The sequence below is a fragment of the Schistocerca serialis genome, chromosome 5 (assembly GCF_023864345.2).
Source record: "Schistocerca serialis cubense isolate TAMUIC-IGC-003099 chromosome 5, iqSchSeri2.2, whole genome shotgun sequence".
Lineage (NCBI taxonomy): Eukaryota > Metazoa > Arthropoda > Insecta > Orthoptera > Acrididae > Schistocerca > Schistocerca serialis.
Window position 1 is genome coordinate 215627992 of NC_064642.1, and position 72089 is coordinate 215700080.

The following is a 72089-nucleotide window of genomic DNA, read 5'->3' on the forward strand; positions in this document are numbered from 1 at the left end:
AAAATAACATTTTTATCATTTTTATTGTATTGCAAAGCCAGACTAAAAAATTCTTAGTTTGTAAAACCGAACTGATCTTTAAAATCCCTGAAAATCATCATCTGAACTTTCTTCTTCCTCTTCGTCATCATTGTTGTCCTCTTCATATCTAAGATAATCTTTACTGCCATCGAGAGAGTTACTTATGCTGTTTGCTTGTATGTCGTTTTAAAGCTCCTTTCGGCGTGAATTCACATGGTGGGGTTCATCCATCAACCATTTGTTCCATTCCTCACTCATATACATTTTAGATGGTTTATTTATCGAGACATCAAGAGGTTGCATTTGTGTTGTAGGTTGTCCCGGAATAATAGCAAGCTCTGTAGTTCCCCGTTTCAGTTTCTCTTTCACAGAATGTTTCAAATGACTGCTAAACTGATCTAACACAAGTATCGCCCATACATTGTTACATATCGTAATCCATAATTTCATACCATCCTCGTCCATCCAACCCTTCTCACGTACAACAACTACACCTGGCGGCATTTCAGAAGGTTTTGGCATCGCTTCCCCCGTGAAAATGGTCGTAAGATTTAGTTCAGTATCGTCAGCACAACATGAAAGGACAACAATGTAGTGCATTTTTTCATGTCCACTTGTGTTTACAGTTACAGTTTTCGTACCTTTCATAGCAACAGTTCTGTTACTCGGCACATCAAATGACAGACGACTTTCGTCCATAATCGCTGGTTGCTTTAGTTCCACTCTAGTTTTCTTTCGATCTTGAATAAGAATTCGATGGAAAGATAACATTTTTCTCTTCATATAGCTGTGGCAGTTTCTGAGATACCTTAGTTTTGGTTCGATGCAAAGTCCATGACGTCTTCTTAATCTGTAGGACCAGCCAGCGCCATCCTTAACATCTGTTAAGCTCCGTTGTTGAACTAGCTTACGAGCGTGTGTTTGAACCATTTACGTGTTAATTCCAGTGACATGTTGACGGTACCCATTGAACCCATTTCAGTACGTCAGCCTCTAGTTCTGGCCATTTTGTATTCAATCCGCTATTTGCACATTTAGCCTTCCTCATTTTTTTCAGTTCTTCTTTACTAGACCGCCAATCGCGAATGGTTTTTTTCTGTTGGTGGAGGGCCGAAACGGCGTTAAGTTACTCTATTTGCATGTTCTTCTGCATATGCAATTACTTTCAATTTATAGCCCGTATCATATGAATACCTTTAATTTTTTTACATTACGATAACAAATATTGTACATTTATCCATAACACAAATCACTTTCAATTCTAGTTCACTGGCATCGTAGACCGCAATGACGCATGCACACATTGAATTAAAGGCACACATGAAACGGTTGTTTTGAACCTGAATATGTGGCCTCAGCATGTTGCCGAGCGAAGAAATTGCTCATTTTACTCCTTAAACGAGTAGCACGAGCTGTGAGCCTATTTAGAAAGTTCTACACTTAAAACAATGCTACGCAGCAAATAACATATAAAAAGATCATAGACGTATTGTATAGAATTGACAGACGAAAATAAAAGTGTTTGTCTCTGAAGGGACTCGATCCCAAGCTGAAACATACAAACAAATAAAATACTCCCACGCTACTCAATGCACCACATCAACATTGCAATGCATTGCTCTATACACTCATGACAGTGCCTGGACCGTTGAGACTACTGTGATGAACACACACTGTTAGTGAATGTCAGCGATAAGTACGCAAAAAAGGAAAGAAAAAAGCTGCCTGGAAGTGTACTCAAGACGAAATTGTGCATTTAGTTAGTTTGTACGAGGAAAGGCTAGCGTTATGTAATTTACGGGTGCTGGACTACGAGAACTAAGCTAAGAAGCAAAGTTTGTTGGCAGAATTGGCAATAGTTTCTAAGATATCCACAGATGAAACGTACTAGAACATCTACAGTTCAAGAAATCAGGCAAAGTAATTTTTTAAAATAGACTAAAATACATAGGGAAAGAAGGGAAGCTATGTTTGAAAGTAATCGCTTTGGAACTCGGAAAACTGCTATTTGACTTTAAATAATACAGCTATGTCCATAATTTGTAAGACATGATATTTATTTATATTACTATACTGGGTGCCGAAGATCAGACCTTCGGGAATTTAAGAGTGGTTCCTTAAGTCAATACAAGTGAAAACGTTCAAATAAATGTATGTCCGAATCATTTATTACACGGTCAAACTGTGTTGAAACTCGGCGTGACGGCTCACTGGAGCTGACGGTCGCTCCCATCAGCAGCTGCTCTGAGTGTCAACATAGTTTACCGTATAGTATCAGATAGCAGCCCTATATGGTATTTGAACGTCTATGGTATGGTCTATGGTGTGAAGTTGGTGTAACGTTATTTCATCGCAGCTGTTACTTTATCAAACATTAAAGAGAATAAACGTAGCTGATGCTAGAAATATTAATGTCACAAGAAGTCTCTCTTTAACACTAATGGTTTGACCCCTAATAGTATCTAGACTGACAATTTTGGGTCCAATTGTAAAGAATATTCCTTCCATCTCCGTCGCTGTACTCTCGTAAAAATTTTGGTATTGTTCAGATCTTCCATCGCAAGCTGTGTAATGAGATTATTCCTTGCTTCAAAATCATCCTGCTGCCTAAACCGCTGTCTTATCCAATGTGAACACTGGTGTTTACGTTTTTTCTTTGCCACAAAAATACTAAAAGCAGGACGCTCTTCCATTGCATCCTTTTCCTTCACGCACAGAAATACGACAGAAAAAATCTCGAGGAGAGTGATATCTCAACTCTCACCGACACCCTGGCCCTGCAGTGTGTAAACGCTTCCAACATCTGCTCTCACTAGACTCTCTGACAGTTACAGAAAGTGCTCGCAAGGAGCTATCGGACAATAACAATCACTGAAAATTCGCCCCAAGTGTAAACAATTCTGCGAATACTATCTGAGAGTACCAAACTGTCTGTGAACAGAAAACTATCACGTATATCCAGCCATTACTACGTACTGCATACTTAATATCGCCTGGTAATGCTCCAGGTACATGATAAGTAAGGTGAAAGGTTTCGCCGTTTCAAAATCTACTGAAGTGTAAAAGAATTTGTCACCGTTCGTGGCAACAGCTAATACTGTGAATAGTTCATCAGATGGGTATGTAAAGTCAGCGAAGTAAAAATATCTGTCTTCTTCATTTTTATCTGTTTTCCGTCTTTCCATTAGTTGCTCTAAATTCGTGGAGGTATGCACTGTCTATGCAACTAAATGAATGCAGTTTGTTTGTTGCCATAAGCGTTTCGCTTCATTTAATTCGGAAGCATCATCAGTGGCCTGAAATACATGCTTTTTTTTATACATATAACAAACGTATTATGTGATTGATATAATACGCTGATGTATTACATTTTGTCGTGTTTTTCTCTTGCTTTTCAGCTTAAAAGCAACTTCTGTAGCACAAGTTTCGTATTGTGACTGTATCGTTCGATGCTACTTTCGATTTCCAGAGCTGTTAACACAAGTGTGTGTTCGTGGAGACGTATTTGTTGTTCTTCATACTCCAGTTGGTCGATTTCTGGCGTTGTTTCATACACACTTGTCACATTGCATGTTTCACTTTCACTTCCATTTGGTGATAAACGTAATTATGTGTGTTTTCGATGTGTAGTGTTGCTGACTGTTGTTGTGTGTTTATCTGTCTTTTGTTTCTGTTGTGTTTGATGTTTTTCATTTGTTGTGTGTGTGTGTGTGTTCGCGTGCGCACGTGTGCGCGTGTGTATTCTGCTGTTTTTTTTTTTTTTTAAATAAATATGAGTATGTATGTGTGTGTGTGTGTGTGTGTGTGTGTGTGTGTGTGTGTGTGTGTGTGTGTGTGTGTGCATATGTATTATTATTATTATTATTATTATTATTATAAATACGAGTTTATGTGGGTGTATTTTCTGTTAGCAATTTTTTTTAAATATAAATATTAGAGATATGTTTTCGACATTTTCTGTATGACAGGTGAACCAACAGAGAAATTGATAAATTTCATACAGATATAAACAAAATACATAAAAATATTCAATTTACCATTGAAAAAAAAACACAAAAGCAAATACATTTGTTGTATTTGACAAGAAAGAGAGAGAACAATAAACACACATTTGACATCTTCAGAAAGCCAACAGCCACAGATGTAATCATACATGCTTCATCCAACCACCTGCAAAATCAAAAATTAGCTGCCCTATGACACATGTTACACAGGCAGAATAACATCCCACTCTGCAAAGGAAACTATGAAAAAGAGTTACAAACAACACAACTCATAGCCACAAACAATGGCTACAGCACCTAAGTAGTACAAAAACTCAATCAAAAAATTGAAACAAAACTAAAGAAGAATCAAAACAAGTGGAGAGCACAGAACCCCACAGACACTATAACACACACGGAAACACAAACCAGTAACACTTATGACATGAATAACAGAAAGAAATAGTACACACTTACATACAAACACAAAGCAACGCACAAGATAGCAAATAAACTAAAGAAACTGGGATTACAAATAGCTTACAGAACAAGAAACACATTCCAACCACATTTACATACAACAGAAAAACCAGATAAATACCGTGGAGCAGATATATACCAGCTGGAGTGCCAAGAACGTAAATCAATGTATCTGGGGATGACAAGCAGGAACTTTAAAACTAGATATAAAGAACATATAAGAAGTTGAAAATATGAAAACAGTCATTCTACCTTCGTTGGCGTTGCATTCACCTGATAAAACATGGACATGAACCATCCAACATGTAATGTGACATGGCAGTTATCAGAGTGAATAATCACAACAAAAAGCTCCTGACATTACAAGAAAATTTTCACATACAAAGAGCCATTGCAATGGACAAGAAAGTACTCAATGACCAAATCCATTTGAACAATAACTCCCTAATCATGCTAGCCACCAAAACCAAAACAATAAGAAACCGAAATGTAGCCAGGATAAATAATTAATGAATTTCCTTCCCCTCTTCTCTCTCTCTCTCTCTCTCTCTCTCTCTCTCTCTCTCTCCCACACATACCCAACACACACACACACAGCACATGAAATCATATTTGTTAGAAAGAATACATTTGCACACAGCAAATTACACACACACACACACACACACACACACACACACACACACTCATGTTTATTAATAAAAATAAAAAAAGAAAGCACCCACTTCAACTCATATTTATATAAAAACATCTGCACACTGAAAAATACACTCACATAAACTCATATTTATGTAAAAAAAGAATAATACATTTGCACCCAGCAAATTACACACACACCTACACATAAACACCCACCCAGCCACCCACCCATACACACACACACACACACACACACACACACACACATACACACACAAACTCACTGGTATTTATTTTTTAAGAAAAAGAGAACAGCAGAATACAATCAGGTGCATGCGCACACACACAACAAATGAAAAACATCAAACACAACAGAAACAAAAGACAGACAAACACACAACAGCTGGCAACACTACACACCGAAAACACACATATGTTTATTACCAAATGAAAGTGAAACATGCGATGTGATAAGTGTGTTCGAAACAACGCGAGAAATCGGCCAGCTGGAGTATGAAGAACAGCAAATATATCTCCACGAACAGAAACATGTGTTAACAACGCTGGAAATCGTAAGCAACACCGAACGATACATTCACAATATGAAACTTGTGCTACAAAATTTGCTTCTAACCAAAAAAGCAAGAGAAAAACACGATAAAATGTAATACATCAGCATGTTATATCTATCACATAATACATTTATTGCATGTATAAAAATAAACGTGAATTTCTGGCCACTGGTGATGCTTCCCAAATAAATGAAGTGAAACGCGTATGGCAACAAACAAACTGCCTTCACTTAGTTGCATAGACGGTACATACCTCCACGAACTTGTCTTCTTGTTTTGTTCTTTACTGCAACAGCCGATTCTCGTAGATAATTTGAAATTATTCCGATCTGCGGGCTATACTTGTTATATGTATAGTAATCGAGATTACAGACTCACCATTTTAAATAATATTGTTTATTGTCACATTTTTAGCACTGATGACCTGCTGGCTGTATATGTATATAAAAAACTAGTAGTTACAGTAAACACTAAAATGAGTCAATCATTATAAACAGACTTTAAGTGAATTACAATTAAAAGTTTTAAACTGAAATTACAATTAGGGTGACAAAATACTTCTAATTTACAGATACATGTTTTGAAATAAAAAGTAATTTTTGTGTTTTCGTAGTGAAATACGAGATGCTCAGTTTAACAACAATTCAATTACTTCTTTCTTTACTTATGGCCAAACTAATTAATAAAAAGAGTTCCTTCCATATACTGAGAGACGAAATTAAATATGGAATTTCGTGATATAGGTTACAAGAAATTTAGATTTGCTTTCACTTTATAATAATGCCTCACCATGAATAGTGCAGTTTTAACATATTAACTCGTTTCTGTAGCTTTGAACACACGAAATGTTAAAGAAAATTTAATAGAAATATATTTGGATTAATATTACACTGAAATATGACAGTACTAATGTTTGATCAATTACATCGCAGCATTCATTGTTTGTGAATACATTCTTGCGACTTTCAAGAGAGCCAGATAATCTTATTCATTCCTACCAATGTCAGCAGTCCATTTCTATGCGTAGAACATTATTACATAGTTATCATTTCCACAACATTTCCCTAAGGTAATTTTTACTCATGTTTGTGTGTTTTGTATTATTGTCTGAGGTATTGTTTGCATCTACAATTACATGTGTTTGCTAGTAAATTCAATATACATCAGTATCTGGGCATCAGTATTTCGTAAATGAATATTTTATTTGTGACTTCGGATATGGTTGAAATCAGCTGTTACGCTTCTAAGGAAAAGTAATTAACCGGACCAGAGATGAACGAGGTATCATTCTAGCAACGATACAGTATGCAACGCAAATGTGGAAATTCAGTTACACAAATGACTTCGACGAAGGGCAGATTCCTATGGCCTGGCGCTTGTGGACGAGCATCTCAGAAACGGAGCAGCTGGTCGGCTGTTCGCATTTTACTGTCTTCGGCCGCTATATAGTGAAACCGCGTACAGGCAATACCTGATGGTAGAGTACAGTGCTAGTGCAGGAACAAGTGTTTTGGAGCACACTGTTCAGCGTACGTTGTTGAACAAGAGGTTGCAAAGCAGATGGTCCCTACATGGTCCCATTTTGACCAAAGGACATCGTGAATTATGAATGCAGTTGGCACGGAATTATAGAGATGGACCGTACGTAGATCAACGGAATGGGTCGTCTTGTCGGATGAGTCACATTCCTTGTTGCAGCGGGCCGACAGTCGTGTCAGTATACAGCATCATCCAGGCGTACGACTGCTTGAAACATGCACCGCATCACGGACGCCGGCCTCTGTTCACATACAGTTTTAATTTCAACACGTTTGTCCTGAAGCTTAGTCTGTAGCTTCGCCTCCAATACCGAAACCTTTTCCTGTAACTCGTCAACTAGTGAGTGTTGCTTGGCTATCAATTCACTAATTTTCACCTTCGTTGATTCCTCTTTCGCCAGCTTGATCTCATCTACCAATCTACCTGCAGGAATGTGCCCAGTAGTATCTGCAATTACTTCCTCTGGATCTGCGCAATCCACACTGCTATCGTCCGACTGTATAACGTCAGCTCTAACCTCATACACGCTGTAATCTACATGCTTTTCTACCAATCGTGTTCGGCTATCACTAAAATTTTCGTAATCTTTCTCCTTAATACACTCGCAATGTTTAAACTGGAGTTTGCGTAGGATGAGTCGGCTACTTCTACCGCTATAACTTTCGGTAAGGTCTGCAGGTTAGGGCCAGAACTTTCCGTTACTACTTCAACATCCAACTCCTGCGGGACGAAACACGACGAATCTTGCTCGTGCTCCCCATTAACATCAACTATTTCTGGTAAAGTCTGCCGGTTAGGGCCAGAACTTTCTATCACTTCACAAACACTATCTTCCTGCGGGACGAGACGCGGCAAATCCTGCCCACGCTCCCCATAAACACTTCTCCCGTACAGGTCCCTATAATCTCTTAGTTCGTCGTATAAGCGACCGAACTGCCTTAACCAGACCTCATCCCTCTCTGCATCCCCTCGCTCGATGGCGGACGTGTTATCGGACATCTGATCTTCTCTCAACAATTGCGAATCATTCTTAAACTCAATCTCCAGTTCCGCTGTGGGTGTTTCAGCTGCCACTTCATAATCGATTTCCGGAACACTACTTAAATTGTTCTCACTGACAGTGAATGTATTTTCTACTGCCGTGTCTACAACTGATCTACTACTTGTGGGCGCACTCCTTTCTCCTAACACTGGCACACTCTCCCGCCGTTGATTATTCCATACGGAATTTTCATAGCGACGACACCTGGGTTTTCTCCTGTTATTGGGCCGCCAAAATTTCTCCACGCCCGGTCGGCCCCTCACCGGCGCGGCTAATGGTTTCCCTCACTCGTCGCAGCAGATACCCTCCCCGGATGCTGCTGAGGCGGCTGATCACTCCCTCTGGCGCTATTACTATTCTGCGAAGCCCGCATCATGCTAGTATGATACTGGTTTCCGTCATTCCTGTTATTATTTGCATTGTACCGATTGTCATTACGGCCCGAACCACTATTGTTATTGCTGCCAAGATTGCGGTATGCATTATTCCCATGGTTATCGTTGTTGTGGTACCCGTTATTGTTACCACGGCCTCCACCACTGTCGTGATTATTGCGCCAATTGTCCTCGTCCTCTACTCTTTCTAGGAAATCATTGATTGTCCTGTAATTGCTTCCTACGTAGCGTTTTGTATCATCTGGAAGCTTCCTGTAGAGCTCCCAGACTATTTCGGATTCCGAGCCGCGATCACCCAAATATTCCAACTTGCGGATCCAGCTCTCACAAAACTCCTTCATCGAGCCACGCGAATTCGCATCGAAAGGCCTCGATACGACAAATTCGCGCCAGACACTTTGTTGTTTTTGCTCTGACCAGTATTCAGCCAGAAACAAATTTTTAAACTCGTCGAAAGTCAGGTTCATGATGTTGAGGTTTAAGCCCCAACGCTTGGCATCACCAGCCAACACGTCAATAACCGCATTAATTTTTCTCCCATAAGTCCATGATCTGGGTAAAACTCTTTCACAATTTTTAATGAAATCCGTCGCGTGTATACTGCCTTTTTTCAAGGGGTCGAACCGGTCCTCTTTCGTCAACAGTTCCGAACTATGTGCACAGGTTGGCACATAGCTCTGTTCTTCGTCTAGTTTCTTTTCTAATTCCACCACTCTTGTAATTACTTGGGAAGTGGTTGTCGCCAGCGTTTCCACTTCCCTCCTTTTCTCTTGGCAGGAATTAGCCTGATTCCTCACTTTAGTATCTACTTCGGACACTAAAGCCTTTAAAGTTGCCACCTTCTGTTGATCCTCTTTTTTCATTAATTGAATTTGTTCCGTCACCTTATTCTCGATCATCGGAGCAACTGCTTCTCTCATACTTTTCTCAATTCTGCTAATTTCAGAATCAAACGAGTATTTATGCTCTCAATTTCCGCCTGAACGCCTATCATTTCCTGTTTAAGATTACCGATTTCGGTGTTAATCACAACAATATCTTCTGTGATTTTATCAACTTTTGTGTTAACAACTCCAACATTGTTGTTAACAACACTAATAGCTTTGTTCTGATTGTCTAGCTCCCTGTCAATTTTTTCAGAGTGAGCATCTTGCTGGGCAAACTGAGCTTTAATTTCTGCCGATTGAGTTTCTATCTTGCTAGACTGAGCCTTGATTTCGTTAATCAAAACATTCAATAAATCAGTTAAATTCCCGGAAACCAGTGGTTTTACTTCCGTTGCGGGCGCCTCTTTAATTGTCCCCCCGTATTCTTCATCAAGGGGTTCAGATTTGATTTTCACTTCCGATTCCGAAACATTTTCTAAAGTTTGGAATTTGATTTCTGCTCTTTGTTGCGTTTCGGCGGTCGCGTCGTTCGTGCTAGCCGCCTGCCCCTGAACAATGGATTCTGCAGAGCGCGTTTTCCACTGTTCGACCGATTGTTCCGTAGCAAAGTCTACCAAATTTTGGTAATTGTTGCCCTCACTCTTTTACTAATTTTCAATATAAATGCCAAATCTTAAATCTAATTAGGATTACTCCCACTACTTATTCTCCTGACATAACGACCTGTTCGTGACCAGTACTTCGTTACGAGATGTGCACAATGCAAAATTCATGTCCAGAACAACCTCATATCCGAAGATTGTCCTGTCACCAGGTCGCCACGTGTAACCTCCCCCTCACTTACCGACCTTAATGACAGTAAAAAATTAAACCGTGTGCACCTAATAGAAATTTGGGAAAAGCAATCGTCACCGAAGTTAATTTGTCGGTAAAGAGGGAGGAAAGGGTTACATCTAAATGAAAGGAAAAATGCAAATGAAATTGGTGGAAATTAATTTTGAGAAAAGGGTAAAATTAATAAAGTAAGTAAATGTGTGGTCGTTACGTTAACAATCAATTGGGGTTAATTAGATATTTGAGATTTGGGGAAAATTACGGTCGCCAATCCTATGGACAACTACTATAATAATTGAAAATGAAAGATTAATGCACATATAATTACCACTAAAAGCGTGGCAACTGAAGGTTGACACATGTTGTGTGAAAACTGAATGTTTATCAGAAGTAATAAATTTCGCTACACTCTGACTTAATTTAGCAAAAGAATTAATAAAACCGGAAAATTGAAAGTTAATTTAGTGACTGAAATTAATAGTGAACTTTGTTTCTGAAGCACTAGGAAATTCAGTAAAATAAGGTTAGTCTTGTACTACATCAACAAGCATTTCAAAAGCTACTTGAATCTACGCAATTTAGAAATAAGAGATTTAACTTTGACCTTGAATTAAATGATTCTGAACAATTAACAATAGTAAAATTTAGTACGTACCAAGCTGAGCTGCAGTCATAGATAAGCTAAAATATGGTAACAAAACTCGCACTCTTAATTTGTGCTCATGTAATCTAAATATTGTAGCCATCTATGAATAATTTAACTGAACTTTGAAATTAAAGCAGTGAAATGGAATGATATTACTTTAATGCTGGCGTATGAATTTCAACGACACTCGGGTTCATTCCGGAAAAGGAAGGGACCCCGCTTGGTAATGCAATTGGGACAATGAGCAACAAAGGTTCATGCTAAGTTGCTGTATTTTAGTGATGGAATAGTTTGAAAAGCTGAGGTCTGCCATACAGTTCTAAAACTTTACGTGCTTTCAGTCTTCCTTGTTGGTTGATTGAAGGTTTGAAGTCGTCGATCGAGGAGGTGGCGACAGTCACTCATTGTCGGCCGTTGCTGTTGCAAAAAATGGTTCAAATGGCTCTGAGCACTATGGGACTTAAGATCTGAGGTCATCAGTCCCCTAGAACTTAGAACTAGTTAAACCTAACTATCCTAAGGACATCACACACATCCATGCCCGAGGCAGGATCCGAACCTGCGACCGTAGCGGTCGCGCGGTTCCAGACTGAAGGGCCTAGAACCGCTTAGCCACAACGGCCGGCGTTGCTGTTGCAGAAGCTGGATGTTGGCGCGCCTTCTTCTGGACAAGGTCACCAGGCGAAACGGGCTCTTGATGTGCGCCGGCTAATGCTTCCCGTCTCAGAAACTATCACAGCAAGTCGGGCGCAATTACATGCTGCGAAACCCCGAAAGTGCGGCAACTCGCGGGAGCGTCACACAACACATCTGTTCCACCGCCCTGCTCCAGCCAGACTCTCTGTGCCTGCGCTCCATGCGGCAGAGTTAACACTACCAAAGATCCTAAACACTTTGGTTCTCCACACGACCTATCGATGTAATCGTTGGATAGCATAATTTTCCCTAGCCCAGACCCAGCGTAAAAGTACAAATAATATTTACAAAACAAACCAATTATACATCGATGTAAATGCATGTATATATATATATATATATATATATATATATATATATATATATATATACAAATAGTAAAACAAATACAATATATAAAGATACAGAAATGTCATATCTTCAGGTAACAAAATCAGGAAAAAATTTATAGTACAATAGATGGAAATAGGAGGATATGCATTTCCGGCGTTACATTCCTGATTAATCCCTTAAACTTCAGCCTACTCTTCATCACTATACATTTTAATCTGAGTCTATATCTCTCCTGGGTATACCTTAAAGTCCTGTATCTGATTCCGGAATCTCTGTCTGGCCATGATGTGATCTAACTGAAATCTTTCCACATCATTCGGCCGTTTCCAAGTACATCTCCATCTCTTGTGATTCTTGAACAGAGTATTCGCTATTACTATCTGAAGTTTATTACACAACTTTATTAGTCTTTCTCCTTTCTCGTTCCTTGCCGCAAGCCCATATTCTCCTGTAACCTTTTCTTCTACTCCTTCCCCTACAACTGTATTCCAGTCCCCCATGACTATTAGATTTTCATGTCCCTTTACATACCGTATTACCCTTTCAGTATCCTCATACAGTTTCTCTGTCTCTCCATCTTCAGTCTACGACGTCGGCATGTACACCTGAACTATCGTTGTTGGTGTTGGTTTGCTGTCAATTCTGATTAGAACAATCCTGTCACTGAACTGTTCATAGTAATATACTCTCTGCCCTACCTTCGTATTCACAAAGAATCTTGCTCATGTTGTACCAGTTTCTTCTGCTGTTGGTAATACCCTATACTCGTCTGACCAGAAATCCTTGCCTTCTTTCAGTTTTACTGCACTGGTCCTACTACATCTAGATTGAGCCTTTGCTTTAATCTTTTCAGATTTCCTAGGTTCTCTACCTCGTTAAAGCTTCTGACATTCCATGTCCCGACTCGTTGTACGTTTTCCTTTCGTTGACTACTCATGATCACCTCTCCCTTTGCAGTCCCCTCTCAGAGATCCGACTGGTGCATTATTCTGAAATCTTTTGCCAATGGAGAGATCATCGCGGCATTTTTTTCAATAACAGGGCACATGTCCTGTGGATACATGGTATGTCTTTAATGCAGTAGTTTCCATTGCTTTCTGCATTCCCATGCCGTTTATCATTGCTGATTCTTCCATCTTTCGGGGCAGTTTCCCACCCCAACGAAAGAGACTGCTCCGAACCTCTGTCTGTATCTCCTCCCTCTTTCACAACGCCGTTGGCATAATGAGGGTGGCTTCTTATGCCGGAAGTCTTCGGTTGCCAATGCTGATTATTAAGCAAAATTTATAGTGGCGGGTTTCAAACCCAGGACTGACGACGGTTTGATTAGTTCTCAAAGACACTACCCCTAGACCATAGGTGCAGGTCCTACACCTGTACGAAGGATGTCTTGTGACTCTCTGACGTCGTGGAACTTCCTGTGAATGGATCATTGTGATTGGTACTTACTAAATTTACCCACTAAAGTTGCTGCTGCCATTGTGGTAGCACTCTCCACCACTTTCTGCAGATGGGCAAATTACTAGAATTCCAGCGACAAACTATTTTGCACAGTTCGAAAAATATACGGTAGTCATTTTGCACTGACAGTTAAACAGTTGGTCTACAAATCACGAATTACAGAAACTACCACCAAAGATACTTCCTCAATTACATTGCTCTGCTACTGTCGAGGAAATCTTGAGTTTTTAGGTGTGAATCCGATCTCCAATCAGGCTATATCACCACAAGCGATTGTGCCACCATACCACAACGATGCAGTAAACACAATTCGTATCCTACACCATATAAAATCATCACTCCTGTGATCTACATAAAGTTATCGACCACCAGACACTCTTACACACACCGCAAAGACAGACAGATCCCAAAAAACGCAAGCACATGCATCATATATAGTCGCAGCACTAGATATTTCTCGCGAGGTCGGTCGGTCATCCATTGTGGCCAATGGTCACGAGTCAACTGCCTCCCAACTGGCCTGATGCGCGATCAGAGCGTCCTTCGCGGAGAGTGGTCACTCTCCGAACTGGTGTACAAAGGCTGGATTGGTCCCCCCGCCCCAGGCATAAAGGCGTCCGCTGATAGTACTGTTTCCGATCCCGCCAACTTACTACCATGGTTTCTACAACGAGTTGCGATCATTTCCAGAGTCTGGGATTACAAGAACGTATGTATTTTCACGTGGTTTGTCAGAATATCATACCATTTACATGATAGTTCTCGAATCAGTCACGTAGCACTAAGCTACCGATCGATTACACGGTATAATTCCGAATATAAAGAGTGGAAATTATACCTCTAGTAACCCAAAAGTTTATCGAGCCCATTACGTGGGACGTGCTGAAATCCACTGAGTAACTAGTAACTTATCTCGTCTGAGAAGATCTTTAGATGAAAACTCGAAAACAGAGAAAACTGTTAGTTCCATTCGTATTTTTTTAACGGATACCGATGTCAATGATTTAACTTAACAGATCACAGATCAACTAAGGTGTTTCTCATGTGTAGAGAACCAGCAAATGCCTCTTTCACCTGTTTTTCGCCATCTGGATGCACACAACGCACGTCATAATATATGTTCTCTCAACCAAATAAAGACGGAAAATGTACAGAATGGTAGTACGAGCAGTCCACCGATCAGCTTACATGGGAGTGAATAACTGTCCAGCACAAATGCTCGCTCAGATTGAATCTCCTCAAATTTTCACGAAGAATGCTCGCAACACTCGCGATCATGATGATAGTTCAACACATACTTAGTATCAGTTCGCTATTCAGCCGCCTAGAGGGCGCTACGGTTAGGCCCAGCTTCTCCAGTTCAGGTGGCTCAACGAAACCTCTTGCAATAAACTGGAAATGTCAATCGTTCCGGCTACAGGCTACCTGCGCCACGTGCTCTCGCATGCCAGGGAGAATCGACATAGGAAACCAGCCACATATTTATCACTGTAATTACGATTAAATATTGAGATTGCAGCCTCAATCTGATGACCTTCAACAATGGGCGAGGTATTGGAAACACAGCCTCCCGCCAGTTCCCAGATGGGATGAGGAGGGGAGGGTTCGGAGTCGGAGTTAAGCCAGTGGAGGTAGTCCAATTTTCCGATTTTCCCACCAAAATTAGTAATTCCCACCATGGCGTCAGTGGGATGTTCACACATCTATGGCCGCCATCCTGATCCGCTATCTTGAATAAGTTTGGCAGCAATTCAGAGTGGGGTGATGGCTCATTTGTCCCTCTACTGCCACCCTGGGCGTACATTTCAGCAAGATAACTCCCTCCCTCACAGAACGAGTGTCTCCACTGCTTGTCTTCTTGCTTGCCAAAGCCTACCCAAAGGCTGTCCCTCTCCTTCCATTTTCAGACACAGTCAACCTTTTTAACAATGTAATCCGTCTATGACGTCTTATTTTCGCGTATAGCACTTACCCATACGGTTTTTGACGTGAATACGTCTTTAAGACCGGGCAGGTAAGGGACAGCAGTCGGCGAAACAGAAGTGATCCGTTTATACGGTGTAACACATTTTGATTTGCAACTTCAAAATTAAGTTATGTCATTATTCGAAGAGTATATAACAAAAATCTGTTCAATTTTTCTTGTTCCCTGAGGAGAGGGGAGCTTGCGGAGCGGAGGAGGAAGCACCTGGGCTGTGGCCTACAGTAAGGGACCAACCCCGGTATCTGCTAAACCGAAAATGGGAAACCACAGAAAACCATTTCCATGGTTGCTGACGGATGGATTAAAACGACCTCGCCCCCCGAATGCAGGTATTGCTAGCTCAGCGGCCCAACACACAGAACTACCCAAGCCAGAAGAGTAACAAGTGGGGAGCAGAGCTCTCGCAATACTTCCAAAGCTCACGATTTGCACTTCGGACGGATTGCTTGCTCTTGTGTAAATGACGTGAGAGAGAGAGACAGGTTTCTTGAAAGAATGTGTTTGGATAGACGTTTATCTTCACATGCGGTAATTATTCGTAGCACACCACAAAGACAAAGAAAGAAACGCACACATATTAACTACGTCCGCCTCCACAGCTCAGTCGTTAGCCAAGCACGTAGCCAGGATTTTGTCATAGGAGGATTGTCCGATTTGTTGAAGAGAACCTTAAAAAGACTCGTGTTTTTCATTTGTTCTCAAAATTTCTGAAGAGAACAATAAATTAATTTATTCGACAATGATCTCGGAGTTCTCACCAAGGGAGATATAATCTTGTTACTTAGGAGAGCTGTATTTTGCCAAACCACTAAAAAGCTCCAGTCACCCTTCACTCTCCAAGGCCATTTTATGCTCTTTCTGTTTCAGTCTGGATTTGAACTTAGGAAGTGATCAGGAACAGACGAGCGCGACTATTATCGACAGAGCTTTTGGAGTAAGGAGATCTCTGTTCGACGGAGAAGCTATAACAATTTTTGGTAGCGAAAATGCAAAGGATCCAAAATCATCCAACCTTACACTTGCCCAAATTTCTCATTTTAGTGTGCATCTATCAGTTTTTGCAATTTAGGAGAGATCTTCTCCCAACAGATGGTTCAAATGGCTCTGAGCACTATGGGACTTAACATCGATGGTCATCAGTTCCCTAGAACTTAGAACTACTTAAACCTAACTAACCTAAGGACAGCACACAACACCCAGCCATCACGAGGCAGAGAAAATCGCTGACCCCGCCGGGAATCGAACCCGGGAACCCGGGCGTGGGAAGCGAGAACGCTACCGCACGACCACGAGATGCGGGCCCCAACAGATGCTCGGCTCACCTTCGCTGCAACTCTTTTCATTTAAACAGGGGGGTTGCATCTTTAAGGGAACTTAAATCTCTCATGAAAGAAGGGTATTCGAATGGAATTGGTTGTGGCCTATAGTACGGGACCAACCCCGGTATCTACCTCTACTGAAAATGGGAAACAACAAAAATCCATCTTCACGGTTGCTGACGGATGGATTCAAACCACAATGCTTCCCGAATCCAGGGCTAGCTCAGCGCCCCAACACGCAGAACTACCCAAGTCGGCAGATAATTTGGAAAAACTGGTTGTTTCGCATTCTTTTAAAATAAAATAAAATGCATCACAACGAAAGACTGAATTCTGACATTGCATGCTTTTCCTTTAATTCTGCGTGTTTGGTCATTTGATAGCGCATGTATATTTTAAGGTTTAATTATGCATGCAGTTACTGGCTTCAGTTATTACAGTATTACGACAGCGTAATAGACATTGAACAAAAGGAGGAGGGAGGGATGCAGAGCTCTGTCAGCTCGGACGAATTCAAGCAGCCCGCAGAAAAAAAAATCTTTAAGAAACGTGCTAAGTATAGAATGTGCTGTCACATGGTACGCCTTCTGCTCTCCACAAACTCCTGCCCATCGTTCCGTGTCGGAACTGGTTTTCATAACTGAGTTCCGCTCAACTGACCAGTTTCGGCGATATGTTGCCATTTGGGTTACTAATGATAGAATATTGAGCAATTTTTTTAAAGCAATCATCGTCGCTTGGGCGATATTCTTGTTGATCAACACGATTTTTGAGTTACACAGACAAATAGAAGTGCATTTTTATGCACTGATTTTAATTTAATGTTATTTGTAATGATATTTAACGCTCCGCTGCCTTATGAAGTACTGAAATACTGCAACTCCAGAGTTGTGCCAGCCTCTACATAACAATGCAGTAGATGGGTAATTATGCTATATGGGTAATTAGGCTATAATAATAGTGCGCAGGTATTTTTAACTTACCATAACGCTAGCGGATGAACATAATCGATTTTCGTCTTTTTTGCTACAATTACAACAAATGGAATTTCAAGTAAGAACTGAAACGGATTAATAAACCAACAACTGAGCTCAAGTAAGACCAGTAATTGGTCTTGGCTAAAACAGGGATGGCTGATAGTGCTGTGGATGTATAGATACTTTAAACCTATCGTTGGCCTTGCTGACTCTCGATAGTGTGTATGATTGAAAATCAAAATATGTTTCAGTTTCACTGCACGTCTAGGTCGTGTACATTTTGTTTAGGTGACACTATAGCGCTGCATCCACTTTCAGTAATCTACTACAAGAATTCAAAAATCTTAGCAGTAATCCACGTGCTTTCAAATCGAAACTGAAGAGTTTCCTCATGAGCCACTCCTTCTGTTCTATCGAGGAGTTCCTTGAAAATTTAAGCTGTTCCCTGCGTTATATTGTTGATTGTGTTTACATAATCTTACAGCTTGTTTTTTCTTGGGTTCATAAACATGTTATTTCATCTGTTATTACTTTTATCTTATAATACACAAACTTGGAGATTTGGTCCTCAGTTTGGACCTACGGAACTACACATGTAAAATAAATAAATTAATTCGTATTAGTTCTAGGAGGAAAAATCAGGAGAACAACTCGAGATGAAAATAAGCCCCATCATTATGAGGGAAAAATATCAAATGAAACAATTCAACTTCATCAAAAAATTAAGAACAAATTATTGTCTTTACTGAATACTGCTACGTATTATTGTATAATTTAGGACAGTTCAGCAGGTATTTCTGTAGCTGCGCAAATGATGGTAGTGTGTTTCGTTAATGTGAATAATATTGAAGGAGACACTTGTGATACAAATATTAGTGTACTTTTCTTGGCTTCGTACATGTAAGAGATACATCTTATTTCGGGACTACAGAGGTATGAGAACGGTTCTGATATCAAATGCAAGAACATAGGTGAAGCGTCCTGGCTTTGGGCACTTTCACAGTAAGTCAGTGATTACACTCAGAAATCACTTTATTGACACGATCAGTTTATATTCACAAACTCTTCTGCACTCTGTGAGCAGTTCAAAAGAAATAAGAAAAATCCTTATTGAAAAATAAAGGAATGGCTTCTTTGACAACTAAAGTTCTTGGAAAACATCAAAAATAAAACCTTGCATGAGACTATGCTTTGAAAAGTTCGTTTGCCAACAAAAATGACTATCTTCATAGAAATGCACAGTTGGTAGAAAATTAAAGTCTCATCTCACGAGCAATACAAGGACCAGCCTCAGTGTCAACAGCTGGAGCAGCGGATCACCATGCACAGTGGTCCCGGGAAGGCAAGGGCGACGTGAGTGCTTGTGGCGGCGTGGTGCTTGCGAACTTCTGCTTCTGCTGACAGAGCCAGGACTCCTGCTGCTCGCCGGACGAGAGCAGTTTTACCTACATGGTAACCTAGACCAATAGCTGTCTAGTAATGTGGGCTCGGATGGGTGAGGAAAATGGCTTGGCGGATGCACCAAAAGGTGGCATCTACTGCTCTTGTGCGCGCCCTCAGAACTAGCCTGCTTCCCGCAGGCCAGGCGAAGGTCGGCAGACTTCGGCCAGTGCGCCTGAAGACCTGGAGCGACGACCCGCATAGCAGTGCGGCGTTACGGGTTGGTGTCGTTGTAGGAGACCCAGGAAACACGCCAATACGAATGCAAAAGCAGTTTGCAGATATAAATTCTAAAGCATTTTATGTTTCCTGCAGAAGTCATTCCCTAAATATAATTGTGAATGATGCTGAAAAGGCATTAGGTATGCAGTTTCATTCTTTTGTTTGGTGAGAAAACTTTAAGATTTCTTTTCTGCGTCTATGTGACGCTGGCAGTCTCGAATGATCATGTAACTGCCTTAAGTTGAAGCAATTGAGTACATCAAGACGGGGAAGCACGAGTAACGCAGTTCTTACTCTTACGTATAACATAAGAGAGGTCTGTGATACACTGGTTGAAATAAGCGAAGACGGAAACACCGACAGAACGTTTTTTAAATTTTTTAATTTAATCGTATGGCTAGGGCCCCCCGTGGGGCAGACCGTTCGTCGGGTGCCGGTCTTTCAATTTGACGCCACTTCGGCGACCTGCAGTCGATGAGGATGAGAGGATGATGATGAGGACAGCACAACACCCAGTCCCTGGGCGGAGAAAATTCCCCGACCCAACTGGGAATCGAGCCCGGGCCCAGAGGATTGACAATCCGTCACGCTGACCATTCAGCTACTGGGGGCGGACGTTTTGTAAATGAACACACCAATACCTCGCCATTTGATTGTATTGTTGTTTATTTAGTTATGACCTAGGTTTCCGCCTTTTATGCCATTTTCAAGATTCTGAGTTTATGTCATTAACATGTATCGGAGGACAGCAAGCTCAAAATTGTGATAATTTAAGAAAAATATTGGCTACCCACGAAATGTCATATGTATAATCATCTTGTAAAAAGGTCAGTAAATAACAGTGGGAGCGCGTCATATTTAGTAAAAATAGGTTTACTTGATATATACCAAGTAAAACAGGTTTAGAGTTTTACCAAGTAAAACAGCTTTACAGTTTTATGGGTTTACTTGGTATATTCATATTTAGTAGAAACAGGTTTACTTGATATATACCAAGTAAAACACGTTTACAAGTTTACTAAATAAAACAGGTTTACAGTTTCACAGGTTTACTTGGTATATACCAAGTACACCTGTTTTTACTAAATATGACGCGCTCCCACCATTATTTACTGATCTTTTCAGAAGATGATGGTTTTACATATGAGATTTCGTGGGGACCCAATATTTTTCTTAAATTATGGGCAATTTTGAACTTGATGGTTTAAATGGTTCAAATGGCTCTGAGCACTATGGGACTTAACTTCTAAGGTCATGAGTCCCCTACAACTTAGAACTACTTAAACCTAACTAACCTAAGGACATCACACATATCCATACCCGAGGCAGGATTTGAACCTGCGACCGTAGCGGTCGCGAAGTTCCAGACTGTAGAGCCTAGAACCGCTCGGCCATTTGAACTTGATGTCCAACAATATTTGTTAATGACATAAACTCAATCACTTGAAAATGGCACAAAAGACCGAAACATAGGTTGTAATTAAATAAACAACAACTCAGTCAAATGGCGTTGGGTTCATTTAAAAGTTATTATATGACTATTGCTCAGCAACATCAAAAACTGTTTACCGATAAAATGGTTGCACATCAAGCTGGCGGTTTAGTAAACATTATCGGTGATTTTACGTTCCTTTGTATGATGAAGATATGGTATGATACATTACTCCATATTGATGTTGTGAGCATAAACATACGAAGTATTACCAGAGTTATATCGAAAGATCTTGACTTCACTGAAAAGACAGAGTATTCAACAAACTGCAGGGAGTACCTCAAATTCTAAGAAGACCTGCTGCGCACAAGGAACTGGTAACCCATTTTGATATAGGAAACCAGACCATACGTAGCACAACACAGGTACGAAAGAGACGAAAGAAGTAACAGTTCCAGTATGAGGAAAATTTGAGATCCAGAAATGTATCAGAAACTAGATTTTTACTTTAAAATACTGGATGTTATAAAATGCGTTCACGGTGACAGGCTTCAACAGGTTAAAAGTCACTGTGAGCGTTTTAGTTTTTTGGTACATTAGTAAATTTAAAGACATGTCACCCGCAGTTCTAACTGGCAATTGTTTCAAAGAGTGCAACAGTTTTAGTAACGGACAGGCTATAAACATCAGTCTTGCCGACTTTAAAAATGAACTTAAATTGGATTCAACCTTGGTAATTCTCATAGCCTATCCATTAAAATTTTGAATCTCATACAAGAATATGGCTTTGCGCCCAACGTAAGTTTAGCCTGGTGAATTTTGCCAACACAACTGATGACAGTGGCAAATGGAGAAAAAAGCTTTTCGTGGCTTAAACTGATCAAAACGCACCTGAGCTCAACAATGGGCCAGGCACGACTCTGTGAGCTGGCAACGGTGTCATCTGAGTATGATCTAGCCGAATGTTTGGATTTCAACGAAGTCAAACAGCAATTCGCTAATGCCAAAGCGAGAAAAATATCTGCAATATTACGTAAGTGTCCAAATGTATGCTTATCATTAATTTTAGTTTTGATTTATTTATTTAATGAAGATTTGTTTTAGGGAAGGCATTCATTAGTTTTCTCTAACTGCCAAATACACTATGTGATCATAGGTATCCGAACACCTGGCTGAAAATGTCTTACAAGTTCGTGGCGTCCTCCATCGATAATGTCGGAATTCAGTAAGGTGGTGGCCCACGCTTAGCCTTGATGACAGCTTCCACTCTCGCAAGCATACGTTCAATCCGGTGCTGGAGGGTTTCTTGGGGAATGGCCTCCCATTCTTCACGGAGTGCTGCACTGAGGAGAGGTATCGATGTCGGTCGGTGAGGCCTGGCAGGAAGTCGGAGTTCCAAAACATCCCATAGGTGTTCTACAGTCAGGACTCGGTGCAGGCCAGTTCATTACAGGGACGTTATTGTCGCGTAATCACTCTTCCACAGGCCGTGCATTATGAACAGGTGCTCGATCGTGTTGAAAGATGCAATCGGCATCCCCGAATTGCTTTTCAACCGTGGGAAGCAAGAAAGTGCTTAAAACATCAATGTAGGCCTGTGATGTGATAGTGTCACGCAATACAACAAGGGCTGCAAGCCCCTCCATGAAAAACACGACCAGACCATAACACCACACTCCTTACACCAAGCGAGGCGTCGTTTGGCATTTGCCGGCGTGATGTGCGGCTTATGAGCAGCCGCTCCACCATGAAAGTCAATTTTTCTCACTTCCTACCTAACTATCATAGTATTCGCAGTGGATCCTGACGCAGTTTGGAATTCCTGTGTAATGGTCTTGGTAGATGTCTGCCTATTACACATTACGAACCTCTTCAACTGTTGGCGGTCTCTGTCACTCAACAGATGAGGTCGGCCTGTACGCTTTTGTGCTGTACGTGTCCCTTCACGTTTCCACTTCACTATCACATCGGAAACAGTGGATCTAGGGATGTTTAGGAGTGTGGAAGTCTCAGGTACAGACGTATGACATAAGTAACACCCCATCATCTGACCACGTACGAAGTCCTTGAGTTCCGCAGAGCGCCCTATTCTGCTACCTCACGATGTCTAATGACTACTGAGGTCGCTGATATGGAATGCCTGGCAGTAGGTGGCAGCACAATGCACCTAACCTGAAAAACATAAGTTTTTGTGTGTGTCTGGATTCTTTTGATCACATAGTGTAGACTGCCAAATGTCACCCGCCTGTGCAGACCCATTGTTGGAGGTGCTCTTCAGCCTACTATAGTCCGTTTACTTTTTCTTGTTCCATAAGATGATGAAGACAACACAACACCATCCACGAGAGGAGAAAATCGCCGGTTTTGCTGGGAATCGAACCTGGACCCCTCGCTGAGCACTCTGCCGTGCTGACGCAAGGCCAAAGCCAAAAGTGGGGTGCGTGGGAGAGGGGTCCCTTTCTGCACAAGAGTCAAGGAAGTGACATCCAGTTAATATAGACTAAGTGAAAGCTGCTAATTCTTGGGAATAAGCAGGTATTGATAACAAGAAACGACAGTAAGGAATATATAAATTGGGAGACCAGTGTCTGAGTACCTAGACAACAGAACAGGAGTTGACAAGAGGTTTTCGAACTCACACCACTTATTGGCCAAACCGCCCATTTCTGAGCCAAAATTATCCTTTGAGAATGGGAAGAGTTACCTCAAAATATAATACTGTACGTCATAAGTGAATGAAAATAAGGAAATTAGACTACCTTTCGTTTCGAACTACACTTACTTCAGATCAGGCTCGAATAGTGAAAACGGCAGCATTAAGTCTTTGAACAAGATCCTGAATGTGGGCTTTCCACGACAGTTTACTGTCTACCTGAACACCTATAAATTTGTACTGTTAAGTTTCACTAATCATAATCCCATTCTGTGAAATTAAAACGTTCGATTTTGTTGAATTGTGTGTTTCAAACTGTAAAAACTGAGTCTTACTGTGATTTAGCGTTAGTTTATTTTCTACAAGCCATGAACTTATATCATGAACTGCACTATTGAAACAGTGCCAATATTGTACACAACATCCTTTACTACCAAGCGAGTGTCATCACAAACAGAAATATTTCAGAATTACCTGTAATACAATCCACTGCTTCACAGAGAAAAGGGAATATGGCCTTTTCAGTTGCTAAACCACTTCTAAAACCGAACTGTATATTTGACAATAAATTATGTGAAATAAAATGATCAATTATCCTTACATTCACAGCCTTTTCAATGACTTCAGCAAACACTGGTGGCATAGAAATAGGTTTAAAATTCTCTGCATTATCCCTTTCTCCCTTTTTATAAAGCGGTTTTACTACTGAGTACTTTAACCGTTCAGGAAACTGACCATTCCTAAAGGATAAATTACAAATATGGGTCAGTACAGGGCTAACATGTGCAGCGCAGTACTTTAATGTTCTGTTAGGTACTCCATCATATCCACAAGAAGTATTCTGACATCAGTCTCTGAAAGGCCTTTGTGAAGAGAGTTATATGATTCCCTGTACAATTTAAGTTTTTGTTTAATTTACTAGCAATGCGCAGAAAGTGATTGTTAAATACTGTACGTATATTGACTTATCAGCAACAGAAATATTTTTACCATGAAGTCGACCTCGTGCTGCTACCAGACACTTCCTTCACGACTGAGTATATGGTTTTCATTTTATCCCGTGAATTAGATATTCCATTTGCGTACCACATACTCTTTGCCTTCCTAATAATATTTTTAAGCATCTTACAATACTGTTTGTAATGGGCTACTGTAGCTCGATTGTGACTACTACTAACCTTTTGATATAATTCCCACTTCGTTCTACATGATATTCTTATCCCATTATTCGGCCACCCAGGCTGCCTTTTACTGACAGTAGCCTGTTTAGAAAGTTCTAATGGAAAGCAACATTCAAAGAGCATGAGAAATATGTTAAGGAAAGCATTATGTTTGTCATCCATGTTGTTGGCACTATAAACATCCTGACACTCTTGTTCCTTGAGGTTTAAAAAGTTATATTGTCGTTGGATTAGCTTTTGTATATGATTTGTAATTATATACATAACATTTGTTTGAGTACAAAAACCTGTTAGTCTTAAAATTTGTGCATCTTTACTAACAGAATGCCCATCTAGGAATGAAGAATGAATTAACGTATTGTCTATAGCTGTGCTAATAACCCCTTCACCCTTGTTGGAAAAGACGCAGTCTGCATCAGATCATATGAATTCAGGAGATCTTCCAATATCATTTTTCTTTTACAATCACATACAAAATTAATGTTTAAGTCACCACAAATAATAAATTTTTGTTGTGTCCTATAATGTGAACCAAGAATCCTCTCTAGCTAGAGCAGAAATGCTCTGATGTCAGAATTAGGAGACCTATAAACAACAGCAGTTAGATTTAGCTTCACTAAATTCAACTGCCTCTACACAACATTCAAATACCTGTTAAGTGCAGTGCCGTGATAAGTCTACAGACTCAAATGGAATACTGCTTTTTACATACATGGCCACTCCCCCTCTCTGCAAAGAACTTGTTGAAAAACAGCCAGATAATCTGAATCCTGGTAAAGCAAGCCTGAACTGCTAAATTATTTAAGTGGATCTCCGAAATACCAATAATGTCAGAGTCAACATCTATAAGCAGTTCAATAATTTTATGTCTAATACCTCTTATATTTTGATGAAACATGCTAATTCTTTCACTACTTGGATACCATACCTCATCTGAAGGTGAGTCCTTTGTTAGAGGGACTTAGAGGGATACCTGTCAGCTGACTTCAATACAAAAAATTAGCAGCTCTAACACCAACTACAAGAGGAATCTTCCCATGAGTGATCCCACCACCAACTACAATGTCACCTATAAGTTCTGCCAGCCTCCCCTTCCCATACCTACCGAGATGATGCCATGTCTAGTGAAACCCAATATATTGATAGACTCAATTGGCACCACTGCACTGTGAGACATACCCTCAGCCATCAGCGTCTTATCCAGCCCCATGTTAACACATCTAACAGCAGTTCTAAGATCAAGACGCTGAAACAGTTGCAGGAAGTGCACGCTAGTGCCACCAGTTTGAATGGCTATCTTTTCCAGGTCACCTCCTATATCGCACTCCCCATTTCTAGCAAGACTATTCCCAGCACCACCCACAATCACTACCTGATCCTCTTTCGTAGAATTCCTACTTAACTCCCCTACGTTAGCAGTCATCTGAGCCAACCCTTCAAAATGCTGTTGACCTGGTACTCACTCCCCAAAACTTCCTGCAAGATTTCTGCAAGATTTCTTCTGATTAGCACGTCGCAAGTCATCCTAGATATACTCAATAATGTTCATGTCTGGGCAGTTTGGTGGCCAGCGGAAGTGTCCAAACTCAGACGAGTGTTCCTGGAGTCACTGTGTAGCAATTCTGGACGTCTGTGGTGTCGTGTTGCCCTGATGGAACTGCCCAAGTCCATCGGAATGCACAATCAACGTGAATGGATGCAGGTGATCAGACAGGATGCTTACGTACATGTCACCCGTCAGAATCGTATCCAGACTTATCAGGTGTCCCATATCGCTCCAACTACAGGCACCCGATACCATCACAGAGCCTCCTCAAGCTTGATCAATCCCCTGCTAACATGTAGGGCCCATGGATTCGTGAGGCTGTCTCCATACCCGTACACATCCATCCATTACATACAATTTGAAACGAGACTCTTCCGACCAGGCAACTAGTTTCCAGTCAACAATCCGGTGTCGGTGTGAACGGGCCCTGGCGAGGCGTGAAGCTTTGTGTGGTGCAGTCATCAAGAGTATACGTAGCATGTTGACACTTATCGATGGCCCAGTGTTGAAATCTGCAGAATTTCACGGAAGGGTTCCACTTCTGTCACGTTGAACGATTCTCATCAGTCGTCGTTGGTCCCGTTCTTGCGGCGATATCGGAGATCTGTTGTTTTACCGGATTCCTGATATTCACAGAACACTCGTGAAATGTTTGTACTGGAAAATCCCCACTTCACTGTTACCTCGGAGATGCTGAGTCCTATGCTTCGTGCTCCGACTATAACACCACGTCCAAACTCACTTAAATCTTGATAACCTGCCATTGTAGCAGCAGTAACTGGTGTAACAACTGCGCCAGACACTTGATGCCGTATATGGCGTTGCCGACTACAGCGCCGTATTCTGATTGTTTACATTTAATTGTATTTCAATACACATGCCTATACCAGTTTCTTTGGCACTTCAGTGTATAATGGGAAAAGAGTAAAAGTGTGATGTGTGAAATTGCGGGAAATGAAGAGGACACATTGTGCAATACCCGCGAGTACCCATCAGCACACATCAGAAAAACAGGAGAGATACGATGACGACACAAGGCAGGAAAACCGCCTGCGGATGGGACTCAAACCCACACCAGAGTCGAGCAATAGGGCAGACCGAATGGTGGACCCAACACAACAAGAGCAAGTCTATGCAAAAAAGAAGTACAACGAACTTTCGACACAACGTTGTCAACAGACCAAATACAAGCCATAATCCAAATATGGACCAAAGATAAAAACCAATACTAAAGCGAAGTCGTCGACGAGTAGTCAGTAGTACAGTGGAGATAGTAACGAACGCTATCAGACGAAGTACACGACTGACTGAAAGTTTTTTTTTCTTTATTGTATTTCCAATTCCCCATCTGGAGCGGGCTGGCAGCAGCATAGGCGCTGTTCTTTAGCTGAAAGGCATTACAAGTAGACAGGAAGACATTTAGAACAATATAAAGAAGAAAACATAGCGAAACAGAGAAACAAAAAATGCAGAACGTAAGAGAAGAAAGCATATAAAAAGCAACGACTGTAAAACGGAGATAGGAATCTAAAAAAGTATTGTATGCAAAAAAAAAACACTGTAAGGATTAAAAGGCACCAGACCAAATATGGCCAGAGCATAAAAGTTCACAGAGCGATTAAAACAGCCACTTGACGGATGCCATAGCACGGAACAATCATGGACTATATACAGGTCGAGCACCCAACTAAAACCACATCACTGATGACACTGTAGAACGGCATCAGGCACAACACTAACGCAGCACACTTTATGATGAATAAAACCCTGGGAAAATCTGTCAGAGTTGGGGGATGAGGGAGAAGGGAAAGGAGGCGAGAAGGAGGGGAGAGAAGGGGGGATGAAGTGGTGGGCCCGCCGAAGGGGAGCCGGAGAGGGAAAGAATGGGAGAGGAAAACAGCTGAGGAGGGTGTGGAAGGACTCAGGGGGGAAGGAGGAAAATCCACTCTGGGAGAAGGAGGGGAGAGGAAAAGGGGGGCCTGGCGAGGGGGAGAGGAACAAGGACAGGCTACAGTTGGTGGGAAGGATAGACATCACAGCGAAGTTAAACATCCGGGAGGGAGAGGTGCCGGAAATTGCCCTTATGAAGGAGATGGAGGGTGTGGAGGTGGAGAGCGAGTGGGAGGGATACAGCGATAGAAGCGCAGCAATGGGTGGGGGTGGAAAGGAAGGAGCAAACCAGGGGGTGAGGGGCATCAAGCCTGCAGACAGTGCAAGGGATGCAGAGATGTTGTAGGAAAAGGGGGAGGTGGGGGAAGGGAATGTGGTCATACAGGAGTCATGTGGGGGAAGGAAGGCGGATACAGAAGGCAATGTGGGGCTCATTCTAGGATTTGGAGGGCCCTATAAAAGCGGGGGGGGGGGGGGGGGCAGAGATCCAGGCAATGCTGGCATAACAGAGGACAGGATGGATGAGGGACTTGTAGATGTGGAGGATGGTGGAAGGATGCAATCCCCCTGTCCGGCCAGACAGGAGTTTCAGGAGGCGGAGGTGTGACGGTCAGGAGATGAGAGGTCCACCTCGGTAAAGTTTGGGATTGGTTGAGGAATAATTTCCTGTCTATATCTTCGGAATTATACTGAGCAAGCGATCAGTAGAATACTGACATGTGCTTGATATCTAGAAGTACAGCGAAAATGGTCTAATATTATGGCAAACGATGCAGTTTGTGTTCATGCAATCCCAGACTCTGGAGATGAGTGTAGAAACGCAAGCAAGCAGGCAGGTCCGGACCAGAAATAGTAGCGCGTTTGTACCGAGGGGGAAACGAGCCTGTCTTTGTACATCAGTTCTGAGAGTGATTTCGATTCACTGAGGGCTTTTTGATGTAAAAGGGGTGATTTTGTATGGCGTGGGATACGAACTGTATGTTTACTGCATCAAGAGGGTATGCGTTGATACATTGCTGAGCTAGAGATCGGTTTCATGCACTAATATTCAAGCTCCTAGCCCCAGTGGGAGGACAATGTATTTGAGTAGGTGTCTTTCCGTATTTGGCGGCATGTATGGCACTTTGCGAGGTTTAGTTGTCGGTGCAATATGGGGATCAGTGCAAAATAGTTTATTGCCGCTGAATTTCACGTCTGTAGAAAGAAATAAAAGGCGGAGGGTGCTTCCCTAGGACTGAGGAGCATCGTGACATATAGTCAGTGTGAGTGTAGGCATACAATAATTTTTTTGGGTGCTGTACAGATATAAAAGATAACTGCACTGTTTGTGTGAAACGTGTATGTATTGCATTGTAAAGTTACTGTGGTTTATGTTGTGGCATGTCTAGAGAGGATGACTGTGAGTCCTATCGTGAGGGGCGTATAGATTCAGGATATCAATAACCTCGAGTATATGGGAGAGATTTTTTACCTGGAAAATTATGTGTGCTATAGATACTGAGATTCGTTCCAGAAGCACAGCTGTCAAGAGGAGACATTACCTGCACATCGATTGGTGTCAATTGTAGCAGCAATTGTAATATTTAACTGTAGTTACAGTAGTAAATATGCTCCTGGCTTCCAATATTCTTCTGAGTCTCATATGTATTTGATGATCCATAAACAACTTTGTGGGTTCAACTGTCAATGCAATTTAGTGCTCTGTGCAAAATAATTTTACCACTGAAAGTCCTGTCTGCAGAAAGAAAGAAGAGGTGGATGCTGCTTCGATACCAACAGCATTAGTAATTCGACAGGTAAATTCGATAAGAGCTAATCATATTGCTTGATTCATTCACATCCTTTGTGCTTGGATATAGGAGTCTCTGCATAGCGGTGGGAACGTTTTTGTGTGTTGAAAGTAGGAAGGGTAACACGTGATGAACTGGGGTATCACGTTAGGACTGCTGGGAATAGTGCATTCGACGTTATTCTGCGCTATTTTCGTTAACAGATTCTGTTAGTGCAAGAATTTCCGTGCATACAACCTGAGACACTATGCAATTCACTAGAGTTCGCCTTGGTTATTATTTTAGATAACCATGTGGCTTCAGAACATTGCTGGATGCGCTTGCGATGGATTCGTGATTTCCTGTCAGGAAGGTTGCAGTTCGTAGTAACAGATGGCAAATCATCGAGTAAAACTGAAGTGATATCAGGTGTTCCCCAGGGAAGCGTCCTGGGACCTCTGCTGTTCCTGATCTATATAAATGACCTGGGTGACAATCTGAGCAGTTCTCTTAGGTTGTTCGCAGATGATGCTGTAATTTACTGTCTAGTAAGGTCATCCGAAGACCAATATCAGTTGCAAAGCGATTTAGAAAAGATTGCTGTATGATGTGGCAGGTGGCAGTTGACGCTAAATAACGAAAAGTGTGAGCCGATCCACATGAGTTCCAAAAGAAATCCGTTGGAATTCGATTACTCGATAAATAGTACAATTCTCAAGGCTGTCAATTCAACTAAGTACCTGGGTGCTAAAATTACGAACAACTTCAGTTGGAAAGACCACACAGATAATATTGTGGGGAAGGCGAGCCAAATGTTGCGTTTCATTGGCAGGACACTTAGAAGAGGCAATAAGTCCACTAAAGAGACAGCTTACACTACACTCGTTCGTCCTCTGTTAGAATATTGCTGCGCAGTGTGGGATCCTTACCAGGTGGTATTGACGGAGGACATTGAAAGGGTGCAAAAAAGGGCAGCTCGTTTTGTATTATCACGTAGTAGGGGAGAGAGTGTGGCAGATATGATACGCGAATTGGGATGGAAGTCATTACAGCAAAGGCGTTTTTCGTGGCGGCGAGATCTATTTACGAAATTCCAATCACCAACATTCTCTTCCGAATGCGAGAATATTTTGTTGAGCCCAACCTACATAGGTAGGAATGATCATCAAAATAAAATAAGAGAAATCAGAGCTCGAACAGAAAAGTTTAGGTGTTCGTTTTTCCCACGCGCTGTTTGGGAGTGGAATGGTGGAGAGATAGTATGATTGTGGTTTGACGAAACCTCTGCCAAGTACTTAAATGTGAATTGCAGAGTAGTCATGTAGATGTAGATGTAGATGTAGATGTAGATGTAAGTAGCAATGCATCAGCCACACGTCACGCATGGTCCATTAGAATCGATAGGAAGAAAGTAGCTTGTGCTATTGTGGAACGGATTTCTGCAGTGTCTTCACCGGACCATAGTTAGAGGGAGGGTAGCAACGAACTCACCCACGCATAACCCAGTCTGGAGTGTCTGCGCTCTGTAAATAAGTCTTCACTCCCGTCCAATCATGTCATCAACAGCGCCTAGGTGATTACGTATTCCGAGGGGAATTTCTCAGGTACCAATTAGGAAATGGATGTCGCCGCCTCATGCATGTCAGCATCTGAGCGTGTTTTAACAGCTGACGGCCGCATCACTTTGCGAGATTGTCAGTGTCCTCCTGTGCGGTCTAGTAGACAAGGGGCAGCGGGCGGTGTCTGCTTACATTTGTGTGCCTGTTGCATTATGTTGTGAGCAGATCTGTAGGCTGTGCTATGCATTATTTGGGCAGTTTACGACTTGCTGGGTACTGCATTATTTAGGAAGAGTCTGCATGTCTGTAGTGAAATTATTTTGGTAAAATTGTGTGTCTGCAGAAAGTTATTTAGGATTAGTTTACAGGTCTGTGTGGCATGACCCCAGCATGTGTTTTGCACCAGTGTGATAAATATATTCGATCCCTAAAGAAAATGTTCCAAAATAAATAGAGTGCACTCCTTCCTTACTCTCCCCAGCAGCCCAGCGCTGCCTGACTTATTTTCGCGCCATTTTCCCCCTACAGACCATCATCTGTGATTAGGTCACAGGAGGGATGACAGTACTCTCTGGCGGCAGTAAGGTGTACTAGGTCAGTTGAAGCCTAGATCTCATGGTGGAGACAGTGTTTGCAAAATAAATACCATCATAGGCAGAGTCGTTTTCTGGCCATTTCGCCCCACCATCTTGGATGACGTCATGCATGTTAGCACATTTTAGTATACATTAGTACATGCTAGTTTACGTTTGCCCAAAAACATGGGTTGGTAAGGAGACGTGGCAGTCGGTTGAGAATTGTGGTGGAGACTTTAACTATTTCCTTCGAAATTCAGGTGGGCGTGGTATTCACGAAAATTCTTTCCAAGTCCACGGTAGCACTCTCTGGTGGTGTTAATATGTACTAGGCCTCGTGGTGAACACAATGTATGCCGCCATCTTGAATAATGGTAATAGCATCATCAGATGACGTCAAGGACGACAGTGGCCTCTGGTGATGGTACTGTGTACTAAGTCACTGGGCGTCTGGAGCTCTTGGTGAACATAATGTATGCTGCCATCTTATATTACATCACAGATGAGAGCGCTCTCTAGTGGTGGCGCTATGTGCTAAGTCAGTTGGCGCCTGGAGCTCTTGATGAACACATTGTATGCCGCCATCTTGGATAACAGTACTTTCATCATCACTGGACATCAAGGTAGTGCCCTCTGCTGGTGGCGCTGTGTACTAAGTCAGTTTGAGTCTGGACCTCACTGTGAACACACTGTTTGCCGCCATCTTGGATTACATGATGAATGAGAGCGCCCTCTGGTGGTGGCGATGTGTACTAAGTCAGTTGGAGTCTGGCTCTCATGATGAACACACTCGATGGCTGTACTGCTTGAAATTGTTTAAATAAAGACTTATATCCCAGTCCTCTTCCCACAAATCCTGAGGAGGAGGTGGCAGTTGGGTGACTGAGGTTAGTACAAGTGCCCTTTCTTTCGCACTGTTTTCTTAGCTTAGTAGAGATACACAAATTGACCTTTGTTTATCTCCAAAATTCAAATTTGGCGCCAGTTCATAGGAATAGGTGGCGGTCGGGCGACTTAGGTTAGTGGAGGTAGGCCAAGTGACCTATCTTCCTGCGATTTTCTTAGGTGTGATGCATTATCCTGTCAGAATTTGAACTTCCCGCCGTTTTTCTGTGGGAAGTGGCGCCCAGTTGACTGAGGTAAGTACAAGTGTTCTTTCTTTCACGCCAGTTTCCTAGAGTAGTAGGGATACGTGAATTGACCTTTGTTTACTTGGCGCCAGTTTGTAGGAAGAGGTGGCAGTCGGGTGACTTAGGTTAGTGGATGTAGGCCAAGTGACCTATCTTCCCGCGATTGTCTTAGGTGTGATGCATTATCCTGTTGAAATTTGAACTTCCGCCATTTTTCTGGGGGATAGGAGGGGGTTAAGTTAGTGAAGGTGACCTTCTTCCTGCCAAAATTCAAACTACCCGCCAAAATCGCCATGTCGAATGACATCATGGCCACTGTCTTGGATAACATCATGCACTGTTGCCAAGTCTACACACCACCATCCTGGATGACGTCATCGCCGCCATTTTGGATACATCTGGCAACAATGCAGAGTGGTGTCGTACTCGCTTTGCCCCAATACTCACAATCGTTTATATCTCTCTTTTCAACTATTCTGTTATGGAGTATAATTACATCACTGTGGCATTTATTGGTAACTCATCACTGCTCTTACTGCTGTAATTACATTATTTCCTCTCTGTTTCCATGTATTTCGACGTTGATATCTTCGTCTCTGCAAACCAACATTGATATGCTCTGACACTGCAATCCCGAGGTACCATACCTCATAATATATATATAGCCCTTTTGTTTAAACTTATTGGGAGTCCTAACATCAATGATGTGGTTCAGGGCGTGATATTAAGCTTATATTTAGGCCGAGGTAGCATCAGGGGTTGGTAGAATCTTGTGATGCACTAAACTGGAACACAAAAACTTCCACATTTACATCTATATATTTGTACATTACAGAGCACATCACTACTTTCATAGGTGTTTTTGCATTTGCTTATCCTCTATAGCAGTGGAGGGTGGTCATACAGTCTTGTGTTAGGCATATTTTGATGGTTCATTGTGCTTACAAGGCACGTGAAATCGAATTTTCGTAGTTATTTTCCTTACATTACAGTAAATATATATATTTTAATAAGTTATGCAGACAATTTATGTGCAGGAATATTTAATATGTGCTTGAAGAGCATAAGATGTGTCACATTATATGGTACATAGTTATGTTTATTTTCTGTGATATATAGTCTGACATTGTCTTTGGAAACATAACATCTCTCACTGTTACCATCTTTGGTCATCTGTTTATAAGCCGTTCATGCCCTTCTGTAGTTTATGTGATATTTGTTAATAAAAGCACATTATTCCTCCCTTCCTTAATAAGGCAATTGTGTTGTGTTTGTGGAGATGTAGTTGATTACATGTTTTATTTTCACAGACCACATTTTTCAGATATGCAACTACACAGATTTAATACACACTCTACGGATTTAGATATAACTTCAATATGAACATCCCACTTTTTAAGTTGCTGACGTATTTTTTAGAATATTGTGAACAATAATATTGGACAAATACAGCCTAAAAAGCCTGTAGACTATATTTTGATTGGAAACTGCTTGGAGGTAAGAAAGTGCTGATGCTGATTTGACATGAAACGTTGTTCCCCACCCCTTCCCTCTCCCATCCTTGGCAGTGGCACATTGCCAGATGTCACGGTTCCTGGAACAGACTTGGAGATAGGGAAGTGCTGACACTGTCAACGAAATATGACGAGCAGAGCTGCATTATTTTGCGATTGTTGAAAGTGATAACATATGCTGCATCAGCAAATTCTGCCAGAATACTCACTGTCATACTACTATAATATCGTGTTTTCCTTACCATATCTTTTCTTTTAAACCTCTATGATACTATCTCAGTCTTTTCTCGCCAGCTGATCGTGGATGGAGAGATTAATTACATTACTCCTGCTATTGGTATCCATATAACATTATTATATACTTCGGGTTGAGGGGAGGGACGAGGTAGATGGAGGGACTAACATATTCAAAATCTCTTCGAACTGGAGGATGAATTCAGTCTATTTTGTATACTTAAGCTAACACTGTATCTGTTCCTACAGTCTTTGCTTCTTCAATCTATCTTTTCGTGCAGGGTCCTTTGTTGCAGGCTTCGTTCTTGAGGGCAATTTCCCTAGGGACAAAACCGCTGGCCAACGAAGTATCAGGTCTTACCTGCTGTTCGCCATCCTTGTGGAACAAGTGTTTAGTGGTTATGTGTCTCGGCATTTTTTCCTTTGCCAGCTGACTCCACTCACCAGAAAAAGCGAGGAGAAGCTGTGGCCCCTGCAGTTACACATGAGGGATGACAGTGGTACTACAGTTTTCTCTTTGCGCCACCATTCATACTGATCCGCATCCTTTTCGTCTCACAGTTCAGCTTGCTGCACTTAACTTTCTCCCAATGCTGCAAACACCTTCTCTATTCAACCACATGCCCTGCTGACCTCTGTGTGGAATTCATCCATGGCCGAGAGAAGGTGCTGGATCGGAGCTGTAATTATTTGTCTACATACCCGATAAGGTGTCTTCTTATATATCAAGGCCATATGTTCCTCTGGTTCAAAGATAACCTAGGTGATGCGCTAATGAGACTTCATGCACAAGAATACCAGCAATATCACATAGTTAGCCTTGTAATTAGGCCTTGTTCAAATGGTTCAGATGGTTCTGAGCACTATGGGACTTAACTTCTGAGGTCATCAGTCCCCTAGAACTTAGAACTACTTAAACCTAACCAACCTAAGGACATCACACACATCCATGCCCGAGGCAGGATTCGAACCTGCGACCGTAGCGGTCGCGTGGTTCCAGACTGTATCGCCTAGAACCGCTCGGCCACACCGGCCGGCAATTAGGCCTTGTCATCAGCAGGCAGTTTACTTGTTGTTGTTGACTACCCTCCCAGTACTGTGGCAAAAATTTCTGCTTCAGTGCCAAGTAAGACTTGTAGCATCCCGCTATAATTTTGTTTCTCCCATAAGATACTGGCAAAAGCGGTTGGTTTGCTGTTGTTTTCATAGTGGCAGTTATAAAGCACTCTTTGACGTTCTCACCAAACTCTACAGGGTGTGCTGCCAACTTCTATTCCCAGAACTTCTCAAATGTAGGAACTGCACTTAGCGGTGGTGTTTTCACGAAAAGAATGGTCTATCATTCCTCACTATGCTTTCTCCTTCAGCGTCCAGGTGGGCCCCTGAGCAAGCTCTAAGAAAACAGACAGTGCACAACAGCAGTCACAGTCACTTATTGCTCGTGAGTCCTGTACTTCAGTCGAACCTGTCGAATCGTAACTAACTTCGTGTACTTCATTAACTTTCTGTGAAGTAGTTCTACTCATTAACTTTCTTGGCCTGAGGTACGATGACATTTCATGCTGATGGTCCCTGCTGAACTCAAAGATCTATCTGTCTGTCACTGCAGTATAATCACTCAGTCCACTCTCTACTTCTGAAAAGTTGCATATTGCTGATCTGACACCAATTTATGGCTTACAAACTGATGGTTTATTTCAGTAGTCAACAAGTGGAGTTTTGCTTCTGGCAGAGCGAGTTTCGTCAGGTGATTGACGTTACTCCATTCGTCTCATATTTTCGGCCCCACTGGCGATGGTGGTGCGGGCATCAGCTCTGACGATGTGAGTGGCATCTCAAGGTGGCGGCAACCCTCGGGTCGTGAGGCGTCGAACGGAGGCTACATGGTGGCTCCTACCCACAAAGGATTCAGGCCAGAGATCGCAACTCCCGCTGTCAGCCGTTGGGCCACTTCAGTCTTGTGCAGTGGCAACAAGAACTGGTAAAATACGCCCCGCTGTCTTCCATCTACGCATCCTCCATTGTCCTCTGGAGTAACTGTCTCTTTCTGGCCTGACTCAGTTGCTCTCACCATGCGAGGTGACGCAGTGGTCAGCACACTGGTTCGCATTCGGGAGGACAACAGTTCAACTTGCGTCTGGCCATCCAGATTTAGGTTTTCCGTTACTTCTCTAAATCATCACAGGTGAATGCCAGGATGGTTTCTTTGAAATGGCACGACCAGTTTCCTCCCCATTCTTGACACAATCCGAACTTTTATTTCGCCTCTAATGACCTCGATGTCGACAGTACGTTGAACCCAATATTCCTTGGATTGTTCTCAATGCTGAATGTGCCCTGATTTCCTACATCCTTGTGCGTAATTAGAGAAAAGTTTTTCTAGTTTCAGTAAGTTAAAATGAGACCTTGCAGTCACCAGGACTGAATACGTTCGATACTCACCATTTTTATGGTAGACGAGTTTTTCAGCGATGTTCATTGCTCTTTGTCTGGCTGCGCAAACAGTGGGAAAGCTCAAATGGTAAATCTCTACAGAAGGTCTAGTAACTGGTCTAAAGACGACTGCTGTGACATCAATTCTGATGCTAAATCTCGCCTGCCTACGCTTCCACTCAGAAATGTCACCCAGTGCAGGGAATATCATACAGCGTAGCCTTGGGAGCATCTGAGTCTACCCTATTTGCGGGTACAAATCAAGCAGTCCATTTGAACAGAAATTAAACAAAGCTAATTATCGGGATGTCGATGAACAAAAAGAGCAGTACCACAAACATGGCAATGGGAGGAGCCCAAATTCGACTCCTTAATACCGATACAATCTGCAGTCAAGATTTACAAGGCAACTGAAACAGATATTAAGAACTTAAATACGGAGCAAAGAGTACCCAAATGTTCGATAACACGTTCAGACGGTATCAGGCAACAAAGAAATAAGAACTACAAAAATGTAATCAATAATATTCGTATAAGGCTCAGAGAAGCGAGAGAGAGAAATGAGGAGCAACGAGGAGCAACAATGGAGCATGCCGGCGTGTTACCTAGCCTGTAGCCCATATCATCTAGCTGTGTTGTGCCGATGGTGGTTGGTGGTGACCATTAGGTCCTCTGTGATGGACACAGATGCTGTGTCGTGATTGTTCCAAGACACCGACATAAATGAGTACCCTGTTGGGTTATATTTTAAAACTTGGTCCAAGCAAGAAAACAGCAGTCTCCAAAATAGATATACTGAAAGAAAACAGTAGGCTATCAGGGTAGGCACTGTTTTCTATTGCCACACTAAATGGCTGTTCCTTCACAAGGCTATGTGCACTACCAGCAGGTGAGTTCGGAGGGAATTCTCCAAGTCCCTTAGGTAGCCATTACCTGACTGGTTCTGACCATCAGCTACCTCCCAGGAACGTATCCCTTCTTCCAACCAATGAGCTTCTATAATAGTAATCGCCTTCTTAGTGACCTCAAATAAATAGTCGGTGAAATACGTTGCCTTGAACTGAACCCGGCCCAAAATTACTCCTGTACAGAGAGAATGATGGTAACTAATTTCTGTCTCACTTCGTGTGAAGAACACACAGAAAATCTGAACGCAGGTTTTTTTATTTATAATTTATAGCTTAATTCCCTAAGAGGGGACAATAAAAGTAGTATCACACTCGGATGAGTGACAAATTGTAGTAGTTCAATTATTTGTAATACTGAAAAATGAAAATGAGTTAATGAGTTTGATATTGATAATGTAGTTACTATTCAAAATGGAATGATTGAGGTGCCGAAAATATACAAGACAAATTTTAAATGAACTTTCAGTTGTTCACTTTGTGTCAGCAAGGACTAATAGCAATTAGTTTCAGATAAAATGTCATGTTACTTGCTACCTTTGTCGTAAATAATAACGTACAGTAGAGGTCAAAGCAGCAGAGAAGGAGTGAATGCAGAAACTCAGAGAGACTGCTGGCTTCAGGTACCCTCCACAGAGAGGATGTGTTCAGGGATAGAGTTAAGCTTGTGCTGCACGTTGAGCAAAGAAGGACTGACTCAAAAGTAAATATGTGAAAGCAAGTATGGTGACCTCAGTGAACGCTACAGGTCAGCGGTTGAGCTGCCTATTCTGAAAGGCAACAAAGGAGACAGACCAAGAGTATGTGATAAGCACTAGTAAGTGGAATTAACTAAAATGTATTTTCTGTTTCAGGAACATACGAACGTAATTTTATGTATTAATAATATCGTTCTCATGAACAATGTTAGAAATGAAGAAGTTGCTGGATTACTATTTTTATCAGTCCATAATATTGTTACTGACAGAAGTCTTTTCTTTTGAATGTACTTTAGTAAGTTCAGATCTCAGTATTAGGTTAAAATTTAGTGACTCTTTCTCTTTGTAATACGTAAATCATATGATAAATTAATTGATACATGTGGTACTACACCAGCATTTTCGTCTATAATATGATAGTCAATTAGTCAAATACTTTGATGTGATAACAACAAATTATTTTCCTTTTCTCACATAATATTTCTGTAAATATGTTTAACTAGTATAGGAATTTTCATATAAACTTTGATTTGATAACATACATGGAATATATACAACGATGCTTTCTTTCATTTATAGATTTGGTTTTTGAGTGCCTTGTTACTGTAAGATATATTAATTCTGAGCAACTGGGTAGATTAGTTAGATGATTTCCATGAGGTATCACAATCACTCATCTTGCTGTGTTTCATAAGAATTATATATATATATATATATATATATATATATATATATATATATATATATTGCTAATAGAAATATATGAATGAGTAAAATCTATAAACTACTAGGTTGATGCATAAGTTCGTATCGTTTTTCTTTAAGCTTAAGAACAGAACAGTTACACATAACGGAGACTTCAGTCATTGATAATATATTCTCCTTCACTATTTACAACAGTCTGCCAATGCTAAGGTTGCGCGATTCGGCAAATGTAGAAATCATGTGGTTCTGAGCAGCAAAACGCGTCTAACCAGTTTCGAAACGCATTTTCGCCCAGAAAGGAAGTTCCTTGAAAGTTGTTCGATAGAGAGTGGAAAAGGTAAAATCTGAGGCGCAAGATATGGTGAATAAGGATGGTGTGTATTGACTTCCCAACCCAACTCCTGTATGACGTTTTTTGTCAGTCTAGAGAATGTGGGCGGGCGTTATCATGGAGTAGCATCACATCACGCAGTCTTTCTTGGATTGTGTTTGAAAGACGTCTCAGTTGACGACAAAAATGTCAGCAGTGTGGATTACACCGAATTCGTAGTACACCACACTGTTACTGTTCCATCAGATACATAATATTGTGTTTTGCACATGCACGCAGGTCTTTGTACAGGGAATGGCTGCTTTGTTTGGGTTCAACCATTCCTTTCCTTTCCTTACATTAGCATAAAGACACAATTTACCGTCGCCAGTCAGGGGACAGGAATGGTTGGTGTTGTTCATGAGCCATTTAATGGCGAGAAAGCAGAGATACACATGTAATCATTCTCTGATTTTCGTGTGTTTGGCTTAGAGCATGCGATACCCACACAACAGATTTTTGAACCTTCGCCATTGCATGCAAACACACTTCATCACATTTACCAATTCTCGAGCACATTTACGTGATTATTGTGGGTTAATGCGTTTAACCGATCTTCATCAAACCCTGAAGGTTTTTCTAGACGTGGAGTGTCAGTAATGTCAAAACGACCCTCCTTAAAATAGGAACAATATTCTTGCCGTGCCCTGTCCAGTGGAATTATCCCCATATACGACGCCAATGTTTTCTGACTGCCTTCACTGCGTCACCCTTCTATTGATCTCAAACAGAAAAATATGTCGGAAATGTTCCGATATCTCCACTCGACACTGCATTTGCTAATATCCATAGCTCTACTCACTCTCTTCAAATGGCAATATGAAAATATGTACACTTAAATGGCAAAAGTGAACAACAAATAAAACATTAGAATCGGTAAATATACCCATAGCAACCGGAATAACAACGCGCAAAACAAAAAGGCTACGAACTTATGCACCAAGTTAATATATGTATTTTCTGTACTTTACAACATGAATAGGTTTATTTTTATTTTTATTTGGAGAGGACAACAAAAAAGATACAAGTTTCTAGGTATTTTTGAAACATTTATTTAACCTTTTCGCTTTGTCTGAGCCAGTTTAACCAGCGTTTTCAATTGAAAACTATTGCTGAAATGCAGGGCCATATGTGACGAGGTGTTAAATTCGAGGCAGTTATACAATATAATTTTTTTGTCAGTTTCTTACATAATTCATATTGAAGTATCTATATATAGACGCCAGTATAATGTAAATATAACAAGTCGCACTATGTGGTAGTCGTGTGGGGAACAATTTGTGTAAATGCTTTTATTTTGTCTGTACAAAGTTGAAATTTTGAGCCAGCCGGTATGGCCGTGCGGTTCTATGAGCTTCAGTTTGGAACCGCGTGACCGCTCCGGTCGCAGGTTCGAATCCTGCCTCGGGCATGGATGTGTGTGGTGTCCTTAGGTTAGTTAGGTTTAAGTAGTTCTAAGTTCTAGGGGACTGATGACCTCAGATGTTAAGTCCCATAGTGCTCAGAGGCATTTGAACCATTTGAAATTTCGTATTTCATCATTGTTAAACTACATGCTCTTAAGGGCTCCAGTAATATGCCAACAGTAGAATGTATAGTATAAAATAAAATGCATATGTAAACACTGAAAGAGAAATGCACTGTATAGGTCAAAGACGTAATTTATTTTTGGAAGAGTTGAACAGCTGTAGTCTGTTGCTGGAAGTGAATATCAGTTACTTTGAATATAAGTGCGTGTACTTGTGTATGGAGGAAAACATGTGGCTTGGTATATGTGTGGTGGCAATGTACTGAGATGACGGGGGAAGATGTTTATCGCCATGGATCAGTAACCATAAAAGAACAGCCACAGAGAAATTGAGAGAGAGAGAGAGAGAGAGAGAGAAATATGCCACTCTGTTACTAATGTCATGATACCCACTTCAACAACGCGTCTACAGAGATAGCATGACCAACAAACTTTATAAAGTGCAGCTCTTGATAGCTCTTTCGTCAATATAAGGAACTGCAGCTAAGCTGCCTTTTAAAAATCATTTTTAAATCCATCATTATAAAAGAATTTTAGTTATTCCACTGAAATGTTTCAGTAAAAGATTACTTTATTTCACTTCACGAATTTTTCCACATAATACTTCATATTTAAAGGCGATTACAGTCACATCACAGAATCTTTTTAGCTGTGCAATACATTTTAATATTGCAATAACTACAGAGGTATTTTATTGCATGTTTAATAACGTAGTTTGTATGAAAGTATGTATGAATGCTTTCCTACTGTTACGTCGAATTGTTAATACACACATAAAGTGTTGTAGGAAACTAAATCATGTTATATGAAAAATTTATTTTTTCCTATAATTCTGTTTTCAACATTGTGCACATGAAAGTGAAGTACTCCTGCTATGTGTGCTTGTAAAATTTTTCTTGTAACTCGGTGTTGAAGGAGCCATATTTTCAAAGTCAGTAACACTAACTACTAATCGTGTTTATGTTGTAAATCCTGACAGCTGTGTTACAAGTAGTTGTAGTAGAAATTAGCCACTCTAGTCCATAGGTCTGACACTTAACAGTGAACTTCCACATAAGACTGGTAAATCAGGAAGGATGTAGAAAGCTCTAAGAAATAAGAAATGTAACTGGAGACATTATTTTTTTACATATTTTCCATGTATAACAAAACTATTAATTATCCATTGCTTAAAGTTATATAATGCATCAGAAGCAACTGAATGTGATTAGAAGAAAAAAATAAGTCCACTATAACATTTGCAGTTTCATTTTTTACAACTGAAAAACATATGCTCGTTGTGGATACAGCCAACCACGTAAGATATTTCAGAGATGAGAATACATGACACATTCTTCACTGTGACTCAGGTCTTCCAGCTGATGTGTGTCCATGGCAGTGCTAACTAAGAGTGCCTGCATAACTAAACACTATCAAATTTGATTCTGCTTTGCATTACCTGTAAAATGAAGAATAATGGACTTTAGAACCACACAATTTAAAACTGCAGTTCAGAACTATTTATTTTTTTAATCTAGATATTCTTCAACAGGCAACATTTTGTAATAGCTTTAGAGTGATTTAGCTGCATATCTCATGTTGAGATTGATAATAAAGCTTGCGATGTGAAACATACACAAGAGCTTGTAAGAGGTCCATGATTAAGGAATTTGTTGCTAGCGCACTCGAGCAGATGTAATTTCGGTGGATTGCTCACGCGATGCCTGCGATATGTAAGCTATAAGAGAATCTCAGACCAAAGAGCAGTGTTGACTGCAGTAGGAACTGTGTGTTAGTTGTAGTAGTAGTAGCTTGCAGTCGTGTGTATCGAGTTGGCTGGGCCAGTCATGGGGGAGCGATGGCGGAGCCTGAGCGATATAATATAAGGTAAAAGCAGCCTCGCGCATATGTAGTATTGTTATATCAAGTCCCACATAAATGTTTTAAAAAATCTCTTAATAATAATCTTTCTCATTAGAAGTAATTTTTGACAATCATTCATTTCAATTTAAAGAATTTACTAATTTCTCCAATCCTTGGTCATCCAGATTATTGAAAAGAAAAATGAGTTGTTTCCTTTTATTCATGACAAATCTATCGGCCAGCATTGCACTCGGCTGTGCCAGAATAAATTCTTATAGGAGCAGATATATATACCTTATTGAGGTAAGAATTTTCAATTTTTTCAGAATTATCTTTCAGGGCCATGACTCAGCACTGCTGACGTCCAAAATTTACCAGTTTAAATTCACAGTCAATTGTTGAAAGGTTATAAGTGAGCCACAATTTTTTATTGAGAGATTAGTCACTTTTTTATTATTGATAGGTTACGCAATTAACTGTTGGGAGGTTACACTAATTGTCAATGTTATAGTTAAATTTTTTACTGTTGGGAGGTTTCGGAACTTTTTCTGTTGGGAGGTTACACTAAATGTGAATACAATTCATATTATTTTCTGTGGGGAGGTTACACTTGTCGACAACCGGCCAGGATCGTATTTCTTTGTGAATGTCTGAGTAGTAGTCAGTTATATATCCGCTCTTATTTACACTATTGTTAAAGGTAGTTTGCATCTGGCGCAACGCATTTACTAATTTGTCACTCTTTCTTTCACAGATCATCGGCAATTTATTGCTCTTGGTTGTCACTGTAATTGTTCGATTTTTGCTTTGTCTCTGTTTGATTTTGTGCTTATCGTTGACTTGTGAAAATGCCGCGAAAAACTGCCAACAGTACATCGCGATCCATAATGATTGAAAAAGCCGACTTGAATAATTTGACTGATAATACTAGCGACACTCAGTGTGTTAATGATGATCCTCTAGTTACAGACAATCAGTGCGTACCGATCACCAGTAATGATTCTAATCTAAATGATGAGCAAACAAATTCAATTGTGTCCACTGTAAATTTAACGACAATTGATGATGCGACACTTTCCGTTACAATGAACGCTGCCCAGTTTGACACACCTGGTTTGCAAAAGTTACACAATGAACAAATAAATGTTTCTAACGAAGGTGAACAATATACACAAAACACGACAAATTTATTTGATTCCGATGTAGTGGCCAACAGTGCACATCCAATTGGCAAACCTTTTTGTGAATCAATGACCAAATGGTTATGCAAAACGTGACGCATGCAGATACACCATCACACATCACAGAGAATAGAGCAGCTAATTTTGGCATGGATCGAGTTATGGCATTATTGCTACAACTTAATGAAAATCTCGAACAACAAATAATGAAAATAATGAATATCTCAAACAACAACTTCATGAAAATCTCAAACAACAACTTAATGAAAGTCTCAAACAACAACTCAATGAATCGAACAAACAACTTAATGAAAGTTTCAAACAGTCGAATGAAAACCATGACAGGTCGTTCAAACAAATTAATGAAAACTTGACACCTCTATTGAACAGCTCACTGAACAGATTACAGCCTTTGCGGAGCAATGTAATGAAACTAAAAATCAATTACGTGAGGAAATTAAGGCATGCGCCAGGAATAATAGTGAAGAGATACGCAATACACACGCTGCCACAACTAAATTACTTAGAGATGAAATTAGCGCAGTCGCTAAACAATGTTCTGAAAACACAACACAGTTACGTGACGAGTTTAAATTAATGTCATCAGAACTTTCACGCACACTGGATGCGAAAGTAGACACGAAATTTGACCAACAGAACAGCCAAATTGACGAACGTTTCAATCACCACCTACAAAACAGTGAAACACGTTACCGTAAATTTATACAGGAACAAAACAAGGTAAAGAAACAAGTCATGGAAACAGTTACTGTACAGAGGCAGGAAGATTAGCGTAAGTTATTTACGAAAGCAAAAACATACGTAGACAACAACATTGCTACAGTATCAGACGAAATCAATACTATCAAACAATTGAACACTGAAATGCATGGTGAAATATCCGATCTAAAAACAAAAACAGATACTAATATTCAGACTTTGGAAAATAAATATACAGTAGACTTTCAGACAATGACCAACAGACTTGAACAGTTAGAATTAATACAGCATCCCGATGCCATTAAAGCAGACGTTAAGAAATTTAACAAAACCACACGTAAAATGCAGAAACAAATTAATGCTGATGACACTAAAAACGGCGATCTGGTAAAAGCACTGACTGAAAAATTTGATGAATTGGCCAGTCGTACTGACGTTATCGAAAATAACAATGATACCAAATCAGACGATACGTCACCAATTTATTTCAATCAAACACCCGAATTCCAAAATTTACAGCAGACAATCAGTGAGATAAGTTCGTCCAATAATACATTGCGTAGAAAAGTGTCGTCTTTACAGCAAGAAGTGAAAGAAATGAAAAATGTTTCAGCCTCTAACACGTCACAGCATACGCCACATTGTGAACATTTGTCACATTCACACAGCCAGTGTAATTTAGGTACTATACAGAGTGTACGTGACTTAGATTCCGAACAGTCACAGACAAACAGATTATCATACAATCCTGAACTTGCTCAGACATACAGAGACGATAGTTTTGATTATAAGCACTTTCTATCCGTGAGAAAATTTAAGGTATTTAAGAATGACAGAACACAGATTCACCCCTTGGATTGGATACAACAATTTAGCTTTGCTTTTCCATCAACTTGGCCCGTAACACACAAACTTAAATTTATTTGCAGTTTTTTGGAAGGCGAACCGGCAACTCGTATGAGACCGATAACGAGACAATGCTACTCGGTAGAAGAATTTCAGAATGCTTTTCTGTCAGCGTATTGGTCGAAGACGACACAGCGCGGAATCAAGGATCAAATAATTAGTTTACCGAATTATGAGAACTCAAATTTTCCCACTGTTACGCAATTTTTTGAACACATGGTCCAACAAAACCAGTACTTAAGTGAGCCATACAGTGAATCAGCACTTATCCAATTGTGTATTTCTAAATTGCCACGATCGTTAAGAGTATCACTTTTAACAGGACAGCAGAAAGAAAATATTTCGGCATTTAGAGATCTCTTACAGCTTTTGGAAGTTCAGCAATCAGACTATTCTTTCATAAACAAAAATTTTTCACATCATAACCAAGGCCAACAAACATATAGTAATTACGATCAACCACGCTATTTCAACAGCAAAGGTGACAGACGCTCCAGGAATGACAACCACCAGAATTTTAATAACAGACAAAATTTTAATTATCACTACCGTCAAAATTATCAGCAACAGCAAACGCATTTTGGTAACAATAGAGGCTTCTCCCCACAACAGCAACAAAACCAGCCGGTTAGCATACCTAACCAACAATGTGGTTTGCAAGGTCAGTCAAGCTTTAATGTTTCGCCGCCTACACGTATAGCGTCGGCCACACCAAATAGTAACGCACAGCAACAAGGAAACCACTACGTACAGAAGACACATCATTTCAACTGGTATCGCAACGCGCCGTGTAGCAATGACTATCTTGACAGACGTAAAAGTAATGAGCACAATTTTCAGCGTAACAGTCGATCTTACCAGCAGCAGAATCAACCACAACAGATTATCATGAATGAACCAGACAGTAGGTATCATCCCGAACCTAATACATCAGGACGAAGTAACAGGAGAGTACAAATAGTCGAAATGCCACAGCATCTTCCTGCACATAACAGAACGTCAGATAGAATTTGACTAGATACAGTACAGGTTGCATCCTCCAGCAACGTAAGCAATACTTCAGATAGACAGAATCTTGTTCACGAAAATGTTATTACTTTTGACGACATCCGAGACACACTTTTGCATGCAAAACCAGTTATTCAAAAAGCCATTTCCCACCCTGTAATTGAAGTAAAGATTGGAGCATCCACATTTTCAGCAGTAATCTGGATCACCTATGTCAGTTATAAATGAAGAAACTTTCAGCGAATGTAACAAAGAGAATACCTATCCTACGTTACCATTAGGCAAAACTAAAGTAAAAGGAGTAGTATATGGTAAAGGAGTAGATGTAAAATTACAGACACACTTATCGTTTTGTATTGCAGGTCATACGTTCCACTCAAATTTTTGGATTGTTCCCTTATTGGCAACAGACGTTATTTTTGGTACGAATTTTTTGGTACAACAGGACGCAATTATTGACTTTCAAAATTCCTATATAATGTTAAAGGATGAAAATGTACAACTGGCATTAGAATTCCAGCACTCTTTATCAGCAGAAGAACAAACACTTAATCGGACAGAGGTCATTTCGACATCGCGTAATATAGACTGTCATTCCACACTGTTCACAGATACGTACGTACACAACTACAATACGCCAGACGAAGCCGACTATGACATTATGCAAATGATTTCTGAGAAAGTAAAGCAAAGCAGTGCAAATACAGATGACGAACGTACAGAGCTACGCAAAATTCTTTTACAGCAAGCTCCAGTTTTTGACAACATCCCTGGTACTACGTCCGGTTTCATGTCCGAATTTCAAGTTAAACAGCACAACACGTTTAAAGCCAAACATTATCCCATTCCGTATATTCACAAAGAACAAGTTAAGAAAGAATTCAAGCTATGCTTAACCAAAGTATTATTGAACCGTTAGTTAGTCCGTACCCGCTCCATATTGTTAAGAAAAAGGATGGCTCACTTCACCTCGTACTTGATTCGCGTCACATCAATGACATTATTATTAATGAAACAGATCTCCCACAAACACTAGAAGAACTTCTACAGAAATTGCATGGTGCTGCTGTTTATTCCACATTAGATTTGAAATCGGGATTTTGGCAAATTCAGCTCCATCCGAACTGCAGAAAGTACACAGCATTTCTCTGTTTTGGTGACTGTTATCAGTTTTGTAAATTACCGTTCGGTTTAACAATTTCTTGAGCAGCGTTTATTCGCGGTTTGAATACTATGCTTCCGACAGAATTAAAAGACAGAATCACAACGTATGTAGACGATATTCTTATAGCAGAAGCTAACTGGTCTGAACACAATCTGATTCTTGAACAACTGTTGCAAACTTTTCGTGCACAACGACTCACAGTTAATCTTAGCAAATCGCACTTTGGCAAAACATCCATAAAATTTCTTGGACACGTAATTTCAGCAGACGGTATTGCGCCTGACCCGGAAAAACTTCAAGCTTTACGTGACATTACTGTTCCAACGACGAAGAAACAACTACCCAGCTTTTTTGGGATTAATAAACTTTTTGCGTAAATGTATTCATTACTCTGCTTTAGACACCCCTAGATTATGCCATTTGACGGGTAAAAACGCTATTTGGTCCTGGGATAGCCAAGCACTGTCTGAATTTGTCAGTCTGGAACAAGCTTTGTTGAACGCGCCACTTTCTATCACACCCAGATCCTACCAGAAATTTTTCCATTGCCACCGACAGTTCTAACACCACTTTAGGCGTACACATTTTTCAGCAAATTGAAGAAGACGGTACTACAGTAATTTAAAACATCGCTTTTGCAAGTCGCATTCTGTCACCAGATGAACGCAATTATTCTGTTAGAGAGCTTGAAACATTATGTGTTGTATGGGTATTTACCAGATTTAGGCATTTTCTTTATGGAAGACATACTACTGTTTACACAGATCATAGAGCTATACAGTTTTTACTTTCCGCTAAATTTACACATGACAGATTAAGCAGATGGAAACTTTATTTACAGGAATTTAATTTTACAATTGTTCACATTCCCGGTACACAAAATGTAGCAGACGCACTATCCCGTTCTCCCAACGACAATCAGCAAGACATCGGAACCAACTTCTGCCAAACAAATTCTAGCGTCATGTATATTCAACGAGTTGCATTTGAAAATTTCATTTCGTCGTCATTACGAGACATAGCACAAGAGCAGAGCAAAGACAACGTGTGGAAAGAAGTTAAACACCTTTGGCAAGATAGGAATAATGTTACCATTAGAAACCATTACACTGTACGCAATAATATTGTGTTTCGCCGCTCTCACCCTGACAGTAACAACTGGTTATTATGTATCCCTGACGAGCTTCTTAACAAATTAATTTGGTATACTCACTTAAGTTACGCTCATTACGGAGACAGAAAATATTTCCTTATACTGAGACAGGACTGCTATTTTGCTAACATGGAGAAACGTATTCGACGAGTTTTAGCGTCATGTAAAATCTGCCAGAAAGCTAAATCAGGCACGACTTCACATATTCCTCCGTTACATCCCATTGTACCCGTTAAATTGAGACACATGGCCGCTGTAGACATTTTTGGTCCAATTCCCAGAACTAACAGAGGTTTTTCCTACGTCTATGTCGCTGTTGAACTCACTTCGAAATTTGTTACTTTCACTCCGTTACGCAAAGCTACTACTAAAATTTATTTCGAATGCATTTGTAAAAGATTTTTTATTCCATGTAGGGCATGTATTGATAGTAATTTCCGACAATGGACCACAATTTCGATCTGCAAAATGGACACGTATGTTACGAGCTAGAAACATTTCTCCAATCTATATATCCAGGTATCACGCTTCTTCGAACCCTTCTGAACGATTGATGAAAGAAATTGGTAAACTATGTAGAATATACTGGCATAAAAGACATATTGATTGGGATACACACATACTCTCATTCCAGGATGTAATTAACTCCATACCAAATGAATTACTATGCTATCTCTGACTGTTATATTGAAAAAAGTTGAACCACCTAACAAAATTAAAGAATTAGTGTCCTTTCCTACATCTCGTCGACTACGCCACCATGAAATAATTGACATTGCGCTCAACAACATCAAACGTGCCGCAGAGCGCCTGAGAAGACAGCAAAAACAGGTTTGTACGCGCCGTGATTTTCACATTGGACAGAAGATATTAGTACGCACACATTATTTATCCAACAGAGGAAAAAGTAGATGCAGTAAATTGGAGCTTCTATACGCAGGTCCATACAGAATTCGCAGCATTCCTCACCCCAATGTAGTACATGTTGAAACTTTGAGAACCAGAAAAAGCAATCACCATGTCTCCAATATTAAACCCTTTATTGAATGAACATACTTCACGATTTATCACACTGTAATCCAATTTCCCGATATTTGTATGACCACTTATGCAATTATATCTACATGATTACCCACTGATGATGATCATATTTTTTCTTGGCAACTGCCAGGCAAGGTAAGGTTAGCAGGTTGCTTTTCTTGTCGTTACACATTAGACCGTGCACATTTTCCATTTTATATGTATATATGATGGTTTTCCTATCGAAAGTAGAATTTTCTCTGTATGCACCACGAAATCTTTAAGATGTAACAAACAAGTCGACTTTGACATTTTTGCCTTATGATATCTCAATATCTTGACTATTCTACAATTTTTGCTACTGCATTATGATACTGTGCGTACATTTTTGCACTTGAAAACTGATTATGTTTTTGACCTAATACGTTTTCTGTCATGCTATGCTGTATGCTTAGTCATGTCACTAGAAACAAGATTTTATTTAATGGGTATATGAATTAAATACAACATATTAATCCATATTCATCATTTTCAGAAAGCAATAATGTGTAAAAGAAATAAATTAAACAAACCACAGTAGATTACTATGAAATGGAAATTTCACCTTCGGAATGAACGAAAGAAAATGCAATAACTTGTCATGAAGAGTAAATATATCAGAATTAACAAGCATTAACAAGTATATACTGTACACATCGTATGATAGCAGTCTTGACTAATTATTTTTCTTTCAGAATAAGAGGCGATTATTGCAGGCTGTCAGACAGAACTACACATGGTAATTTTAGTGATGAAATATGCTAGAAGTAAGAAACTTATAATATATGAAGTAATGAATGATAATGAATAGTTGTATGAGGAGAATGGTAATATGATGATGAATAATGAAGTGTCAGTTTTTTGCAGATGATAGTAAATGATGATGAGTAGTTATAAGAAGAATATTGTAATGTGAATAATGAAGTTTTTTCTTTGCAGATGATGATAATGATCAAGTTTATGTATTTTCTATTAGTTAAGAGATACTATGTACTTATTTAAGTATTTGTTACTGTTATTTTTTGACAGTATGTCTCATGTCACATATTATAATGAGTGAATGTTTTGGGAAAGACAGCTACAGTACATACATATTAAGTACACGTTTCATTACCTGTTAATTCGAAGTTTACTACTTTTCAGCATAATATACATTTTTTTCTTTTAGGTCAATAATCCAATTTGTATTTTTTCCAGGAGAAGCTTTTCATGATATTAATATGTTATAGGCGCTTGGCTATGAAACCTGTTCTAATACTTGCATTTTTTACCCATTTGTGTGTATCATTCATGAATGTTATCACATATCCTCTACTTGTTTGATAATCTTGCTACGGCTGACTCATGACGAATTACTTTATTAATCCTTATTTCCAGCAAGAAGTCAAAAGCAAATATTTTCAGCCCCAGCATTTGACTATCGATCCCAACGCAATGCATTGCTAGCACAAAAAAAAAATTATTACTAGTCCCAACTATTACCAGTATACAACTAAATAATGCTACCAGTTGAAGATATATTTCTAGTCCTTAACATAATGCAAATTTCTCTGATGTTTTGAATCTATTATATCTATGCATTATTGGACTACAGACCTTGAGTAATAGTTACAATGTGTTCATTTTAAATACGTCTCATTCACTTACATGATATCATATATAAACACCAGGAGCTTGATGCTACACTCAATAACTCCTGTTTTGAATGATGACTTGTGAATAATACTGAATAATGTTTTGCAAAACTATATGAATACTTTGTAACTGGCCAATGAGTGCCAATAATTACTGTAATGAGATTACTTATTATGCCAATGATTACTGTAATATGATGACTTACGCATAAATGCTATGCCAATAATTTCTGTAAATAATATTTTGTTATACTCTATAAATGCTATGCCAATAATTACTGTAATTAGATGACTTATGCATAAATGCTATGCCAATGATTACTGTAATGAGATGTCTTATGATGCCAATGATTACTGTAATGAGAACACATGATGCCAATAATTACTGTAATGAGATGAGTTATGAATGATGTTTTGTAATACTGCATAAATGGTATGCCAATGATTACTGTAATGTGATCGACTTATGCATAAATGCTATGCCAATAATTAACTCTTGTTTTGAATGATGACTTTTGAGTAATGCATAAAAAATGCTTTGTAACTGGCCAATGAGTGCCAATAATTACTATAATGAGATGGCTTATGATGCCAATGAGTACTGCAATATGATGACTTATGCATAAATGCTACGCCAATGATTACTGTAATGAGATGACTTATGAATGATGTTTTGTAACACTGCATAAATGAATGCCACTAATTGCTGTAATGAGAAGACTTATGATGCCAATAATCACTGTAATTAGATGGCTATTGATTAATGTTCTGTAATACTCCATACATAGTACATAAATGTTCAGTAAATGGCCAATGAGTGCCAATAATTATTCAGATCGGTTGATATACTAGTGTAATTCTGAATAATGACTAGCATAAGACTTAATGTATCCTTCACCTTCTGACCTAATTACCAGCAATTACTACAATATCCGTATGTCCTGTCCATCCTCATGATCATGGAGCACTATATTTGGTTTTTGCACTAATTCTACGTTGATGTAAGAGAATGGATTCTACAAGAATGTGGTTTTGACATATCGAGCTGTCCACCACTTTGAACAATGGAGATGTTATTATGGTCCTACTGTTTGGTGTACCTAATGTATTACCAAAGTGATAACATACAATATTAATGCAATATTTCAGTGTCTTGGCTACAATGATAAATACTTCAGGGAAGAGAACTTCAGATTGTTTCACTTGGTGTTGTGCTTCTGTAGAAAGATATGGACTTTCATTGCAGCTACATGCAACCTACTGTGCTTCAACCACAATGCTATCCTTCCCATTCCTTTCCTATATCTCGTAAAAATGATAGACTTTTACAGTGCATATGCACTTCATTTCATTTGTTAATATGATCAGTTATCCTAAATATGCTAAAGATTTTTATAGTGCGTGTGCACTTTATTTCTTTTCTTAATGTATTCAGTACTTGTACAATGCTAAAGAATTTTACAGTACATGCACACTTTATTTCATTTGTTCGTGTATACAGTTCTTGTAAAAAAAATGCTGAAGACTTGTACAGTGCGTGTGCACTTCATTTCATTTGTTAAAGTGATCAGTTCATGTAAAAATGCTAAAGACTTATACAGTGCATGTGCACTTTATGTCATTTGTTAATATATTTTGTACTCATTGCGTAATTTTGTCATTTCCTAATATGTTCTGTACTCAGTGCGTGTGCACACTACGTGATTTCTTAATATGTTCTGTACTCAGTGCACGTGCACTCTATTTCATTTCTTAATATATTCTGTACTCAGTGCGTGTGCACTCTATTTCATTTCTTAATATATTCTGTACTCAGTGCGTGTGCACTCTATTTCATTTCTTAATATGTTCTGCACTTATCAATAATGTATATACTCAGTGACTGTAAACATAGTAACTAAATACATTATAGAAAAATTTGTTGCTCATGGCAAGTCCAATTGACTCACTACCGCTGTCAAATTTTTGACCCCCCCCCTCCCCCCCCCCCCCCCCAGTGGAGGGTTATGTAAGAGGTCCATGATTAAGGAATTTGTTGCTAGCGCACTCGAGCAGATGTAATTTCGGTGGATTGCTCACGCGATGCCTGCGATATGTAAGCTATAAGAGAATCTCAGATCAAAGAGCAGTGTTGACTACAGTAGGAACTGTGTGTTAGTTGTAGTAGTATTAGCTTGCAGTCGTGTGTATCGAGTTGGCTGGGCCGGTCGTGGGGAAGCGATGGCGGAGCCTGAGCGATATAATATAAGGTAAAAGCAGCCTCGCACATATGTAGTATTGTTATATCAAGTCCCATGTAAATGTTTTAAAAAATCTCTTAATAATAATCTTTCTCATTAAAAGTAATTTTTGACAATCATTCATTTCAATTTAAAGAATTTACTAATTTCTCCTATCCTTAGTCATCCCGATTATTGAAAAGAAAAATCAGTTGTTTCCTTTTATGCATGACAAATCTATCGGCCAGCATTGCACTCGGCTGTGCCAGAATAAATTCTTATAGGAGCAGATATATATACCTTATTGAGGTAAGAATTTTCAATTTTTTCAGAATGATCTTTCAGGGCCATGACGCAGCACTGCTGACGTCCAAAATTTACCAGTTTAAATTCACAGTCCTTTGTTGAAAGGTTATAAGTGAGCCACAATTTTTTATTGAGAGATTAGTCACTTTTTTATTATTGATAGGTTACGCAATTTACTGTTGGGAGGTTACACTAATTGTCAATGTTATAGTTATATTTTTTACTGTTGGGAGGTTTCGGAACTTTTTCTGTTGGGAGGTTACACTAAATGTGAATACAATTCATATTATTTTTTGTGGGGAGGTTGCAAGCTAAACATGTGTGATCAAGATTTTTGGCTACACAAACTTCTAATCCGTATATCCTATTTAGAATTCAAAACCAGTATTTGGATAATTATAAACCTTAACACTGTCAACATATCCAAACATTCCTTGATCTGTTAAGGTTTTGTGTCATTAATCAATATTGTAGTTTTGATGGTTAATGATATGTATACAAATAAAGCTATCCTGTTTATTGCTATGTGTCATGATTACACAAAATTTTTACTTAGAGCTGTATTTGTTTTCTCAAGTCTATTATCCTATAAGAGCACTGTGTGTCTAAAAACAAACAAAAGAAGTGCAAAATTATTAACTGAAAACACGTTCACAGTAGAATAAAATTTTTCCAAAATGTACTAAAGATTGCGATATTTTTAATACAACTGTAAAAATGAAAATTAGGGAGCAGGAAAGAAACTATTTTCAATTATTTTGAAGTCTACCTATTTTGGAAACTTTTGTCCATTTTAGTGCCACACATGACACCGTACCAAGTTGTGTGTGTCTGGACTCAATATTTTACAGCTGTAAGGAAAAGAATGACTCTTAAATTCGACATAATTATTTGGCTAATTTCAGCCAAGTAAAATAAACTGTATGAGTTACAGACAGCACCAGAGTAAAGAAAAACAGATTTTGCGATAATTTTTTTGATAACGAAGTTACGCTACGTCCGTATAATATATATCTTATGAGATATGAAACTCGCTTCAGCTCTGGTGTTGGTCAGAGGTTACGCAACGATACGGAGTATAGCGTCCCCAGTGAAATAATACGAAAATACTTAAACAACATTATTTATAAAGAAGAGACATTTAAAAATTGAATAATATACATTTTTCTCATGTACCCACGAAATAATAATTTCTCTGCGTAATTTTTGAGGGCAGGGAAACATAACAAAATGATCTAAAGAGACGACAAGATACGCTCTTATGTTAATTTTTTAGTCGTCTTCACTTCTTCTCTTGTCTTGGTTGCGTGTAGACGGACATCTTGCGAGTGCTGGCAAATCTAAGCATATTTGTACTAATTAAGCAGATAATATATTGATTTAATATTAGTGCTCACTTTTAATTTGTAAGAGCTGATTCCGATTTCATGTCCGCCTTCCTTGAATTAACCTGCATTCGAGTAATTTACAGTGCGACAATCGCAGCCAACGACGCCATTACGTGGCGATATTAACTTATAAAAAATTAGCGGAAGCGAAAAACTCGCCCGCTATTAACATAATATGCATTTTTCTCCACAGCCACCCGACGTTGCAGAAATACATAGCTTTAAGATTCTTATTTTCAGTACCACAGCCGAGAGCCAGAGCCAGGACTCCGACTACAATGCAATAGTTAACGGAGGCAAGAAGAAATACTCTCGCGCGTGTGTGGGCCGCGATTATAATTAATAACTAAAGATTTTTTGCTTTAAAGTGAGCTGACTAGCCGAGGAAATTAATATGAAAAGTTTATTCCATTGTTCAACTTATATGTTCATGCTTTAAGATTCAGCAAGTCTAACATTCATTAACGTAACAAATAATTTAAAATTAATATTGTTAAAAAGGAGAACTTCACAAAAGCATTTAATTGTAAATCAAAATTGAATGAAATATTTTGATTAATGCCCACCACGTAAGTCGGCAACAATCCACGTGACCAACAAATAATATATTAAATTACGGCGGCCGACGGACGCGAGATTGGCGCCACAACTTTGGGGCTCGATCAATATGATTCTATTGTAATGGATGTAATTATGTATATGCCTAATTGTCGTAAAATCTTAATGCCTATATGAATTCTTCTACATGTACAACAACAAAACCACACCCTGAGGAGATCTGGAGAAGAAAAAGTGTAGAAAAGGAAAAGGATTACGAGAAACAGAAATAACAAAGGTAAGGCCCATTGTGCAAGCAGCCTGTGTAGCTCTGCGCGGAATATCGAACCCATATGCACATTAGATACCTTCGGTGAAAAAATAGTAACTAAAGTGCAAATTAAATTGTGTGTATTTGCGTATTTATGTGTTTATTTTTGGAGGGGATAATTATCTGTGTATGTGTCATTGTTAAGGATTTGTCAGTGGCCTAAAGTGAATTTATTATGGGTAAGATAGGACAACCTAAAGCATCCGTACCAGACGAACAAAATTCTGTTAACATGGAAAGTGAGGATCAATTGCAGTGCGTAAACGAATCCCAAGCCACCGTCTCGGATAACATAATTTCCGGAGCGGGGGGCGAGGATCTGTGGACGGTGAATGACGCTCCACAGCAGAATGGGAATAGAATAACAACAACTCCACAGTCTGGGCAGGGGGGGCCAATCGAGTGCTAGATTAAGCGGGGCACCAGTATGCTCACCGATTGCAGACCCATTTGCAGAATTTCTGCGCAGGTTAGAAGAAAGAGATAGGGAGAGAGACCAGAAACTGGCTCAGATGCTCTATGAGCAAGAGCAACAAAGAGAACAGAAAGAAAGGGAAAAAGAAAGAATGTCAGAACAGAGGGAAAAAGAAAGAGACCAAAAACTGGCTCAGATGTTCTATGAGCAAGAGCAACAAAGAGAACAGAAAGAAAGGGAAAAAAGAAAGAATGTCAGAACAGAGGAAAAAAGAAAGAGACGAAAAACTGGCTAAGATGCCACGTGAGCAAGAACAGCGCAGTGAAGCGAAACTAGACAGTATCCAAAGCGAACTTGCCGAGATGCGGTGCGTTTGCAAAGAAACACCCGATATTGTGCAAAGCTTAGCCTGCGAGATGCAAAAATTACAGATATCGCAGGCTAGGTTTGAAGACAATGTCCAGACTTTAACCAACCGCGTGGATAGTCTGGAGATAGATGCACGGAAAAGTATTGATACATATTTGGAAGAGCAAGCTCAAAAAGTCGAAAAAGAAATTAATGAATGGCTAGAAGTAAAGAATCGCGAGATATCTGCAAAGATTGAAAGCGATGTAAAAACAGCTGTAGAACAAGCGACTGCGGCCGCGAGTGCAAATATTGACGCTAGCGCTGCCGCACTACACGCCGAATTAACACAGATCAAATCCTGTGTGACAGCGGAGTTGCCGAATTGGCAATAGGAGGTCGCGCGGAGACTGTCTGCGTTGGAAAGCAATGTAAACAGTGGCGGACAGATAATGAATCCGACTCCGCGTACTGATTACTATAATAACGCAGACTGTATCCAGGGTGCGAGTGCGCAACCGCAACCTAATGTGAATTACGGGCACGAACAATATGCGATACCGTGCAGCCCACATCACAAAGTAATGAATGCCACAGAAGGTAGCAATCAGATGTGCAAAAAGGAGGACAATGTGATAAAACACAGGACATTCCAACCCTTCAATAGCGAAAAACGAAATGTTCACCCTGTGGTATTCATTAAGAGCTTCAGGAATGTGTTTCCCAGGACATGGACGGAAAGACAAAGAATACAGTTCGTGGTCTTCTTTATTCAAGGTGACGCGGCACTGTGGGCCATCGACGTGTCCGAAAAAGTCTAACGATGCAACAGTTTGAAGGTGCACTGGTCCGATAGCGTCCAAGAAAGACTACGCAAGGAGTTGCACAGTCCAGAAATGTTCAATCCTAAGGTGGGAAGATTACGCAAATATTTTGAAAAGAATATAAACAAAACCAGGTACTGGGACGAGCCCATGTCCGATCGTGACATAACCAGATTAATAAAAACGAAGCTGCCCAGTGAAATTAAAATATATTCCATCAATGTGCCGGAATATGATATGGAAATAATGGATTCTGTTGACTTGTTGATCGAAGACATGAAAACCGAAAACAAGTGGAACCATGCAGGCTGTAATCAACAAAAAACCGATTACAATGGCAGCCACAGTAACGGTAGTAACTTAGTACCAAATGGTAACGGGAATAGGCAAGAGCACCGACAACAGAATCGAGGCACAAACTATGGGAATGGTTATAACGGCAACGGTTATAATCGTCAAAATAGGAAGAGACATCATGATGGACGCATGACTAATGGATATAATGGTAACGGCAATCCGCAATGGCGGAACAACCGAAACCAGTGGCGTGATTGTAATGAACCGACACCACAGTGGCAACAAAGCACAGCGCCACAATGGAACGCCAACCCTGGTCCATCACAGAACATGTCAGGATGTTACAACCGACCACCGCAAAAACAGAGCCGTACACAGTATCAAAATACACCATCGGGGAGGCAGGGCGGCCAACCCAACAGTAGCAACAATAACGACCAGAACCACAATGCGAGATTAGTGGAAGTGACAGACAACTGTCAACCCACTAATGCTCATCCGTTAAACTAAGAACAGCCACAATACGCTCTCCGTTGTTGGCTGCAGGATGGTGTAGAGAGGGCACATTCACGGATGACAGCCATAAACTTTGTATGCTGAGATAGAATGAGGGAATAAAAATAGAAAAGGAACTTGTAGACACACCGCAGAAATGTAACCGAACCGAAAAAATTGTTGTGCAGGCTATATTTCAAGCAGATATGTACGGAGCACCAATACAGATAATAGTCGATACCGGTGCGTCAACCAATGTCATGAGTGCAAATTTTTGCAAGTACTTGAGTCAAAATAATAGAATGCCAGTACTGCCAGTGAAGAATTGTCGTGTAACAGGTGCAATAGCTGCACAATCTCATATCATAAAGCACCAGGTGCACGTCGAGTTTACAGTAGGAAATGAAGCAATGAAAAGCACGTTCCTAGTAGTTAATGGATTAGGTGTTGCTTGCATCCTGGGGATGGAATTTTTACTACAGAGAGACGCAAAAATCGACCTCTTGTGCTGTGAAGTAAGCCTTATGAATGAGGGTAGACGTGTAATTTTGCCATTGTTGAGGACACGGGAGTGCACGGTAAATATTGCCGGAGCTTTCAGTCTAGATTCGAAGGAATACAGGTAATGAATTTATATTCTGACTTAGGTACGAGATAAGCATGTTATAAAGATTTTATTACTCAAGACAGAGAGGAAAAGAGGAAACTGATAGCCTTGAAAGTCAGGGGGTCAGAACATTTGACTGAAACACAACAGAACGAATTGAGTCAGCTACTTACAGATTATGAGAATGTGTTTTCGGAAAAAACCGGTGTTATCGAGGGCTACACCAATAACATCGAAGTGGTACCTCACGATACTTTCTGTCACGCAAACTACACCATCCCGTGGTCAAAGAAGGAGGCAGTTACGAAGGAAATAAGAAAAAATACAAAGACTTAAAGAAGTTAGCGCAGTAGAGCAACTTTTACATATATGTGTAGTAGGTTAAGTTTATAGTGTATTTTTCTCTGTGTGTAAATGTTCAGATTTTAGTGTTAACAGGTGAAGATAATGAGGCACACAGGATTAGTACAATTCAATTTTGTAGATGTTAAGGAATAACAGTAATTTTAAAGTAATTGCATTAAAAAAATGAACGTAGGTTTAAGAATATCTTACAAATTCCATTTAAAAAATGCTTTAAAATATTTTTAAAAAAATTCAACAGCATGTAATGAGGAAAGAATTTTTCATTAGTGTGTCATGAATATTTTTGAACTGTAGTAATAATGAAACTTATGAAATTCAATATTATAGTTTATACGTCGTTCCATGTAGTTATGTCTGTACCGATCCTGAAATATGATCAATCATAATTTACTACACAACATGAGTGCAGGGTGTACATCACCTAAGATACCTCATGTGTTGTGGACAAGGTAAAAAGCAAATTAGTAAACGCGACTAACCCTCAGCACTGTTAAAATATATTGCCATCTGCTAAGACAGAGATTTGCACGAATTTATCGTGTAAACAAAAGTTACAAATCTAACACTAATCTAGGAACTTGCACACTAGGCCTAGATTACAAAATGTGTAAAATAATGCGGGAGGCAAAGTTTTGTAAAATCGAGCCTGCCTCTGGAGGGCAAGTACGCAATGAGTGGGCAGACATGACATAGGGACTTACCTCAGATGAGACGGAAATACAATTGTATAGTCAAAAGTCTGAAGACAAGTACGACTCTGTAAGTGGAAAATAGAACGAGGTAATTAGCGCGAGAGACTGGTAAAATCCAGCACGAGCCGAAATCCAGTTCAGACTTAATGAAGTACATTAGCCAGAATGAGATTTTCACTCTGCAGCGGAGTGTGCGCTGATATGAAACTTCCTGGCAGATTAAAACTGTGTGCCCAACCGAGACTCGAACTCGGGACCTTTGCCTTTCGCAGGCAAGTGCTCTACCAACTTTTTTTTTTTTTTTTTTTTTTTTTTTTTTTTAATGTTTCTATTCAGATCTGAAGATGAACCTGTCGGTTCGAAACCGGTAACGACGCTATTTAAATAAATAAATAGCATTGTAAAAAATGGCTGGTTGCTGTTATCTTCTCTGTAAGAGTCTATCCATATTTTGTAAACAGCCACGGACTCAGAATGTTAGTTTTCGACAAAACAGCAATGGAACATCACTTATGAGAGACGTCACATACATCTAATTAATTGATGCTGAATTTACGACGTGGCATAAAATCTGAATTTAAAAAAAAAAAAATGTTTAATTTATTTTGTCACTCTCGAAAATATCTAACTGTGTGCCGGACCGAGACTCGAACTCGGGACCTTTGCCTTTCGCGGGCAAGTGCTCTACCACTTTTTTTTTTTTTTTTTTTTTGTACTATCGCATAAATAGTGTCTACAAAGTCCATATGTTGACAAATATTGGCTAATTAGAAAATGAATAAATTAAGGAAATGAATAAAACTGAAAATTCCCAAATGCAAGACATGAAGACATTGCGGATAGTACAAATACAAAAGAAACATGCTCCTGTAGCAATGAAATGAAATTCGTGTCGGGGGCGACACCTGCTCACGACCCGACGTTCGATAGAGCAAGAGAGCCATCTATCGACTCGTTCTCCAGACGTTGGTGTAAGACTGGGTCGTCTTCTCGAAATTAACTAAGGGTCCGTAAGTGTGATCGATGTCTGTCTCGGCTTCTTCGTCTATCTCATCTCTCACCCGTCACACCCCATCTGGCCGGCGGGTCGGTAAATGTAAGTCGCAAGTAATTAGCGAAGTCTTGTCTATATTTCTTATGCTGTTGCAGCTTCGTGTGTCCATCCAGGAGAAAATGCCAAAAATCAATTTTGTCCTTTTCCGATTCGTTATACACGTAGCCCACCACCATTCCCCGCACCCATGTCACTGCATTGGTTTTTTGGACCGGGAAATAATATTCTTGGGGGAAAAAATGTGTGTCTGATGAAATTGTGTGAGGGGCGGAGCGTAACAGGAACGCCAATATCTGTTGTGCCAAGTGCCACACTGGAGCCGTCCCACTACATGTTAAACGATGTTCATCAGTGTCCACTGTTGCGCAGCCTAAACATAGTGGAGTGTCTGCCAAATGAATCGCGTGCCGCCGTTGATTCGTTGTGAACTTCCTATTTATTACCACATACCATGTTGAGCGTACCGACGTTGGGAGGTAAACGTTCCGTATAACGCGCCATATCTGTCGCCAGTTCTTGTCTGGGTACTTCTTTTCCAGGGTATTCCTGGGGCACCGGCGCAGTAAGAGTTGGTATACGTCTCGCGTCGTCGGTAGTCGTGTTGTTGGGAAGGAATCTCTGACATAGCTAAGCTCCAAAAAAAAAAGACTTGAAATGTGACAGCTTCGGTGAAATATGGCCCACATCGACTGGGGGCAGCATTGAAGGGGGCGCTAGTACATCGGCCAACGCACCCGAGATATTGCGAAATTGACCGCACCACTGTCGGAAAATCGTACTGACGAATAACGCCCGTGCCTTTTCATATACGTTCACTAGACCAAGTCCACCCTCTCCAGGTGGTAGCGTAAGCGTTGTGTATCGGATCTTAAACAGGTGTCCCACACTGTCAGCATAAGCGCAGCATAAGCGCGGCAATGAAAGGTCAGTTGTGGCAACGGCACTCCCTCCAACCGTCTTCGGAGACCATATAGACAGGGTTCCAAAGCCATTGCATACAAAAATATCGAAAGGGGGCAACCTTGACGAACTGACCTTGAAATAACAATGTAGTCAGTGCCCCGCCCATTCACCGAGACCTTTGATCGTACGCCGTGTAACAGTCGCGTGATCACTAGAATGAAGGCCTGTGGGATTCCCAATCTGCCCATCACCGCATGCAAAAAGGTATGATCCACTCTGTCGAATGCATGATCGATGTCAATAGCGACGAGTGCCCCACGCACTCGGCATGCCGCTGCTAATGCGATGATATCTCGGTAGTCACTGAGCGCCGTATGTACGTTGCTCTTACCGCCGAGGCAAGTTTGATCTATGAGGAGTCTATCAGAAAGTGAAGACCGCAGGCGAGCCCCAAGGATGCGCGCGAAAATCTTATAGTCGCAGTTCAAGAGAGTGAGTGGTCTATAATCTCCTGGATTTCTGCCACCGCGTGGTTTGGGTATTGGGATGATGATACCCTCCGTGAATTCGGCAGGTATCTCAGTCTGCGGTAACAGGAGTTCGTTGTACATCTGAATCCAGGTCCGTCCCATGAGGTATGCAAAGGCACGGTAAAATTCAATTGGGAAGCCGTCCTGTCCTGGGGACTTGTTCGGAGCCCCCCTGGCAATTGCGTCTGTCAGCTCGTCCTCTGTTATCGCTGTGATGAAAGGCTCTGCATCCAGTGGTGGTCCTCTATCTGGCATTTCCGAGATGACATCATGTAGTGTCTCGTGGTTCACATGTACAGGTCCATATAACTGGCGGAAATAGTCGGTAAACACATGCGCAATATCACGCTGGTGCACAACTTGCTGGCCAGTTTCAGAGATTAGTTCCCTGATCAATGTCCTGCGTCGTCGTTGGCGTTCACGTACCACGTGGTGCATGGAGGGGGTTTCGGCAGCAACTGTGTCCGCCAATCTCGCCCGGACCATTATACCTTCCATTCTTAGTCTCGTCAGCTGTAATAACTTGGCTTTTATCCTGCGCATGGCCGTGTGCCTTTCCGGCGATGGTTGTTGGGTCATCAGCTCCCTCAGGGCTGTAAAATAAAAATCAGCCGTTGTGCGGTTCCACTGCGATTTGTCCTGCCCGTATCGTATCAACGTACTCCGTAACGTTGGTTTTGCGCATTTAATCCACCACTGGAGAACCGAGGTGTATGCTCGTTGGCGGCGAACGCAGGTCTCCCACGCCGCCTCTATCGACCGGTGACATTCAGTGTCACGTAAAAGTGCACAATTCATTTTCCAGTGACCTTTACTCCGCCATATCTTCTGACGCGTTAGTGAAATCGTACAGACGTACGCCATATGATCCGTAAAAGCCGCTGGCCAGATTTCGGCATCCAGTATCGTCGTCCGTAGAGCTCGTGTCACGTACACTCTATCAAGTCTACTCGCCGAGTGTGCCGTGACAAACGTATAACCCGGTCTGTCACCATGCTGCAGTTCCCAGGTATCCAGAAGCGCCATTTCGGTAATCAACGCACGCAGTTCCATGCATGGCACATAATGAGGTACTTGGTCCTTTTTGTCGACGACACAATTAAAGTCGCCGCCCACTACATAGTTATCAAAGCGTCCAGCGAACAACGGTGCTATCTCTTCGGTGTAAAAAGTCGCCCTTTCTCTTCGTTTTGTGGAGCCAGATGGTGCGTATAAGTTGATGAAACGAACGCCGTCGACAGTGATCGCTATGCCACGTGCCGAAGGGAGAGACCTGACGTCCTCCACTCCTATTCCTTCCCTGGTGAGAATCGCCACACCGCATCCACTTTCATCGTGCACTGAATAATGTGCCTCGTAACCGTAGAACTCTGGCGGCGATGTGAAACGCACTTCTTGTAGGAGTACAATATCCACGTCCGCAGCGCGTAACATATCTTTCAGCATTTGAATTTTAAGCGGTGTCCGTATGCCATTAATGTTTATCGTGGCAATGCGGTACGCCTGGCTTGTGTTCATCAGTTGTAGGGCGGTGTCATAAAGCGTCCATCTGCACCCCGGCGCTCCTCAACACACTAAGTTGGTCAACATTTCCCGACCCCTCCCGGCCTCTGGCCAGGACTGTCCTCAATCGTCGCGTTCGTATCTTCATCCTGTTCCTGTTGGTCCATTTCTTGCGCCCAGTCCCCCAGCATATTTCCGGAACTGGTCGAAGGATGGGAGGTAACGTTGTCACCGCTCTGATGTTGGACAGTTGTCATCTCCACTTCCGCCTTCCGGTCACCAGAAGGAGAGTTCAAGTTATCGTCGCTGTGTAGTTCCTGCATCGTCATCTCGGTATCTGTTGAATCCACTGGTCTCAGGTCGATACTGTCGTTGTCGTCCACTGTCCCCTCGGGACTATGGCTAGCTTCAGCAGAAGTCAGTCGACGCTTCTTTCTTCTCTTCGGCGAACGCTGTTTCCGTTGCCTTGCTTCCGCATCGGCTGTTGGGGTTGCATATCCTCCGTCTTGGGCCTGGCCTATCACGCTCTCGGTGGAAGCACTGGCAGCCACCACGGATGAGCCTGGAGCGGCCGTCAGCTGCATCTCTTCTGTGGTGTCCTGTGTCTGCTGTGGTGGAACCGGTGGTCGGAGTTCCAGCCCGTTGGTGTCCATGTTCTCTATAGGGCGCAGCTGCTGGTGCCCACCGGAAGTCTCCATCACGTCGCCTCTCAGGGCTTCCACAAAGGTCAACGGTAAGACAGTCGGCGGTTGTGGCGCCTGAACGTCATCCCGTGGAGTTTGCACTAAACGTCGCTGGAGGCATTCCGAGCGGACGTGACCTTCTTTCCCGCACCCCGAGCAAGTGCGAGGTTGCCCATCATAGATTATAATCGCTCGACAACCTCCTATGTACAAATAAGAGGGGACGTGCTTGCGCAGTTCTATCCGTATTTGTCTCACCCCATTTAAAACGGGGTACGTGGTAAAACTCGTCCATTTTTCGGCCACATGGGATAGAACTGTACCGTATGGTCGAAAGGCGTCGGTAACAAGTTCAGACGGGACCTCAAACGGAAGTTCGAAGACTCGTATAGTGCGGATCCCCATTCCCGCGTGATCGACTGTAACCGCACCAACATTCCCGTCGGCATGACAGAAACGATACCCGTTCGGTGATCGTTGTAGAAGTCTTTCGCAAGCAGCCTCGTCAACAAGCTTGACATAGACGACGCTTGAAACGAGCGATAAATTGATTCCCACGATTTCCTGTGGATCGATTTTTACCTCTTCTCTGAAGAAACGTTCAATCTCGTGTGCCTTTGGTCGTGTATAGTCGTTCGCAAAACTGAACTTCAAAGTCGTTTTTCTGTACGAGTGTGCCATCTCGTTCTAGACTCACAACACCGCACACGCGAAGCTGCTCCGGCGTAAACAAACAGGCGCGCGCACCACAGCGCGGTCGGCAGGCAACACGGTCCGCACTGTGTCACTGCCGAAGGCAGACTGCGCCCAACTGAGCTACCGAAGCACGACTCACGCCCGGTACTCACAGCATTACTTCTGCCAGTACCTCGTCTCCTACCTTCCAAACTTTACAGAAGCTCTCCTGCGAACCTTGCAGAACTAGCACTCCTGAAAGAAAGGATATTGTGGAGACATGGCTTAGCCACAGCCTGGGGGATGTTTCCAGAATGAGATTTTCACTCTGCAGCGGAGTGTGCGCTGATATGAAACTTCCTGGCAGATTAAAACTGTGTGCCCGACCGAGACTCGAACTCGGGACCTTTGCCTTTCGCGGGCAAGTGCTCTACCAACTGAGCTACCGAAGCACGACTCACGCACGGTACTCACAGATTTACTTCTGCCAGTACCTCGTCTCATACCTTCCAAACTTTACAGAAGCTCTCCTGCGAACCTTGCAGAAGTAGCACTCCTGAAAGAAAGGATATTGCGGAGACATGGCTTAGCCACAGCCTGGGGGATGTTTCCAGATTGAGATTTTCACTCTGCAGCGGAGTGTGCGCTGATATGAAACTTACTGGCAGATTAAAACTGTGTGCCCGACCGAGACTCGAACTAGGGACCTTTGCCTTTCGCGGGCAAGTGCTCTACCAACTGAGCTACCGAAGCACGACTCACGCCCGGTACTCACAGCTTTACTTCTGCCAGTACCTCGTCTCCTACCTTCCAAACTTTACAGAAGCTGTCCTGCGAACCTTGCAGAACTAGCACTCCTCAAAGAAAGGATATTGTGGAGACAGGGCTTAGCGACAGCCTGGGGATGTTTCCAGAATGAGATTTTCACTCTGCAGCGGAGTGTGCGCTGATATGAAACCTCCTGGCAGATTAAAACTGTGTGCCCGACCGAGCCTTGAACTCGGGACCTATGCCTTTCGCGGGCAAGTGCTCTAACAACTAAGCTACCGAAGCACGACTCACGCCCGGTACTCACAGCTTTACTTCTGCCATTACCTCGTCTCCTACCTTCCAAACTTTACAGAAGCTCTCCTGCGAACCTTGCAGAACTAGCACTCCTGAATGAAAGGATATTGCGGAGACATGGCTTAGCCACAGCCTGGGGGATGTTTCCAGAATGAGATTTTCACTCTGCAGCGGAGTGTGCGCTGATATGAAACTTCCTGGCAGATTAAAACTGTGGGCCCGACCGAGATTCGAACTCGGGACCTCTGCTTTCGCGGGCAAGTGCTCTACCAACTGAGCTACCGAAGCACGACTCACGGCCGGTACCCACAGCTTTACTTCTGCCAGTACCTCGTCTCCTACCTTCCAAACTTTACAGAAGCTCTCCTGCGAACCTTGCAGAAGTAGCACTCCTGAAAGAAAGGATATTGCGGAGACATGGCTTAGCCACAGCCTGGGGGATGTTTCCGAAGCACCGGGCGTGAGTCGTGCTTCGGTAGCTCAGTTGGTAGAGCACTTGCCCGCGAAAGGCAAAGGTCTCGAGTTCGAGTCTCGGTCGGGTACACAGTTTTAATCTGCCAGGAAGTTTCATATCAGCGCACACTCCGCTGCAGAGTGAAAATCTCATTCTGGAAACATCCCCCAGGCTGTGGCTAAGCCATGTCTCCGCAATATCCTTTCTTTGAGGAGTGCTAGTTCTGCAAGGTTCGCAGGAGAGCTTCTGTAAAGTTTGGAAGGTAGGAGACGAGGTACTGGCGGAAGTGAAGCTGTGAGTACCGGGCGTGAGTCGTGCTTCGGTAGCTCAGTTGGTAGAGCACTTGCCCGCGAAAGGCAAAGGTCCCGAATTCGAGTCTCGGTCGGGCACACAGTTTTAATCTGCCAGGAAGTTTCATATCAGCGCACACTCCGCTGCAGAGTGAAAATCTCATTCTGGAAACATCCCCCAGGCTGTGGCTAAGCCATGTCTCCGCAATATCCTTTCTTTGAGGAGTGCTAGTTCTGCAAGGTTCGCAGGAGAGCTTCTGTAAAGTTTGGAAGGTAGGAGACGAGGTACTGGCAGAAGTAATGCTGTGAGTACCCGGCGTGAGTCGTGCTTCGGTAGCTCAGTTGGTAGAGCACTTGCCCGTGAAAGGCAAAGGTCTCGAGTTCGAGTCTCGGTCGGACACACAGTTTTAATCTGCCGGGAAGTTTCATATCAGCGCACACTCCGCTGCAGAGTGAAAATCTCATTCTGGAAACATCCCCCAGGCTGTGGCTAAGCCATGTCTCCGCAATATCCTTTCTTTGAGGAGTGCTAGTTCTGCAAGGTTCGCAGGACAGCTTCTGTAAAGTTTGGAAGGTAGGAGACGAGGTACTGGCAGAAGTAAAGCTGTGAGTACCGGGCGTGAGTCGTGCTTCGGTAGCTCAGTTGGTAGAGCACTTGCCCGCGAAAGGCAAAGGTCCCGAGTTCGAGTCTCGGTCGGGCACACAGTTTTAATCTGCCAGGAAGTTTCATATCAGCGCACACTCCGCTGCAGAGTGAAAATCTCATTCTGGAAACATCCCCCAGGCTGTGGCTAAGCCATGTCTCCGCAATATCCTTTCTTTGAGGAGTGCTAGTTCTGCAAGGTTCGCAGGAGAGCTTCTGTAAAGTTTGGAAGGTAGGAGACGAGGTACTGGCAGAAGTAAAGCTGTGAGTACCGGGCGTGAGTCGTGCATCGGTAGCTCAGTTGGTAGAGCACATGCCCGCGAAAGGCAAAGGTCCAGAGTTCGAGTCTCGGTCGGCACACAGTTTTAATCTGCCAGGATGTTTCAAGTACATTAGCGTTTGTGAACTAATCGAAACAGTTACTTTAAGCAGTGTGAAAAACTGTGAAGGTGAAACTGTGATACGGACAGTGAAGAGCTAGTATTGAACGTTCGACAGCGGTGAAGACGCCAAACGCCAATATTACGCACGAAAAGCTGTGAATTTGCTTATAAATGTGAACTGTTAACGTGAAGTGAACCCACAGTCAATATTTCTGGGGCAGACTGTAATTTCAGTGAGTGCAATAATGCGAGATTAGAGTGCGATGCGTGGACTGTTGCAAAATAGCGACCGCAGAAACGGCAAATATTTGTGCTAAGCTCGTATTGGGACACTCACCAGTGCCTGCGAGTGCGGCGAAAACATAAATAATTTTATCAAGACATAAACTGGCGTGTAATGGAAACAGTATCGCATCAAAACTGCGTTCACGGGAGAAGATCCATGTCATGCATTCTGCAAGACAATGCTGGCTTGACACCCGGAAACTGGCGAAACTTGACAACAACTGACGCACTAATAAATGCTTCATTCCCACTAGCGTAACCATCTGCTGCAGGGGGGAAATATTACGTTAGTTGCGTGTGTGCTTCATGTACTACGTCGGAGATGCGTAGCAGAGCTGACTCCTGCCAACAAGCGCCGGGGGCGGATATCATCCTACTCCGCCACGCCCGACCGAGACAGAAGCGCATGCCAACCCTGCAGCCGATCAGCTGATTCTGGCGTTCCTCGACGGCGAAAGACGCGCTGGCGTCGAGGGGGCATTGACCTCTCCGCAGCCGCCGCGAACGCCGAGCATTGAACACACCAACCGGCGCGGCGTAGACCATCAACGACACCGTATTCAATAACGACAATGTATTAATTGTTATAATGACTTCATTTCTTTGCATAGTGCAACGAAAAATTGTTCATAACGTATGCACATACTGTACTCCAATGACATCCCAAAAACAATTAAGTGAAAGTAACCAAAGCAGTTAGTCTGTCGCTCCGCCGAGGTTTTCCCCAGGGTTTCCTTACGGCCGCGCCAAATGGGGAGCGAACAGTTGACACCCCTGGGACTTCAAGAATTACAGACTAACTCATGATTGTATACCTTTGAACACTGCAGAAGCTGTAACCCCAAAAAGAAGCAGCCAAAATGAATGTACCAATGTAAAAGGTCATAACATAACTGTCAAACTAATTGTATTCTATGTCCTTTTATTTTGTACATGACTATGTTTGTAACTAATTGTATATTATATTGTTATGTAAATAACTTCATCTGTATCACACTTTGTGTGCATCAAACATTATTAAGTACAACGACTTAAACATACGATGTGACATATGTAGACTGTGAAAGAAAAATCTGCGTGTGGACACTGTGGACATGAAACAGGAAATATTTATGTCAAAAAACACGAACATATTTTATGACAAAAACATTTCTGGAGGACAATATAGCGTTCCCAGCGAAATAATATGAAAAGACTTAAACAACATTATTTATAAAGAAGAGACATTTAAAAATTGAATAATATACATTTTTCTCATATACCCGCAAAATAATAATTTCTCTGTGTAACTTTTGAGGGCAAGGAAATATAACAAAATGATCTAAAGAGACGACAAGATACGCTCTTTTGTTAATTTTTTAGTCGTCTTCACTTCGTCTCTTGTCTTGGTTGCGTGTAGACGGACATCTTGCGAGTGCTGGCAAATGTAAGCATATTTGTACTAATTAAGCAGATAATATATTGATTTAATATTAGTGTTCACTTTTAATTTGTAAGAGGTGATTCCGATTTCATGTCCGCCTTCCTTGAATTAACCTGCATTCGAGTAATTTACAGTGCGACAATCGCAGCCAACGACGCCATTACGTGGCTATATTAACTTATAAAAAATTAGCGGAAGCGAAAAACTCGCCCGCTATTAACATAATACACATTTTTCTCCACAGCCGCCCGACGTTGCAGAAATACATAGCTTTAAGATTCTTATTTTCAGTACCACAGCCGAGAGCCAGAGCCAGGACTCCGACTACAATGCAATAGTTAACAGAGGCAAGAAGAAATACTCTCGTAATTAATAACTAAAGATTTTTTGCTTTAAAGTGAGCTGACTAGCCGAGGAAATTAATATGAAAAGTTTATTCCATTGTTCAACTTAAATGTTCATGCTTTAAGATTCAGCGAGTCTAACATTCATTAACGTAACAAATAATTTAAGATTAATATTGTTAAAAAAGAGAACTTCACAAAAGCATTTAATTGTAAATCAAAATTGAATGAAATATTTTGATTAATGCCCACCACGTAAGTCAGCAACAATCCACGTGACCAACAAATAATACATTAAATTACGACGGCCGACGGACGCGAGAGGAGAAATCTTAGGCACGGGATGTGAATTATTGTGAATACTGACAAGACTCGCTGGTCTCTAGAGAATAATATAAAATTAATTACGGTCATTGCAAAATCTAACTCATTCGTAGATTTTCAAAGAGTACAGTCATCCTAATAAGAAGGTATCTGTTTAGCTTAGAGCAATAAAAGTGATTACATGTTTAAATAAGACTCTTGTACCACGTTCTTATTACATTCCTTTATGTTCAGAGAATATGAATAATTGTGTGAACTTACTGTCATTAATGAGATTTCAAAACAAAATCAGGAATAATACTATAGAATCAGGTGAGGCCTTAACTGGAACGGCAGTTACGTGAGACGAGAACCTGATACTTATATTAATTACGGCACACAAAGAAGCAGCTGTTTCATCCACTTATTTCAAAGATTAATTTTTATTGTGATCATATTACAAAAA